We start from the raw sequence: 72089 nt of genomic DNA, 5'->3' as shown, positions 1-72089 counted from the left end.
ATCAGAGAAAGGAAATGAAAAGGGGAAACATCCTGGAAGATTTTTCAGATTTCCAAAGGAACTTATTAACAAAGAAACATTTATGTTGTCAAAATCCCTTTTTTCAGCTATCTTTCTTCAGGACTCATACAAGGTACCTATGAATAGAGCCACAGCTACTTACAAGAAGGTTGAAGATGTGGCAAATATATCATCTGAATAGTTCTCTAAATTCACTGTGAGACTGTATGTATTTTCATAGTTTTCTGGGGTTTCAAACTTTGGATTTGATAAAACAATTTGAAGATTCTTAAAGGTTTTTAGAAGGCTCTACTACTTTTTACGTACAATGTGATATATGAAAAGTGCTTTTCATGTGATTCTGAATGAGGAAACATTCCTGTTATTTGTAGCTTACTTCACCAGCACAGAATCCAAATTCATCAAGGCAATATTGGACGTTTTATTCTAGTGCATTTCTGACTTTGAAAAAATAGCAAATAAATAAATACTTTAAAGCTTTTTTTAATTTATTTATTTATTTATTTATTTTAATGTGACTGAGGATAAACTTGTTTGTAAGAGGCTCAGTCAGTAACTTCAGATGATAAAGAACACCATTCACATACAATTCACACATCATACAAAGTTGAGCAAAGGTCAAGAGTAACTCAGCTGATCTATGATCATTAAGGTACATTTGTAGATTACTAGGAACACATTATTTAGAGTTAACTTTGTTTAACTCTTTGCATAACTGTGGATTTCAACACCTCTTCTTTGAAAATATATAGCATGGATTTGAATTAGACTTGATGATCCTTATTGTGTCCCTTCCATCTCTTGATATCCTATGGTTCTATGACATATATTTCACTGAGCTTTAGATGTCTGAGAAAGAGTTTGAATAAAATATCCATTATTCTAGAGATACGGTTGTCTGGAGATGGCAATCCAGATTCTCCCACTCTTTTTTACTCGCTTTCCTTCTTCTGTTTCACACGCATTTAGATAACGGAGATCAAGCAGAGTAAAAACAAGACTCTCATTCAGTGGTCGATAGTTTTAGAGACACTCTTTTCATAATTAAAAGCATAGTCAAAATATAACACTTATTGCTTTAAGGCTAATGATTTTGAAGATTAACAGACTTTATATCCAGTGTTTTGGCAGATAGAACATAGGTAACAGAGCAATCATTCTTTAGAGAAGTTTGAATCCAAACGTGAAATTATTGTTTATAGATACGAACCCAACTCTTTTTCCTTCCAGGAACAAAATAATTTTAACTGAGGCAAGTTAGACTTTGTCAGGGTCAACCCAGCACAGCCCTTTCGACCTACAGCTACTGTGCACTTTTTAAGGGTTTCAAAAGAGAAAGAGAGAAAGATAGTTTCAGGTTTAGAGCATTAACTTCTGTGAAGTCTGTTTAGTGGATTGTTTGGCTGATACTCACAGGCTTACCTAAGGTCACTGAGATTTATGAACTATAGCCTTTAAAAAGTTTTTTCATAGATTTGGCCTTGTGCCTATCAATAAATAACATTAAAGTACAAAGTAAGCCGTGTATGTAATATAATTTCCTTTTGTAAAACAATGGTAAAATTGTAAGATTTGTAAGTTTAGAACCAGTGAAAGTCTGCTTCTAAAGAAATTTCTAATTTTTTTTCACTGAAATACAGAGCACTGGTGCTTATAACAATACTACAGTAATTCAGCCAATTAGCTGCTAAAGGCATCTGTAGCCACGACACCACACCCTTCCTTTCTCTGTTTATTAGGCACATAGTGGTTTGAAATTCAACAGATGCAGCTGCACAGGAGACTCAATGAAGAACCTTCATGATTGCCAGAATCCGTCTGTTTCTGTGCTCAGCAGCTTCAGCTTAGGTTCTTCTGCTGATTTATAACTCAATGAGCTCAGTAAGTTCAGTCAGCTCGTTTTCTTCACCAGTTCCAATTCAGCCCCATACAAAACACCTTGTAATCTCGTTTTGAGCAACAATATCGGATGGATCTCAGCAGCATGGGTAGCATCTGAGATGGTCAGAATTGCCATTGCCATAAAGACATTTAAAAAAGCTGTGCTGACCATCTCCAAATGTGACTTCATAAGAGCGTCTTGATAACTAGCAGACTTTATCAGTCTGTAAGTAGTAATTGCTACCTATTGAGATAACGGAATGTTAATTACAAGAGTGAATGTTAATGTGATATATAATTAATCTAACAGGATTCTAAAAGCACACAAAAATTTGGAAAGTAAAAGTAAACAATTCAAGCCCATAAATATCTATGTGTACTTGGATTGTTTTAAGCGAGACAAAAGCATAGATTATTAGACCCAGAAGTACCTTTAATTTTCTCTAGTCTCTTGAGCAACAAGCTATATTTTTAGGCTAATGTGGGGAAAAAAATTTACTTGCCTACAGCAGAATATGACTTGAGGAGGTATAACTCTGATATCAAAGTCCTAGTACCTGTCAACAGTAGTTCTGTTTACATTACTTTAGGATGTACAGTATTTACACTTCCATAACTAAAATTTGTTGCTCATTTTGACAAATTCCAGCTGCAGAAAACTTGGCCATCTCACATAAACTGTGCTATGAAAGAAGTACAGCCATGATAAAGCAGCATCTTTCTAATCTTGATGGGCTGTGTACACAGAGACACTACAGCTCATATTGTTTTATGGAACATTCCTGTACCTGTCAACAGGAATTGTTTGGATGTATCTATGGCAGTATATGGCCCTATTTCTATTAGAAAGAGTGAGATTATGAATAGGAGTATTACAGCAAAGGTTGAACCATTTCATTATGGAGAAAGAATGAATTATACTGGCTTCTGCGTAAGGAGCAGTTGACAAGACAAAGAGACTTTCACTTGAAAAACAGCAGTAAGGAGTGTGGAGGAAAAGGAGCTAAGGAAGGGTGCAATATTGGCCTATAAAATCAGATGTGAAGTAGAGAAGCGTATGGGATAAAACTGAAAACAATTCTGCACTAGAGGATTTCTAAGATAGGAATCTTTTTCCAGCAATTAAACAAATTAAGAAGGAAAATATTTATCATAGTCTATTAAATACAAAAACAACTCTTCTGGCTTAGGAAGCCTCTGAATCACCCACCATGACAATAATCACACTTAAGAATGGTAGGGATAGCTATATATACTTATTACTTAAATAAACACACAGTTACCCGCTAATTTGATTTTTTATTTTATTTTATTTTTTTTTTAGTATTGCAAAGGGGTGCAAGGTAGGCAGCTACTGATTATATCAATTTTATTTAGGAAGGAAAGGGGCTTTCCGTAAGCCAGGGGGTTATGCTTCCAAACTTCAGACCCTTAACACTGCCTCTCCTGATTCCTCAATGCACTTGCATTTTCAGAGTATCTGAAAACATCGGTCACTGACACTGAAAGAAATATTCCACTGAGTTAATCTCATTTCTTAATAACCTCTTTGATATAGCTTATATTTCAGTTAAACGGCATTATAAAAAGAATCAACATTTAACCTCTGTATTTCAATAGATAAGAAGCCTTGTGTCTTTGTAAGCTCTGTAACTGCTTTATCATGTTTCCAGTGAGTCTAATGAGAAAAATCATCTTCTAAACTATCGAGATCTTTTACATATCTAACAATATAAAATAAACATAGTTCATATTAAAATCAATGCTCATTGACTTTTCAATGCAAAATAGTTTCAACCTCAAGAGTATGAGTTTATTTTTTGTTATATCATGAAACATCATTTCAACTGGCAATCCATATTTTTTACTAATAACACTTTTCCAGCACATTTTCACTTCAATTTATTTATTGCTGATTATCCAAGCTAAGAAAACACTTTGCAAACACTATTCTAACTGAAGAATGAAGAATTTAAGTAAAAATAACACCTTTTTTCAGATTTTTCCCTCTTGCTTGTTTTCAGAGCCAGGACTGCTCGTTTACTGGTATTTAGGCAGTTATATGTTTTTTACTGTTTTTACTCCTATTTCTTCCTACTGAAGCTACACAAGGGTGTCAAGGCAATGTTGCGGTATATTAACCACTGCAGTGGCTCCACTCTGGATTTACTCTGTGCTTCTAATACAAATCCATGTTTACCAGAAAAACAAACAAACAAACAAGTAAACTACATGCCAGGAACCCAAAGCAGAACTATACTGTGAGGGTATTGCTAGGATAAGAGATAATAGCCTTAAATTGCACCAAGGGAGGTTCAGATTGAATATGAGCAAAAATTTGTTCTCTGAAGGAGTGGGGAGATATTGACACAGGCTGCCCAGAGAGGTGATGGAGTCACCATCCCTGGGGGAGTTCAGGAAACATGCAGACGTATCAGTGAGGAACATAGCTTACTGAGCATGGTGGTGTTGGACTGATGACTGGACTAGGAGATCTTAATGGTCTTTTCCAACAATAATGATTCTATGAGTCCATGATATAATTCATGTCTTAGCTCTATAGATGGAAATAATGAATTAATAAACAGTTATTCCTATTACTACTGAGGATGACAGAATTCTTAGATAGATTCCTTCAGTAGGTAATTCTATAACATTCCTGTGAAAATAACTCAGAGTTTTTGGCACAGAGACAATCATTGTTAAGAATTCGCTATTATTCTTTACAGATATCACGGGTAAATGGTTCTGCAGATCCTTTTTTTTAACCAAGATTTTTCTAAAACAACAGTGTATCAACATCTATGTCTTACTTTCACATGCTTTACTTTCTGATATATCATCATCTGTCCATATTTGCATTATTTTTACCTTTTCTGGAACTAGGATTGTGTTATAAAATGTAGAACAAATTGAAATAGACAATCTATTAAATGTTTTTGTTATTGGGCAAGACTTTTTGTATGGCAAACATTTTTTCCCCAAGTTTATATCAATTTTTATTATCCTTTAAGATAATTCATAATTTTATTTTCAGCTCATATCGATATTTTTAATGTTAGATCAATAAACCATGACAAATTATTTGAACTTTATACGTATGACTTTCAAATACTTTTTCTGGTTTATGTAAGGTAATATTCAGTGCAGTGATGAATAGTACACACAAAGATTACAGCTGCTTCAGTTGGGAAAATCCAGAAAAGGTCAGTACGCAGCCAAACTTCACAGTTTTTTCCATTCCATGTTATTCATACCTTTTTGTGATCCAAGCCAGATGTGTATCCTTGCTCTGTTGCTGACTTATAAATACCTGGCTTTAGTTAGTTAGTTAGTTAATTCTACTTAACCTGAATTTCTCATCACTTAACTCATCTTGAGAAGAACCTAAAACCTTCACTTTCCCTCTTTCATCTGCCTAATTGATAACTTCCGTTTTTGAACATATCTGCAGTCTTCTATAAGTATTTTCTGTGTAAGCTTTTGTTCCCCATTTGTCAAAAACAATTACTCAATTTAATCTTTTTTTTAATATATATTTTAATTTTACATTTCTGTATGTTGAGCTGTCTCCTACTTAAAGTTGGTCTAGGAACCAACACAGCAGAGCACAGCTTTTTTATTTGGAGCTTCTAGTTGAACTCCATCATAACAAAAGCAGAACTAGAACTGTAAGAACTTTTGAGGCTTCTAATAATCTTATGATCTCTTTTACAAAGGGGATACTAAATAGAAATATTTACTTTCTGTGTGTCTTTCCTCCTCCCTCCTGCATATAAAACTTCAAAGATTCTTGAAGATTCTCCAGTGTCCCTAGGGGAACAAAACACAATAAAACAGACCAGTAATTGTGCTAGCAGTTAGTGCTGTCTTTTGTATTGAGCTCTGAACAAGTGTAGATATAAGCCATGCCTGAGAAAAAAAGCCTATCATCAAAACCCGTCTCACTCCAAACTGAACAACGAAGTAAGAAAAATGCTAGTCTTTTTTTCAGAGCTGAACCACAAAGAATAAATATTCTTAAAGAGGGAGATAGAAAGCAAACAGCAAGCTCCCATGGTTAAACAGAAAACTGTGTTTCCCACAATGGAAAATCTCAATAAATGAAAAGGGACTTTCCTGCGTGTGGCTACGTAGGTGAAAACTGACATCAGGGTTTCCTAGGCTGCAGAAGAACACAGGCCATGGAAGAAAAAACATGCATGAGCATTGCTTAGTAAAGGCCAAGCTCGCAATCACTCTGAGTCAAGCTCTGGAAATTATAAAGCTCTTTTAAAACTTTTTCTTTTTTCTCTAATTCAATTCCTCTTCCCTCCTAAAGCACAGAAGTAGGAACACCACTCTACAAGAGTGCTTGGATATTTAGCTCACTACAAGGATTTTTGCAATGATTTCTTTGATTCTGCAGGTTTAAATCAACTTTAAAAGTAACTAACTATAAGTCAGAATATTTTCTCATAACACAAGTTTAATACTTTCCCACACAGTATAGAGAACATCATTTCAAGGGCAAGTCCTAACTAGGCTGCCTGAGAATAATTTAATAAAAAAATTTTAAATCATATTTTTAACGTAATAGAGTTTACAAGACTAAAATATTGTTGCAGCTCATGTTAGAAAATGTTTCTTGAACTGCGGAATTTCTGCATAACAGCAGACAGCCACATTAAATTCAATGTTCTTTCCAACCTAAGCCATTCTATGATTCTGCGACATTGGTGGAAAGGTCTCCCACTCTCTCTTCCAGCTCTACCTGACTTTAAGTTAAAACTTCCTCTTCCAAAAACACAACCAAAAACACATTAACTGAAGTTGTTATTTGATGACAAGTACTGGTGGTTTAGCAGGGTAAATAAATAAATTCTGAGCTACTTGATTCTTCCAATGAAAGGTAAATCCTTTTAAAGGTATTAATGTATACAAAGATAGTCTTACATGGACTGATATAGCTAACTATGTGAAATTCAACTAATAATAAACTGAAAGAAAAAAAAAAGAAAAGAAATTGAATGAATGAAATAGAATTTATTATTATTATTATTATTATTATTATTATTTTGGTGGAATTCTTGAGTTCTAAAGCACCACACATACTCAGCTAAAGAAAAGGGATCTGACATGCCATCCAGTTTGACCAGGCACTCACCAAGCACTACATTTCCTCACAGTTAAGGAGGCCCCAGTAATCTTCCTTCTACTGTTCTTATCTGATTTATTTGCTTTTTGCATGAATGATGTAATTTGTGTGTTCAGCATTCTAGCTGACTTCCAGCATCCACTCCAGAAATACGCAGGTTATAACTCTCCTGTGTCATACCTGCCTGCATTATGGATATTTATCTTGGATACTCTAAAGCATTCTAAGTGGCCGTAGCTGCCTGTGTGTGGAGAACTGAACTGAATCCATCAAGCAGAAATATAGGAGTTCAGAGGTTCATTCAGCTGACATGCCAGTAAATGTTAATGTTAGTATAAGTTTCTTACATGTTCAGAATACTCAACATTCCATTAATTGTAACAGTAAATTAAGTGTGACTAGGGAGGTGGTAGAGTCGCTAACCCTGGAGGTGTTCAAGAATGTTTAGATGTTGTACTGAGGGGCAGGGTTTAGTGGGAAATATCAATGATAGGTAGACGGTTGGACTGGATGATTCTGGAGGTCTCTTTCAACCTTGGTGATTCTATGACAGAAAACTAGTTCAGAGAATACATCTTTGTTGCTCAGCAGTCTAAGATTTTCTCTGTGTGTTCGGTGTCATTTCCACTGTGTGGTAATCTTCATCTTAGGCTGGGGAAGAGTTTGGGTCTCCTAAGTCCTGTGCTGCATTTGCCACCTTAGAACCATAGAGTACCTATTCTAAATGCCTGTTTTTAAGAAGCTTGATTCATCCTGGTCAAGTCTGTCTTAGTCAGATGAATTCCACTTCTCTTTTGCTTAACCCATCTGAAGTAGCTTTTTATCACTCAGACTCATATTATCTGGAACAAAATAGAACTGCAAAGCAGGGAATACAAAACAAAACAAAACAGAAACACAATAATTTCAGATCACTGGCTATTCAAAAACTGTGGGTGAGATTGTCTTGGAACAGAGGAAAATAAAAATAATTTTATTTGGCCCACCAAAATAATTAGTTCAATGTGAGTATATTTTTTCTAAACCTCTGTGATGTCAAAGTGCAGCTTTACATTTAAAAAATGAAATATATGCAAATATGCTTGATGCTATTTTATTATATTTTCAAAAAATAGAGAATATTCTTTATGTATTTGTTTTGATTGCTGCATTAGTTGCCAATTGAAAAACTATAAAAAACGCTATATTGAGAAGAATCTCTGTAATTCCTCCTAATCAGAAGTATAAATATATTGCATTCAAAACCTTGTTATGAGAAAAAAGCCAAGCATGTCCTATTAGAGTAATTAAAATCTTAACATCCTAATCAAAGAATCATTATTAGTCCAAACCAAAGTACTACAGCTATATACATATACATGTATATATATATATTTCATTTTATACTTTTTCAGTGGTGCTTTATACCTTATTCTTTCTTCCTTTGTGTGCAACTCTATAGTAGTTGAAGTATCTTATCTAAGTCCAATATTTTCTCTTTTTTCTTGTTGTTATTCCTAAGATCAGTTTCCTCCCTATCTGGTATGCATTTCTCCAGCTGACCTTTTTTGAGCTGCTTATAGTATCTACATTTTCAGCATCATGGTGTACAGTTTTCTGCACTTTGTATCCTCACCTTTGAGGTCTCAGTTATTATCTTATAGTAACACTCCTCCAAAACATAGCATTATACTGGGGTCAAAAGTAGCTCAGTCTACAAGGAACAAACACTTTTTGCCACTATCTATATGAAAATCATGGCTGTATCATGTAATTATGCAAATATAAGCAAACATAAAATAAATTACACAATAGCCACCTGGTCTTTAGAAATTGCTGTTACAACTGAACAAGCTAAAACAAAGCTCTAGGCAGGCCAAGTCAAGGTGCAGCTAAACCTGACAAATCTGGTTTTGGAGAGTTAATTTGAAGCCTATGGTGTATCTATGAAAAAGGCAAAATTGTATTTGCTGGCCTTCAGGGCTACAAAAAGAAGACATAATGGCATTTGGATGGTTAATATTGTTTAGTGCTTATACTATGAGATGACATTTTAATTCTATTCTTTACAGTTTCCCAGATGCATCTTGTCATTTCCTGTCCTATAGCTCAGCTCGCTGTCCAAAAAAAAATGGGATAATACTGCCTTTGTTGCATAGATATCACAAAGATCAATTAAGTAATGCTTCGGAAAGATTTCAGGATTCTCTGAAGAGTCTTTATCTTATGAAGTGCAGAACACCACAGCTTTATTACAGCATTTGAACACACATTTAGCTTTAAACTGCTGAGACTTTCCATGTAGTTAAAGTGAAACACATGATTCACTGTACTGGAAGAAAATCAAGATCGAAAGCACTCAGTAGGACTGAACCCAGGAAGGTATTAAACAGGGACAATGTTTGTTTGATTGTCTTATTTATTTTGTTTTTACCTCAAAGTCTTGTCAAGTAGGCAGGAAAACTGAAGTACACTGAGAGTTTGATGTACTGACTGCCTTATTCAGTGAGGAGTGGCATTAATACAGATTCTGTACACCAGAAGTCTTGTTCCTCCAGAGCAATGCTAGAACGTGTCCAGTTGAAATCATTAGGTTTGCACCAAGAAGGAAAACACTCAAAAACATTTGCATGATTGTTAGAAGATAACCCTTTTTCTTTTCTATTTCTATTTCCTTTTCCTTTCCTTTTTCTTTTCCTTTCCAGATCCTCATACTAGAGGAAAAAAAAATCTGTGTCAGAACACACTTGTGCTCAGTTGTCATCTGCATGCAGTCTAAAATGCCAAGCAAGAAAGGTTGTTTTGTTTTCTGAGCACAGTCAATTTGGGAAGAATGCATACACCATGCATGTGAGCTGAAAGGTGTGGTGAGCACAGCTGAGACTTATAGCTAATGCTAGTCCAGTGTCAGCAAATAGAAATGCTTAAAAATGCCCTAGTCCTTTTACATACAAGACCACAGAAAGGCCACAGGCACTGGACTTTCAGTTCCACCTTTAGATGTGATAGAGATTCAAATGCTAAACAATGTAATACAGAGCCATTATCTAGTTGCATATGTTGCTAGGTAGATTCAAAGTGTCAGAAGCAATTGGGTGGATCCGGTACATGTGGAGATTTTTCAACACCATCTGAGATGTGACATTTATTAAACTCTTTCAGTTATCTGGATCATCAGCCCACACTGCCAAGTCATTGATTCATTGCACAGGGGCGAAGAGAACAACTTCACCCTTGTGCAAGAGAAAACAAGGATTTCTTTTCACTATTTTTATCCCGTTATCAGTACAACTGAAGAACTGTATTATTTTTAAGTTTCTAAGATGCAAAGACATTTACTTTTCACAAAAATCTGGAGAGAAAAAGCTAGTTATTTAAGAAGATCTTTATTCAGCTCAAACACATAGAACAGTAAAGTTCAGCTATCCGTAGGGCAAGCTGCTCTGCCTCTATTTGCTAGGAAGAAAGGTTTAATTAGAACATAATTTTATATCTGATACATCCTGAATCATTGTGTTAAACCCTGGAATCAGAAAAATGACAAAGATCTCTTATCTGATTGTGTTTTCAGTGATTGGACAGAGCAGCAGAGATGCAAATGGGAAGAAAAACAGAGTAAAATTTTCAGAATGACAAATGTAATGATTTTTAAGTTTTGATGGAAAATACTGATAACGTATTACTAAACCAAATAGTGCAATTGAATGTAACAGTGTAGAAAAGTTTGGGAAAAAACAATGAAACATTTTAAATCTTTTTTCTTCCTCCTTTTTTCTCTCTGCATGCCCTAACATCTCAGATTTAGAGGGAATAGTCAAAACACACTCAAACAGGGCTCCAATACACTACCTTGGAAGACTCATAGCACACACATTAATTGATAAAAGCATAGTCATTAAGCAAATGTGGTGTTTTGCTTCCTGAGAGCTAGGCTGTCACAGATTAAACTTCATAAGAAAAAAAATGATTACTGTCACAGAAGCAGATGTGTTCTTACAACCAGATCAAGGAATATATGAAAATTTTCAATAAAAGAGAATCATATTACATCAAGAATGTAGATGACACCAAGTTGGCAGAAAGAGTCAATCTGCCTGGGGGTAGGAAGGCTGTACAGAGAGATTTGGACAGGCTGAATCACTGGGCTGAGGCCAGTGGGATGAAGACCAATAAGACCAGGTACCAGGTCCTATACTTTGGCCACATCAACCCTAAGCAATGCTACAGGCTTGGGGTACAGTGGATGAAAGACTGTGTAGAAGAAGCCCATCCAGGGGTATTGGTTGATGCTCAGCTGAACATGAGCCAGCAGTGTGGCCAGGTGGTCAAGAAAGCCAATGGTATCCTGGCATGTATCAGAAATAATGACAGGAGCAAGGAAGTGATCATCCTCTTTAATTTGCCCTGATGAAGCCACATCTTGAGTGCTGTGTTCAGTTTTGTGCTCCTCATTACCAGAAAAACATTGAGGCCCTGGAGCATGTTCAAAGAAGGGCAGTGACGCTTGTGAGGGTTCTGGAGCACAAGCCTTATGAGATGCAGATGAGGAATTGGAATTACTTAGTCTGGAGAAGAGGTGGCTTGAGGGAGACCTTGCTGCTCTCTACTGCTACCTGAAAGAAGGTTGTGGCCAGGTGGGCGTCAGCCTTTCCTTCAAGGTAACTAACGATATTAAAAAAGGGAATGACCTCAAGTTGCACCAGGGGAGATTCAGGTTGAACATTAGAAAATACTTCTCTGAGAGAGCGGTTATGGTCTGGAACAGGCTGCCCAAAGACGTAGTGGAGTCACTGACTCTGGATGTGTACAAGAATTTTTTAGATATTATACTGAGGGACATGATTAATGGGAAATATTGGTGATAGGTGAATTGTTGGACTGGATGATTTTGGAGGTCTTTTCCAACCTTGGTGATTCTATGATTCTATAAGAGAGAACACAGTTTTATGTCCTGTAAAGAAAGTCAAAAGGACTCTTGTTCGATGTTGGATCGTGGACACATGATTATTTGTGCCTCATCACATTGCACAGCAGTTGAGTTAAAATGGCCATGTGTCTCTGGCCCTGCCAGCTACATGGTTATGAAGTAACATACAGATATCCTCAAGTTATAGGTATTTTTTGGCTACTGTGTGTAAATCTATGTCTCATTTCTCTATCCCATTGCTTAGTCTCTGCTTTTGTGGTTAGAAGGGCTGAAATCCTCTACTTAGAGTATGGAGGCAGATAAGGTCTCTTGCTTTCTGTACAAGCATCCTAATGTCATGTGGTATGTAGTTATCCCCATCTCTGCATGCATTTCCTAACTGTCCTCTGTGAAACTGCAGTGTGAACTGCACACCTCTGATACAGAAAGCCACAGGTTCTTTTAAATCTTGGGCAGCAACCAATTGCTTTCACACTCACACTACAGCACTTTATAACCAACTTTTATGTCTCAGTATGAATTAAGTTTTGTTCATCGAATTAAGAAAGTGAGTAATGTTCAGAATTCTGGAACAGTGATATAAATCCTACCACAGTCCGGTCTAGCACAAAAAGCGAGCTACACAAACTTAACTTTATGATGTAACAACAGTGGAGAAATGAGATCATATTAAAAGGATAAAATTTCCACTGCCCTGGACTGTTAACTGAACAAGTGAGTACTGAAAATACCAGGAAACAACATCATGCAACTTCACAAGCAAACATGGCACAAATTGAAGAGTTAAAGCATATAATTCACTAGCTACCTGCGAACTAAAAACAATATTCTTGCTGAAAAACTAACAATTGTTCAGATTAAAGAAAAGCAAATTGTTCTTCAGAATTTATTTGTTACAAATTACTTACTCAGTTCTATTTTTAATTCTTACTCTTCTGAACAAAGCTTATGTTTTTTAAGGTTCATACTCATAGCTGTACACTTAGAATAGATTTAGTACATTTTGTATGAATCACTGCAAAATTACTTCAGTATTTAAATTTGTAGCTGCCTATTCTCTTGGCGTCCTACATACAGTAAGACATTTAACAATAATCTGAAATGATCCCCAAATTTCAAATGAGAGACGTAGCAAAAAAGGAGAAAAGGTTAACTGACATACAGAATTGCTTCTTTCTTTATGTTTTCTTGTCTTCTGTCACTGCCAATAGATGAAATTTTATTTCCTTTTGTGGCTCTCAAAACTCCTACCATCATTGCTTTGCAGCCTCTGGTGGCTTTCATCAATACCTGACTGCATATATCTTCATATGCACTTCTAGATCTTAAAGTGCATCCTTCTGCCAATGAGTTTTAGTGCTCCATCATTCTTCATTGCCTTATCCATGACACATTTGGTATGCACTGTCACCAATCCCGCTATATGTTTTTTATTATTTTATTTTTGTGAAAAACTTTGTGCAGTAAAAAGACTTTATCAGATGCAGTTTGTCCATGATTTTATTCTTCGGCTAGATTCTGTCATCTGTTATTCTTGCAATGCTAAAATATCTTTAATCCTGGGCATCTCCTGTGCAAATTACTGGGGCATTTCTTTCAGGAAAATTTTTCTCATAATCCCATACTCATGTCATCATCCTTTTACATAAATGTGAGATGCAACCATGTGTTTGTTTGTGCCTTCTTCCAAAATAAAGGATTTTTTAAAAGAAAATATTCATTACGTTGCTACATTGCTTCTTTAGATGGATTGTTCTTCAAAGACTGTATTACACAGAAATTCAATCATTCTAAGACTTCAAGATCTCCTTCTCTATCACTTCATCTCTATCAGATTGCTTTTACATGACAAAGTGTTATGGTAGAATTCAAAACTATAAGATGGTATAGACTGCTTGCTGTCTTTTTCTTTCTATTCTTTTCCCTACCATTTGACATCTCAATCTGCTTATAAATCTTGGCTGTAACCTGAAAAGAAAATGTCAGGATCTTACTGGAAATACAAGATAGGAAGCAAAACAGGAAAGACTAAGTAGACTGCTTGATGCTTCCAGAGAGAACAAATGGGATGTAGCCTGGAGGCAACCACAGCCCATGGAGAGCCCCCACAGGAACAGCCCCAAGATTGAACTGCAGGCTGTGGAGCAGGAAGGCTGGGTGAGCTGCCACCCATGGGACTGGTCTGGAGCAGAGGAGAGTGTTCCTCTATTTTGCCTGTAACAGTATTTTGTGAGCGATCTCCCTTTCCATATCTCAACCCATAAGCTTTGTTCTGTTTTTTCTCCCCCTGCTCTTCTGAGAAGGAAGAGTGAGAGAGCAGTGTAGTGATGCATAGCTGCCAAACATTGCTGAACCACCACAGTGTTTGATTAAGAAAAAGAATAAAAAGGTGCTCATCAGCATCAGAATATTTTAGGAAGCCTCTGAAGGACTTATAACATGTAAAGAAAAAAGAAAAATAATATCAAAAAATGAAAGATGAAATATTTTGGATATGACAATGTGCATGTGTATTAAATGTGATAAAGCTGCTCATATAACTTCCCATGTGGTTTATTAGAAATTATTGTTCCTGAAGTATTTAAGAAGATATTTCCTGTTTATTACCTCTTAAAGAAAATATTTAAATAAAATGTATAGTCTTTTAACATTTTAAAGTAAGTATGCATTCTATTGGAGTGAAAATATTTATATTCACAATGTCTAAAAAGATAAAATAGTAATGGTAATTCTTAAAATTAATTTAGAAACACATTTTGTTTGGCTAGAAGATGTAGATTTCTGATGCTCCTGCCAGTTAAAAGTTTGTTAAGGTCTTACATTAAAAAAGAAACAAAATATATTCTAGCGAGAGTAAAAGTTTAGAATGTGAAAACAGACAAATCCAAATAAAAACAATTGTAGAATATCTTGCCCAGAATATCTTTCCAACATCATTGTCTGCCTTGCAAATTAGCTGCTTCTCTTGGGTAGGTGTTCCTCATTCCTCCTTGAGGAGCTCATCCAACCAAAGATAGATTTTGTGCCATTGTCTTGTTGCAAAGTTGGGCACGTCTATCTTCCTTTTTGTTTTTCTTCATCCTTGATCAGTTTTACCAGAAGAAAAATGTAGTACAAACTTACTGGGTCATTCTTTGTGTGATAAGTCATGTTACCCAATCCAGACAGCAAACAAACCTTTCATTAGTGCTGTTAGACACTCTGCGCTTCTGCAGATAAGCACAACATGCATAAAACACATGCACACATACTCCACTTGTTTGAAGTTAAGCAAGTGAGTACAATTGTTAAATTATATCTAGTTTGCAAAGGAAACAGAATTTCACATGATTGAAACTGTAACAGTAGAAAGTAGAAGTTAATGGAGTTTACTAGATTTATGCCTGTTAATATTCTAATAGAATTCAGTAGAAACAAAAATTATTGCTTTAGAAAATGTCAGTATTTAATTTATTCAAATAAACTCCTTTACTCACATGTCATGTTCTGAGAACTTTTCCTACTAGCTGTAGTTAAAAGCAACAGATTACACAGCATGCTTAAAGCATCAGTCAAAATGTTCCAAAATTTCTTCTAGCAAACAAACTCACCTGGACTGAAAGCCTTTCATTTTTCCCCCTATACTGAGTTTTAGCAACATGCTTTTATAAAAATTACAAGGTAATAACATCAAAAGAACCATGGTAGTTTCTCTGTTTGAACTAATTTCCCACAAGAATGAGTTGACTTACCGTAAGTATGTGATGGTGGAAAGAAAGCCCTTAGAATTCTAATTTGTCTCATTAATTTTGACCAAAAAAAAAAAAAATTACAACTCTATGATCATAAAGCCTAAATTAGGTGAGTGTCATACCACGTCGATCTTTTAAGGAAAATAAAGTTGGTCATTCTTGGTTTACTTCATTGGGAAATTACTAGCCTGGATGACTTCAGTATTTAATTAAATTTTCATGTAATATATGTAAAATAGGGAATAAAATAGTATTTTGCTGTGCCACTACATTAATTTTCTGTCATCAAAAGTGTTTATCCTGTTAGCTAACTTAAACTTGCTCAGTATCAATTAAGTATTATGTCTGAATACACTTAGAATAAATTCCTTCTTCATTGCTCTCTTGTTAAACTTCTAATTTTATTTTTGTTGTAATTAGCCTTTGGTGAAATCAGTTTCATTGATAGACTCTATAATTTACATTTTATATTGCTCTACTTGTTTGTCATGAGATCAGTCAAACAACTCCTATCTGTCTGATGGAAAAATGCTATAGGAATACTATGCAGTTCATAAACGATTGTATTAGCTGTATTTCCTAGGGAAGCAAAGCTTACAGATTAACAGTTTGGGCTTTGTGTCTGTAGACCTCGCCCTACTAATCTCTGAAAGCAATATTGAGTGTTACAGAAATCTGATGGAAAGACAGCCTGGGACACATTCCCCCTGGTACCAGCCATGGTGTGACTCATGGGAATGTCCCAGTATTGCCTAAATTCACTCTTCTGTGTAAGAACATATCAACTTCGTTACTCTTAGAAAGTGTGAACTTGGTCTGTGCAATTAACATCGAGATTTTTTTTCCCTCTCCTCAAGTAATAAATACTTATTTGGAGAAATGTATGAAGTTGAATGTCTCTAACAAACGTTGAGATTCATTGTTGTAATTGTTTTCACAAGTGACAATTTCTCTAACTTGTAAATGTATATTTCAGGCTGGGCTGAATTGCTCCAAGAGACCAGCCAGCATCATGGCTGTAATGGAAAATAAGACTCCTGTCTCATGGGAATTCTGTCCATACAAGTCTAAACTGCAAATACTGAAGAGAAAAGGAGAAAAGGAGAGCTCTGAAGTCTCAGGAAAATACACACTTCCATCTCTTTCTTATTATAATTCTGTTGAAGGGAAACTTTCAATGTTTTTCTCGTACACTAAGTGGTATTTGTATAGTGCACTCTGTGGAGATCATTTCTCTGAAGACATGTGGAAAGAGAGCGTCCATTCCTTTAAGAACAGTTTCAAGAACCATTTTCAGTGTAGAAAATACAAAAAGGGAGAAAGCCACAGAGACGCAAATCTGACCAACAAATGATAATAGAGGTGGTGATGAGAGTGAAACTTTGTCAATCACACTAAACGATGAGTGCGTGTGAGAATGTGAGAATTTTTAATTCAGCAAGGTTATCTAATTGGAGATCTTGTCTTTTGGGAAACTAAAGGAAAAAAAAAAAAGGGGGGGGAAATCCAAATGAAAAAAAAAAAAAAAGTATATCGAGACACAGACCTGAATGTAATGACAAGGATAAAACCCTGAAGACAACAAGAAGAAAAACCTTCCAGTCACACCTGATGGGCTCTCAGTAAAACACAGGTGCTGCTTCTAAGATCAACCTGAACTTCTGCAATTGCTAAGACTGTGAACTGAGGAGATCCAGACTGGGAGAATGCAGGAAAATGTAATACTCTGCAAAACCAGGGAGTATGCAGGGAGTAAAGAAAGCAGGAAGAACAAAGATGAGGATAAGAAGAAAAGGTTGTAAAAGGACTGATCATGTCTAAAATGGGACTGGTCAGTGCTCTTGTCTGACCGATCTCTGCACTTGGTCACCATATGTACGTTGGATTATAAGCATAGCTTGGGACCCAGAATGGTAAAAACACAGTGTTTTATAGGCAAAATTTGATTTACTAAGCAGTAAAACCACTGGGATGTTTCCATAAGGCCAACCTGCTACCCAGGGAATCCGCTAACATCGTTTTCCACTTAACTGGCATTATCCACGTGAGAAGTTCCTTTGAAATCCATTGAATAACCTCCTTTTCCCATCCTGAAGAGGTTTATTGGTTGCCCTGAGATATTCCTGTCATTGTATCAAACCAGCTGCAAAAGTTTAATATAACTAACGGCAGCAGATGATTTCTCATACTGAAAGGTCACTGAGTCACAGTCAGCCACCTGGCTCTACTGTATCTTTGCTACTCACAATTATTGTTTTATATAATTTTCTCTATTTTTAATAAATGCATGAAAGTATTGAAAAAAGACATCTATCCAGAGAAGTAGGAATCTTTGCCAGAAATAAAACATGAAATTTAAATTAAAGCCAGCAGCTGTGCCTAATCAGCAGGCCAAAAAGAAATAGCCAGTCACAATAAAGTGATATCCAGATCATGTCTGCATTTCATGCAAATTTCAGGCCTTAATATGTCATTTTACAAAATACTAGCTGAAAAGGCAGTGCACAAGCAATTCCTTGAAGTTTTTCATATTTACTCTGACCTTCAACTTTCTTTTCTAGTTAGAACACCTCTTTTACCACCAGAGTGTATTCTGGGTCACCTCTAAGATGTAGTTTAACATGCCATTCCTTGCAGTGCTGTAGTCCCCAGGGAACAAGAGAACAGTGTATAGCAACTAAATCTGCTTTCTTTCCAAAGCTGACTTCTTTAATACCGCTGTTGTGAGATTATTGAACAGTAGCTAGGAATCCAGCAAAAATCCCAGAGGCCAAACCTAAACACCGGTTCTAAATTTTAGTAACTACTTCAGCCTTTGCTACCTATTCAGTCAAGCCGGAGCAGCTGATCTTTGTATGTGTTGTTTGTGCAATTGCTCTGGTTATCTCAGGTACTGAAGATTCATGTATAAATCTAAGCACCAAAAGGAAGACAATGTTACAATCCAATGCTTGCTATCTGCTCTTTATCTTCTCCTATGCACCAGATAGAATAAAATGTTGTACTTTTTTTGAATTGTGTACAGACAAGTACACAGTGGGATAAAGAGCAGTTGCACAGATTTGTGAGCCAAAAAACAGTACAAGCCAAACTCACAGCTTTACCACTTTCTGTTCCAGTCTGTTAGCAGGCTAATAACACTCAGCTCTTGTTCAGTTCTTAATACTAGCAAACAATCTAGTAATATCAATATGGAAATTGACTTTTGCTTCGGAACTGTGTTTACTTTGATCATTCGTACATGAGTACAGTGTTTAGCAAGTGAGTGGTGATAATTTGTGCTAATGATTTTCACAAAATACATGAGTTGTATGAATTATTTAATCACTTTTTCAGGTTGCTTGCTTTTGAGTTTCCTGAGTTTCTTTTTTTTTTTTTTTTTTCCCTTGTATTTAAACTTTGAATTGCCACAGCATTAAACTACTGTTTCAAAGACTTATGGGTGAATATAACAAAACAGTTCTTTTCTAAATAGTTTTTCTGGAAGCATTTGAGGTTCTTCAATCTACTCTTAAATAACTGACAGGGGTTTGTATACTCAGCAGTATATCCGATAGAAATTGCAAAAGAATTATTAAGGTAAAACCAAAAGAAAACAGTAAAGTAGGAGGTCTACATTATCACTGAGATGTATTAAATAATTTGCTGCAGGTTTAGGTTCAAAGAAACTAATATATGAAAACTTTCCCCAAATTTTTTCACTATTTTTTCACTAGTATGTATTTATGTATAGGGCTGACTTTTACAAAATTTTTGTTTCTTTCATAAGACTGTGAAGTCTTGATCTCCCTTCTGACACCTAGGCACTACCTTAATATTAAAAAAAAAATAAAAATAAAAAATCATAGAATTATAGAATGGTTTGGGTTGGAAGGGACCTTTAAGATCATCTAGTTCCAACCCCCTGATGTAGGCAGGGACACCTCCCTCTAGACCAGGTTGCTCAAAGCCCCATCCAGCCTGGTCTTGAATGTTTCCAGGGAAGGGGCATCCACAACCTCAGTGGGCAACCTGTTCCAGTGTCTCACCACCATCACAGTAAAGAATTTTTTTCTAATATCTTAATACGTCTATCCTCTAACACTTTAAAGCCATTTCCCATTGTCCTGTCACTACCTACACTCATAAAAAGTCCCTCCACAGCTTTCCTGTTGGCCCCATTCAGGTACTGGAAGGCCACTATAATGTGACCCTGGAACCTTCTCTTCTCCAGGCTGAAGAGCTCAGAAAACTCTCAGCTTTCCTCAGTAGAGAGGTGCTCTAGCCCTTTGGTCATCTTTGCGACCCTCCTCTGGACCTGTTCCAATTGCTCCATGTCCTTCTTGTGCTGGGGGTCCATCATCCAAATCATCCAAAGAAGAAAAATTACAATTTTGGTAACCGTAAATTATGGGAAGTGTCCAAATACATAATTAAGCTCAACACTCTCATATTTATTTTTTTACTAAACCAATAAAAAACTTAGCATTTCTTTCTTATTATCATCCAGTTTCCACAAGACCAAATCATATAGAATCATTGAGGTGGGAAAAGACCTCTATGGTCGCATAGTCCAGTCATCAGTGCATCGCCACCATGCCCACAAAACATATTGTAGTTTCTTCAGGATTTGTAACTATGTGAAGTCTTCAACTCCAGCTGTTTCTTAACTTACATAAAAACTTTGTTGGTTACATTTAGTTGTTACTCTACCAGCTCATAATTTTAATAATACTCTTCGGCCATCTTTACCTTAGAGAGAATTGTGCTTCCTGATATGTTTTCCTCTGAAACATGTCTTCTGGAAAAGCATAACCGACAGTGAAAACTGTGCTTCATAACCACCTGTGCGGGTCAAAGATGTTCAGCAAGTGGATTGTGGTACCACAGCCTAAAAGTTCAATGTTTCAGCAACTGAAACATTGCTGGCAGGATAACACCTGATCTTGTGGCATTCCAAATGTGCCCTTTTATTTGCTAGAGATCATCTCAATGTCAATCTGAGATATATTTTGCACCAGTGCTTCTCCAAATTTCTGAAGGGAATAAATGGTGGTTGCTATTGTGTGTTTGGTAGGTTTTGTTATTGTTACTTTTAGCTTTTCATTCTTCTTGATAGGGAAATGCTAACTGAATGACAATGTGCAATCACCTAAGCTAGGTGCAAACAACCAAGTTTCTTCATTTCAATTCATGGTTTTTCACAAATTAATTTCAAAAGTACATATTTCTGATGTTATCCCTAACGCTGGAAAACTGCCATTTCTCCATAGTTCTGATTTTAATGTTCAGGATACTGCAGTTGCACTAAAAAAAATAACAAATAAACCCAAATGTCTGAAAATGCCTATGTGGATGCGTGTGACAGAGATTTGAACATCATGCTGATTTTTAACACAAGCAAGGAAATCTTATTTGTTTCTTATTTTCTCTTCCCCACTCTTAGTTGTTAACTTGTGCGTGCACTTTCACTACATCTTATCATCATCACTACAGGTAGCTTATGGCAACTGGAAGCACTCTCTGCTCCGTTCCTGAAAAGCTGCTCCATAAGCAGGATTGATTTGTACTGAGTGAGTACTGATTTATATTCAATCCCAGCATAGATCTTAATTTTAAGAGGTATTTAGCATTCACAACTTAAGTCAATTCAAGAAACCACAAGAAGAAGAGTCATATAAAATCAAATAAGAGTTATCTAACACTTTGCAGGAGTTGAAATTCATTCAGTCACTGGAGTGAATTATGCATTTATAGTTGAAATGGATTAGATGCTATTAATCAAAATGGGTAACAGGACATTCTACAGGTAGAAAAAGGTCACATTCAGCCCTGTGCTTGCATTCTATGTTTACTAAATGTCTTAACAAATCTAGGACAAGCAAGACCATTGAGAAGTTTAGCCACATTTTTAGATAATTATGAAACAGAGGGAAGTTGCTCTTTCATAGGGTAATTCTGTAAAAGTCATTTTACAAGGATACCTCTGACAGCCTAGATGAATCTGCCCAGGGCTAGACTATGAAATGTAATGACCCATGATATAACTTGAGCCATGTCAGAGATCAGTTTAGGGGAACACAGTGCCTTAAGAGAGAATAGCAATTCCCAGAGTAAGGTGAATCGAACTGGTGTCAGCACATTAACATAATAATAAATAAACTTCTTATTCTGACAGGGTGTTTGTATTAGTGGAGAAGTAAGAGTATTGATAAGGCTATCTGAAAAGAATAGGGTCCAGTTGTAAGATCAGAAGTGTTTTGATATTAACAATTAAGGTAGAGTATAGAAGACAACACTTAATTTCAGATTACACATCTTATTTAAGAAATTGAACAGACAACTCCATAAGGACTTTATCTTTTTTCCTTTTCTGGAAATTAAAAAAACAATTTCACAGGAGGTGATTGTGGGAAATTACTGTTATCATTCACTATGCACAATCATGACTTACTGTGCACATCTCTGAAAAAGAGAAGATTTAAGAATAACATGTTACTTATTATATGGGTATAAATAGGTACATTTACTGTCATTACATTAATAGAATCATAGAACCACAGAAATCATAAAACAGTTTGGGTTGGAAGGAACCTCAAAGACCACCTAGTTCCATCACGTCTGCTGTGGGGCAGGGAAATTGACCTATGGGTCACCTATAGCTCAGTTTTATGACATATAGGTAAATGTTAATTGTGAAATTGGATCTGGTTCCTTGGATGGATAAGTGAAGTCTGTGTTGCCTTATTAGAATACTGAAGAATGCAGGAGAATCTAATAAGGCATAACAGGGATGAAATAGAAAGCAAACAGATTTTTGAATTGGTGATGCGATTTCAGCAGGGACAGTGTTGATTTTAACAACAGTAGGAAAGCACTCAGATATTTTGGCAGCCAAAGACACATGCTGCAAGAAGAGACTCCAGCAAATCTGGCAGAATCTTACTACATCTGAAAGAATCAGCTTCTTGCATATTATCTCCTAGAAATCAATCCTGGGGGTTTGTCTGTTCCTAATCTATCTGAACCATTTAATTTAAAAGTTGTAATGGCAAGATTTTAGAAATACTGTTACTCAACTGACATGATGGACAATGTGCAAAGACCTTTTTTTCTTTCACTTTTTCTCTTCCTTCTCCCATCTGACATTTGTAAACAACTAAGTGCATTTACCCATTTAAGAATCGTAACGTCAGACGCCATGAAAACAGTGGCAAGAGGAACTCAAAAGGGATGCAGTGCTGCCTTTTGTATTATTTTTGAAAAGTGCACAATTAGAACAAGCAATTTCATTCTGTTTTGGTCCAATTAAGGTTTTTCAGGTTTTCAGGTCATTTTAAGCTAATGTCATTTTGAAGTCTGACTTCCTCTTTTCATCCTTTGTGACATTAAAAATGTATCAGCAAATGGAAGATTTAGGCAGTTTCTATGTAAGAAAGTTATGTGACAGGCTGAAAAAGACTTAAAGAACAGCACAGTAATTTAACAACTGCTTTTGTTCCCCAATTAAACATGCTAAAAAAAAAAAAAAAAAAAAAGCAAAAATAAAAAATGCAAAGAGAATCACAGAAATAACATCAGGGAAATCTGTGACAGACTTTATTTCCAGTTAAGTGAAAATTCAGGGACATGCTGATTGGATTTATCCACAGTCATGTTATTTTCCTACTTTCTGTACATACCCCAAAGAAGTCATTATGAAGAATTCTTGCTCTTGAATTAGGGGCACAAGGAGAGCACTCTTGCAGTCCCCTAAATACTCCAAAACCTCTGCACATTAACCTGAATTGAATGGGACAGGGCCACACCTACAAATGAAGTGCTTGACGCAGGTAGGCATTGTGTTTCACACAAAAGGACCACTCAGTAGATAAAAAGACCATGGCTTTTGTATAGTATAATAACTACTTCAGTAGGGTTAAGAAATAATGTGCAAGAGTGTAAGAGAAAATATTTCTGCTTTGGAATGTTCAATTTTTTTCTTTATTGAGGGCCTCTAGTTTTTTTTCTTCCATACATAAACAAAAAAAATGTTTTGAGTTCCCTGTTTCCTACTCAGATTTATGAGGAACATAAATATTGAAATGCAGAAGTTTTAAAATGTGCTGAGTATAAAGGAAAGTATCACCCAAAGGTTTAAATTTTCTCCAGCACAAAATCCCCATCCTTTTGGCTAACAGTCTTATTTAACTCAGAAACAAAAGAAATCAGAAATTTCTACCATCACTAAAGAAAGGGAGAGGAAAATGGAAGATTCTAATTTCCCACTTTTGTATTTGCAGCATAGAAATACTGTGTAGTAACTATTTGTATAGCCAACTTCAACAAGCTAACATTAAAGGGAATATATTTATTTCAGAAGTATTATCAATTAATCCTTATGTGATATTACTGGATTTTAGAATTTCCCAGAACACTGGCAATTTTTTTTTTTTTTTTAAGAAACAATATCTCTTGAAAGATTTTTTCTGGTATGAAAAATGCACTCTGGATATTTACCAACACTTAATTGTGTATAATTTAGTTTTGAAATTTGTTATTGGAACATTATCTTAATGCAAGATGCCAGTGCACTTCAGCTTTTGGAAATTCCTAATGGAAAGCTAAATACTGTCTACAGGAAGCACTGTAACATTTGAGATATGAGAGCAAGTGTATAAATAAATGAAAATTCATGTTTAGAATGACTTGACATTTTAGAAATGTCTATTTGTCACTATCAATTTCCCTTTAAGACTTTCTAAGTACTACAAATTGCTAAAAGCAGCTAGGAAGTGGTCCAAAATCTCTTCATTGCATTCACAAAAATAACTGTATTTTCATTTGGAAAAATGTATATATATATCTTGTCAGTTTTATTCCAGGTAAGAAAGATAAAACATGTCTGTGTGCTATTTTCATTAAAATTGCCTTTGTTTCCAGTCTCAGTGCTGTGTCCAGTTAAAAAGCTGATGAAGATGACTCATGGGTTTCTTTGAATCTAGCATGAAATGAGGAATCTTCTGTAACACCTTGATGACTCCTTTAATTCTAATGCTTCCAAGTCTTTCTCAGCATTTGCCTTCACCACTGTAAAGGAATACATTTTATACTGCACAAGTTGCCCCAGTCCTTCTCTAAGCAGTATAAGGCAAATGTAGCTGGAAGTTGGGCATTAGTCAGTACCCAAACCACACTACCTCATTCCACATCTGACATCCTAGAGTATCCATGATGTTTATATACTTAGTAAATATAACACATGACCTACATGAGATCCATATCTTGCAAGATCAGCAGCTGAAGGGCATGCAGGATGCCATGAACCTCCCACACAGTACTGGAATTTCTGTTCAGATACCTTCATCAAACTCTTTGAATCAAGCAACATCCAGGAGGAAGGGAGGAGTCAAATATGAAAATATGCAGCGTTATATGATCGTTTATTTTGAGACATTCCAAAGAATAGTGTCACTGATATCTAAACAGAAAGTCAAGAAGAAATAAAGAACTTGTGATGGAGTTTGCCCCCAGCTGGGGGACAAATCTCACTGCTAAATATGAATCTTACTGAGGGAATGTCAAATCCATGATAAACCATGAGCAATCAAATTGGGAATTGCTGCACTAAACATCCAGAATTATTGCTTGCATTGTCACCTAAAGTGGAGACACATGAAGTGCTTACATTTTCTCCTTGACCTTAGAACCAAATCAGGCTTTCATTGTTCTGCATTCACACAGACACTCACCAAGAGTCAGCACTTAGAACGAAGGTACCTAAAAAGTTCAGTGCACAAGCCTCTGATGCTGCTAATAATGCTGAGCTGATTCCTGCTCATGAATGGTTCCACTGAATCTGAACATGATTGTTTTCAAGAAAGGAGGTCAAAGCTTTTGGAGCACATTTAGAAACTGGAGAGACAAAAGCACTCATGACGCAAAGGAAAGTAGAACCACTTTATACATCTACATATCCAGCAACAAAAAATAATAAAGAAGCAGGTGTTCAGTCAATCATAGTATTCTTGCTGCCTCAGTCCTATTTATTTTTCTCTTTCCCAAGCCAACTTGCTACTTCAGTCTTTCTGCATACAGACAGAATGCTGCACTTGTGCCTGATGACTGACTATCTTCGCATCAACAGTCTGTGCATATGTCTTGAATTGTAGAGGAATTATAGTAAATAAGGTAAATACAGTTCAGAAAATCAGTCTGGTTTTTAAACAAATGATTGAAGCATTTTTTTTCAGTTTGGAGAAAGCTTTTATTCTGAACTCTTCCATTTTCAAATAGGTTGACTCCATGAATCCTAATGTAATGTAACACTACAAAAAGCTTCCTAGTTTCCAAAATACAGACTGCAGAAAAGTACTGCTTTTTTTTTTTTCTCCATTTAATTTTCGAATGTTGCACTGTGTTTCCTCCATTTTATATACTTTTCTCTTTAAAGGTCTTTTTCAGGTCATATGAGTAATATGCTGAACAAGATTGGGTATGATAGAGGAAAGAAACCCAGCCACAAGAAACCTCAGCATTGCTTTCCCACATGCTTTTCACAAAGTTTAAACATTTTCCAGCCTTTTTTTTCCCCATTTTATTCCTTTTTTTTCTTTGGTTTTCTTTTTTACCTGCATAAATAAAAACATTCCATGTTCTTTTGTATCTGCTTCCTTTCCACCCTCCCAGCACCTTATCTCCTTGGTTCTTCTAGGATAGAAATTAAAACTGAAAACCTCATCTGTGGATGTTGTAATTTACTTTAGAATACATATTTTTATCTTAAGGGAGACTTTTAGACATTATTTGAATGCAAACAGTAGATGACAATTAATACAAAATCACAGAAATACTGGCATATCTAGAATTCAGTATTTCTTTTTTTGGAGAAACAATTCACAAAAAGCAAGCTTCTTTGAGAGAAAAGTAACTATGTCAAAGTATGAGTCTTTATTTATGTAATTTCCCTAGTTTCAGGATTTAAATCTTCTGCATCCAAAGATCGTATACATATAATTTCTAAAAGATCTAAATGTTTGAAATCTGAACAGTGTTCTCAGGTGAGCTTTGTTATCGTTGAGACATTTAAAAGGCACGTGAAGATCAAACTGAACATCCTCTGGCTCAGGCCACACATTCAGAAAAAGGTCTTATAAAAGCCGATTCATTTTTTAGCTACTGAATATCTGCCCATTTGGCTGATGGATGTTCTTTCAAGTATCATAGACATTTTAATCCTCAATATTTAGGCCAGAAAGACCTCATTGCAAGTCAAATAATTCCATCTACTAATCCTATATCGAGCTTCCCAGCTGGAATTTTACTATCACATATTTTCCAGAAATTTTAACTTTGAATACATCAACAATTTGAGAATTTTTTGTCTCCTTTATCTGTCTTTTTTCTTTTGATTTGAAAAGAAGTGGATTTAAAATAGTTTACACTTCCATAAGCCAATACGTCTAGTACTTCAGTGAAAGCAGTCAAGGAAAAAGTCAAATTACACCACAGCAACCCGCCCAGCAGTGATGTACAAATGAACAAATCTACACAAATACTTAGTATCTTCTTTATTCAGTGATTTCTGAATTCTCATTATATCTGATTCTAGAGAAACAGGGATGTGGGCAGTTTGTGCTCCTATTAATCTGAAATAAATGGTCTCTCTTCCCAAACTTGAAATTACATGAAGAAATGTTATGTCAAATGTTCACATTGCTGTTTGGTTCATAAGTTGAAACAGTTGAATTAACATTACTTCCTTTGCCATTAAGATGTTGCAGTGCATTCTTCCTGGACCTAATTATCTGCTTTCTAAGCAATGATCTGCTCTCTCTTTTGTCTAATTTTGACAAATTTTAATATTTAAAAGAATAGGTCTTTTTGATGTGGTCCCACACAACATCCTTTTCTCGAAATTGGAGAGTCATGGATCTGATCAATAAACTGTTCAGTGGGTAAGGAAATGGATGGATAGTCACATCCAAAGTGTTGTGATTGACTACTCAATGTCCAGATGGAGATTAGTGAGGACTGGTGACTCCCAGAAATCCATACTGGTACCAGTGCTGTTTAATATATTCACTGGTGTCATGAACAGTGTGTTTGAGTGCAACCTCAGCAAGACTGCATGAAGCAGACTACACAAAGCTGAGTGATGCAGTCAGTATGCTAGAGAGACCATACCATCCACAGAGAACTCTACAGGCTTGAGAGGTAGACCTGTATGAAACTCATGAAGTTCAAAAATGGGAAGTACAAGGTCCCACAAGGTCCATGAAATCCCTAGTATCATTACAAAGTGAGTGATGAATGGATTGAGAGCAGCCTTGTACAGTAGGACTTGAAGGTACTGGTGGATTAAAATGCAACATGAGCCAGCAGTGCGCATTTGCAGTCCAGAAAGCCAATTGTATCATGCATTGCAGAAAAACAAATGCACTCAGCAGGTTGGGGATGGTGATTCTCTCTACGTGCTCCAGTCTCAATGGGCCCCTCTTAGGTAACTGCTTTTAGCTCTGAGTTAAAATCATAGAATCATTAGAGTTGGAGTTTGGAGTTTGCATTTGCCAACAGTGGATAGTTTAATCCTTTTTTTTTTTTTTTTTTTTTTTTTTTTTTTTTTTTGTAATGATGAAGTGAAACAAAAAAACAAACAAAAAAAAAAGAGAAAAGGAAAAAGAAAAGGGAAAGGGAAAGGGAAAGGGAGAGGGAAAGGGAAAGGAAAAGAAAATGGAGTTTGTCTTGACTATCTTTTGTTTATGAGTTGCCTGACTTTTTACAAAGCTCTAATAATAGGTGAAAGTAAAGCTCTTGGCTTTTACTTTCTGTTATGAAACTGTCATTCATGACACTTATAAATGTAGTAGTGGAGATCAAAATCTCATAAAGGCAAAGGATCAACACATGGTGATATGTTTAAACTACTCAGTGAAGGCATAAACTTAGCTTTTTTTTTTTTTTTTTTTTTTCATGACTGCATTTAACTCAAGGATTGTAAGATACTTTGCAAGTTGTACGACAATATTTTTCATTCCAATATGGCCAGCAGCACAAGCCAGGTGCAGAACCTTTAAACTGTTAAAAAAGGATAGCAAGACAATCCTGAAACTGAAGGATGAAAATGATAAAATTATGTCCATATTGAATTGGGAACAGAATTTGAACTAGTACTGAAGAATCCCCACCTTCACTGCTGATGAAATTTGAGGAAGTTTTTAATAATTTCCTAACTAAGCTCTTCAGATTTACCTGTAGTGATCTTTTTTTGCAACTGACCAATTTTACTTGCTGGTCAGTACACTGCAGTCTGTTCCTTAGACCTGTCAACTAAGCAATGTCACAAGAGCGTAACTGCTGGGGACCAAAGATCCATTATTTTGATGGTGACTGGCAGTGGATGTTTAATGGTGAGCATAGGGTAAAGAAACATTCAGTTATGATCCTCATAGTTTCTTTGCTTAGGGACTGCTTGAACTAAAAGCTGAATTTTTTTGCCTTAGATAAATACATTCCCTCGTTTTGTTGCTTGATTTTTGTTAATTCATAATCTTCTGCAATACTCAATACCGGATTATGATGAGTCGCAGCACTAAAGAATTGGTGTAAGAAAAATCACTTCTTTTTCCCTGGTATTTAATGTATTTACTAACAATTTCTTTGGATGTTTCTTGTTCTGTTATTATAAATGCAGTAAATAAATAGACTTTTTTGTCTCTTCTCCTTTCTCAGCCTCACCTCTTTCCCTTCCCAGAATGTCCATGTTTTTATACTGATCAGAAATGGACCATTATCTTAGATGACTTCTGAAATGCTTTCTTTTCTCGGATTCTGTAAAAAAATGAAAATTGGGAAATGTACAGAGAGTTTTCAATAAATCGAGAAGCTGAAACAATAGATATCCTTCTCAGTGGGCATTAGCCATTATTTCTCTCTGGTCATTAGCATGGGAGAGCTGACTGTGCATGAGTTCATAGAGAAGAATTAATGGGCCACAACTGAAAAGATAATAGCTGAGCTATTAAAGCCAAAAGAACCTAAGGGAAGAGCAAAGAATGCTGAAGAAAGATTAGATGAGAAAATACTGCACCAAAGACTTTGTATATAAATATATATTCCTATCAGTGTTGCAGACTATGCGGTTGGAAGTATCTCCTTTCATTCGCTCACTATGTTAAAGAATTTCGGAGCATTTGTGTGTAAAAATCACATCAGCATCAAACCACCACACCTGTTCATGCACTCACAAAAGCACAGGATGCCCCATAGCAGCCTCCAGTAATATTATGTGACCAAAAGAAAAGTTCTGACCGGACTCAATGAAAAGTAAAATGTAAGGAGTCAATATAAAACAAAATAATAATAATATTCATAACAATATAATAAAATATAAAAACTAAGCAGAATCTTAAGACACTTACATAAACATTCCAATGTTCAGGTAAGCATATTTTCACTTTCCACCAAAAATGAATCAGGTGAGCAATAAATATGTTATTTTTTTTTTTAAGTTAAAGAAAGAAATGTAGTGAAACAGTCAAAAAATCTGTTTATATAACTAACTCTTACAGCAAAACTATGCCATTAGAAATCCACTAGATCAACTGACTGCTTTCTATTTCCTGCAGTAGCTTTCATTCATATTGTAAACATCGTCGCAGAAGCCCAACTGAAACTGAACTGACCTTTTGATACCTGCCTGTACAAGCTGTGCCTTGCTGTGCTGTCACACCATAACTGGGATTTTGTACCAGTACTTTCCTCTAGTTGCTCCCCTCTCTAATATGTGCTTTAGCTAACTTAAAAGCTCTGCACAGTGCTTTTGTACAGTATTGGAAACTAAGAAAGATGATATACAGCATCTCCTCTTGTCCCAACTCTCAAGGGACATCTGGAAAAAAGATAAGCTTCTCTCTCTAGTACTACACAAAAGAACCTCACACACAAATAAAACTTGTTTTCCTTCTTTTTTTTCTAGCCTGGAGTCTTTGTCCTTTGTGCTGGAGACAACTGAGTTCATGGTAACTGTTTACCCCGTTCTGGATGTGTTTGACAGTGTTTATTGTCTTGTACTTCTGTACTCTAATCTAATAAATGTTCTCTATTTTATAACTTGAGTATTCTTTTTTCTTAAATGAAATAATTGTCAAAAGTAATAATGCAACATGTAAAAAAAATATTCTTTGGACACTTCATTTTCTGTTTACTAACCAGTTTCCCCATCAGCTGTCCTCAGAGCTTCCCTTCTCCGAGAGGCAGCACTCCCATGGTAGCCCTTTGCCATCAGGTTTACGGATAAGAAAGTCAAACAATGCCATGGAGAGGGAGATCAAATTTTTTACCCATTTTGTGTCCTTAACATTATAAGTAGAGTTGAAATATCTGCTGCAAATATGAAGTTCTCGAAGTATATAGTCAGTACATCCGTATAGAGAGGACAGCAGTGAGGGTGCAATGTGAGAATCTGAACACAGACATTGCTAAGGTGTTAAGTAGGGATGTTCACAGTTAAATCGAGACAGTTCTCCTGCAGAACTGTGTGAAAAGAAGGAAAATATTTCCCCACCGAATAGCAGACAAATATTCTTAGCGTCTTGCATAGCCTTCTGCGGTCAAACGATTCCAGAAGGAAATTCATTGTGTACTAAAATAGAGCCCCAGGGTGAGATAAATCAGCTTCCAGAAAGAGATGGATTTTATCTCTGACTTCAGAAATAACCTGGGTGTTTTTGTTCTTGTTTTTGTTTTAGGTGTACACCTCTGTCATTGACTTTATGCTTGTCAACATCTAGCATCATGCAAAATGAGCACAGGATTTTGGTAGGTAGTCTGCGGGGATTGATGGAAGAACTCTGTCATCTGATGAGGCAGGGAAAGTATACCCTGGAGCATCTCAAATGATTACAGGTACTTGTGCACATGTAAATTATTAGATATGTTAATAATATAGAAGACAAATTCCATTTTAACTTCAGTACTACAGATTATTAATAATACAAGTGTTTAATAAAATAATATTCTATATGACAGCAAACATGAATGCAATGGGCAACTGAGATTTAGTTGTATAATAATAATTTATTTTATATAAATGCAATTTTATATCAGATTTATTTACACTTTTATTTATTCATATGCAAGCAAACGTGGAGATGAGATCAAACAGCCTTTTACTTATGTTCCCAATTATACTTTCTCTACATTTTGAGAAGCAGAAAACTACTGAATACTACATCCCAAGAATCTGACCTAGGAATAAAGCACCTGCTTTTATACTATGTAAATAGCAGTTTAATCCTTTCTGGGTGATGTTTGTCTGGTTCAACATTTAGACAAATAAGAAAAGTTATATGAAGATAAAAAAAAGTTATATATTTAAATTCTTCCCTGAAATGAGATTAGTCTATTGTTATGCATTTTCTTGGTCTAGGGTTATGGAACTGGCTTTTAATTCATAGTCAGTGGTGTTTATTTTTATATGTATTTGGATTTTACAAATAACTCACTTGGAAGAATAATTTTAGCTTTATGGCCATCACGGAAGCTACCTCATGTAAAGAACAGGAAAAAAAATCCTATAAGCCTAGTACAAAAGAGAGAATTAATGAAAGCAAGTATAAGAAAGAAAACATTAAAATACCTCCACAAGGTTACAGGCTGCTTTTTAAATTGAAATGGGGGAATGGGGCTAGGTTTTAAGACTGCAAAGTTTTCTATCCTCTCTCTTTTTATTGCCATAGGAATAGAAAATATTTCAAAGAGTTTTTATAACTTGCTTTCCTGAACTCTCTGAACTTCCCATTAATGTTTCCTTCATGACATAGACTATGACAAGAAGTGAAGATTTAGAAATAAATGTTCCCTGTTTTTTGTCTTGCAAATGCCTCCTGCTGTGCTGCGGAGTTTGCTCTGTCCCAGCTTTGTGAAACATAAACAGTCAACTGCCTCTATTCATTTGTTGTTTCTCTCAAAGAAACAGAATGTGACAGTCTTCATATCTGACCTACAGCAAAACAGTTGGGCTAGACCCTCAAGTGTTCAGCACCCTATATTCCAACTATAACCTTTTAAGTAGCATTTTTTTTTTTAATTAAAAAACCAAACCAAAACAAACAAACAAAAAAATACAGCCAAAGGCTGTGATCTATGTGTACGGTGTGATATGTGTATGACAGAAAGTTGTCTTTTCAAGAAAAACTTTCAGAAAATTGCTTGTAGATAGCTTTGGAGCTTGCTGAAAGATATAAACTGAAAAGAAAATTTTCAAAAAAAAAAAAAAAAAAAAAAAAGTAGCTCTTTGTGGAGTTGTGCATGTTCCCTATGGACTCATTAGTGTCAGTTGGAGACAACACTGGGTAGGTTATATCTCTCACAGCCCCAATTTTTTTCTTGTTTGTCTTTTTGAAGATTGAAAGTTGTGCAGCTAGAGTTTTCTGTCTGTGATACATAATGGGAAAGACACTTTACTTACAGTCATGGCCTATTAAAAACACAGGTGTGTGAGAAATTAACTATCTTTGACAATAGTTTCCACAACTTCCTTTGATGAAAAATCATTCTGCTATTTCAGCGTTTTGTGAAAAAATAAGCAATATCCATGTCATTTCCAAAGGAAAGAAAAATATTTTTTTACTTGTCCTGCTTCATGACTATATTTTCACTTCCATTTCTGTGTTGCTGAGTGCAGATGAAAACTATAGCCATAAACTCTGTATTCATACAGAAAAGTTGGAATGAATTGGGTAATCCTTGCCCATCCCACTATTACCTACTGTTTCTTCCACCTGCCTGTACACTTTTCTTGTCATTTAATTTATGTTGTACCCTCAGCTTTCAGGGACTAGCAAGCTCATAGGACACCTAGCACTGCAGGTGAACTACACTGTAGAACTGTAGTGTGAATTACACTAATAAGACAATTGAAACAATGGCATTCTATAACAGTTAATTCATACATTCTCCTCAAGTTCAGAACTGCTCCAATAAGAGCTACTCCGTAAGACTTAAGCATTATTTATTATGCATCAGCCATGTTACCTAAGTACAGGTGGAGAGAAAAAAAATAGTGAAAACTTGATTCTCTATACTTATTATTGTTCAATTGGTACCTAATCAGCTTTATCTGTAGGCACAATTAAACCATTATTTTGGAAGATTTTGGAAGAAATCGGTGGACCAGTTAGAACAAGTCCCCACCTGTAACATTTGCCAGTGCAGCTGCTTCGGAAGGGAATGAAAAATTATTTCACTTAATCTGATTGTGTGGTACTTTTTTTTCTCATTCTTCATGTGAGGTAACTTCCATGGCAGCCATAGTGGTAACTTACAAGACCATTTTGCCTAACCTCAGAGGGTCACACTGTGCCTTAAAAATGAGATCAGTTAGCTAATATAGCTATACTCTTGCTTTTGGTACTACCATTGTTATTTGTGTTTATTGCATGCTTCATGCTTACATACATAGAAAATGGCTGAGGTTAGAGTTTGTCTGGCTCAACCTCTGCTCAAAGCAGGAGACACCCAGAGCAGGGTGCCCTAGATCATGTCCAGAAAGATTCTGAAGATCTGCAGAGGAAGAGTGCAGCCTACTCCAGACGTCTGTCACCCTCACAGTAAAGACTTTCCTTATATTCAGGAACTTCCCATGTTTCAGTTAGTGCCTGTTGCCTCTTATCCAGTCACTGGGAACCACTGAAAAGAGTTTGGCTTATCCAGTTTTCAATGAAATACATTATTATTTGAGCAATTTTAAAAAGATGAATATGCCTTTAAATTGAATTCTATGCTTCTTCCTGCTGAAATTTGGTTTGCTTTTATTGAGGAAGTACAAGGGAGAATATCTGCATGTCTCTCTGTATTATCCTTTATGTACATTTTTCTACAGGAGCCTCTTGACTCTAAGATCACTAAGCTTCTCACCCCATATCCCTGCTAACACTGGGAAACTCAGCAGCAGGGCATCCCTTTGATCCTGAATGCAACTTTCTAATTGTCCTTAACTACTGTACTGCAGTACAGCTGAATAAAGACAAACTCACCACAGGAACTGGTTTGCAATGCCAAATTCATTTTATCCAAGCCAAATGTGAAATTGGGTCTCCTGGGCTGCAGCTTGAATGCATTAACTTGGCCTTAAGAAAATCCAGTGCTTTTCAGCCACCTGGCATATTCTTCAAAGCCATTGTTTTAATATATTCTGAATTTTCTTTCTTTTTTTCTCTGTGTGTGTGTGTGTGTGTTGACTTCACTAAGGCTATTTCACCACAGATAAGCAGTACCCAATGCTTGCTTTCTGAGGTCTTCAGTAAATTTATTTATTTTGTTCTTTTCAGTAACTACCTATATATTTCCTGGTAAGCATGCTTTATGTTACATGTATCTTGGTACATGCTAAACCTTGCACTCTTTCCTAGCCCCTGGAACTACATCTTATATTTCCCCATACTCCGTTATGTGCAACAGACAGAGAGGCACGGCTGTCACAGTTCTTCTGTCTGAAGATGTACTGCTTGAGTGTCTCATTAAGCAAAATCACGTTAAGAGCTTAACACAGCAAAACATTATAGGAGGATTTATATTTTGATGATGTACTGCTGTGGTACATCAGAGAAATGCAAAATGGCAGAAAGGCTTTATATGTGAGGATGGGAACTAGATGATCTTTAAGATCCTCTCCAACTTACGCTGTTCTATATGGTCGCCTTTATGAATGTATGAGGACGGCTCCAAAAGTAATGCCTCCTATTTTATAAAGTTAGACTTTGACATCAGAGGTGGATGATAGTGGTATAACAGTAGAAATTTAACCTTTCCACCAGTATTCCGTTACCTTTTGTTGCCATGTGACAGGTGGTAGCTGATGGGCAGTCTGACAAAATGTCATCTGACTCAGAAGTGCATATGAAGAAGAGGTGTGGAATTGAATACCTCCATTTCTGCCTGATGGAGACCGATAGTATTTTGAACATACTGAGAAGTCTGAAATGACCAGCTGTAGTAAATTCAAAGTAGGAGTCTGTCTGCTTACTTCTTGAATGTCAGGTCTAGCTTGTTGCTTCTAGGGGAAGCAACAAAGCTAAACTCCATTAAAATCCCAGTTCCCAAATAGCTAAGGTCATTCTATGCAACTCTGTGGAACATCAGAGGACCAAATCAATCACTCCAGATTCCCTTGCCAGTTTTATGTCTGGCTGCAGACAAAGGAGAGAGTGAGGTTTCTGTAGTGACACCTTTGGTCTTTGGACTTTACGCCACTGTCATTCATTCTTGAAGGTAAAAATAAGTAAACAAATAAATAAATAAATACCCCTAAAAATAAAAATTGATAATTCATAATTTTCACAGTTGATTTTCTGTCTATTTGAGTATGGAGTGGGACAGTTTCTCTAGTGATAATGGCAAAATCACTGCTGGAAACAACAATAATTTTCTCTTCTACTATTAAATTGCAAGACTCTCTTTTCTACAGGTAGCATTGCCATCCAGTCTGCCATACGGAGTCCCTCGCTTAGCACAAATTAACAGAAGGCATGAATCACTGAGTTGTAAAAATAGTCTCCTCACCAGAAAATCTACACTAAACCAACTTTCTTGTACTCAGCTTGCAAGACAGAAAGAAAAGGCATTTTGACTCGCAGAGTGGAACCAAAATCAACACAGTTTTTATATTAGTATTTGAAAGTCTTTATCCAATAATTCCCTACTACACTTTATGATTTATCAGAAATCATCTCTCTCACACTGCATTTACAATGTCTTCTTGGAGTTACCTTTAAATGAGGTAAATTTAACACATTCCTACTGATGTGATAGCGGATATACTGAAGGAAAACCAAGGTGATATAAGATCTAGACCTACCACTTAGTCACTCCATTTAAAAAAGGTGCCAATGACATAAAATATTCTCCCTCATTTATGCATAGATACTTATTCAAAGCTTATTACAAGATAACTGTTGAATCTGTTTAACCAGCTTCCATGACATCAGACAGTACGCTTTGATGTACTTCTTTCTTTGATGTTCAAACAGATGACCTTTAGCATCTTATAAGACATCATAATCAGGCTTAAATAAGCTGTATATTCATGCAAAATCCCACAGCTGATACCCTTTTATTTGGTCAATTTTCCTGCACAGTAAAAATTAGTTTGCTTTGCAGGGCTTGCACAAGCAGGTATGAATGATAATAGCATAAATACAAATACAATTAATATAATTGTTCACTGTTTTCAGAGTTCTATCTCTCTTCACATCTATGAAAATCCCAGCACATGTTTTCCTAAAGCTTGTTAAATCAGTTCTTCTAATGTAAATTGGTCTTCCTCTATTGACTTCAATGGGGCTATGCCAACAAACACTGTCAGAGTGTTCTCCGTCACGTCTACATTTATAATTAGTTCTGAACACTGATTTTCCACTCTCATATGTTACTTTTTCAGAGCTTATGGTCAAGAGAATAGCCTCTTTCTAATCTTTTTAATAAAAGAAATAATAAGTAAATAAGAAAAACGGTACTTTCAAAGCACTGATAAGAGATTATATTAAACTAGTGGATTATGAAGATGTTTGAATCCATCATCTGAGATGCTAGCAACACAGCAAGTTCCAAAGATGACTATATTTTATGCAGTTTAAATATTCTGCTATCATGAATCACTAAGTTTAAATATTACAGCTGAAAACGCTTTTTAGCCTGTTCCTAAGACATATTCATCATTTTTAACTGAACTTTTTCATTTCCTATGGAATGGATTAGCCTGGAAAAAGATTTCTCTCTCCCTTCTAATTATAGGTATCCATCTAAAAGCAAATAGCAGCAGAGAAATGTTGGTTATCTGTTAACAAGTTCCTCTTAGAAGGTTACATTTGCTTAAAGATAGATCTGTTTATCCAGTGCATACTTTTCTTTTCAGTGGAAGAGAAAAATCGATTCAGAATAAATTGTAGCTGATAAAGTTTGGAGGAGAATCATCACTAATATTTGCCTGGAAGATGTTATCATGGGAGGGTAACTAGCTGAACTTGGGTGGATGGGAATGTTGCACATTCAGAAGATGAGCATCCAACTGATCCACTCCCCCACTCCTCTGTGCAAACCCCGAATTTCACTGTCAGAGGAGGTTCAGTAATCTTGCCATACTGAAGTTCCCATTAGACTTTGTAAAAAGAAGAGAAAATGTGTAGGAGGGTGTCACCAGCTGGGTTACCCAATGAGCACAAGCTTTCACTCCCTTGAATCATAGAATCACAGAATGGCTTAGCTTAGAGGTGACCCTAAAGATCATTCAATTCCAACCCCCCTGCCACTGTCAGAGTTGCCAAGCACTAGATCACAATGTTCTCTTTTGCTCACTCTTCAAGCTCAACTCCACTACCTCAGACTTCAGAGCACCTTAGAAACACCACCCAGGAGTAACCAGAGACATTAGTCAGACTTCAAATTTGCTATGTTCCTTCCCCAAATATCATTAATGACCATCATAATTCAAGCACATGTATCTGTATTTTTGATTTATTTATGCTTAATGTAATATTGCATTACCTGTCAAAAGGGCAACACAATACTTCATCGTAAATGGATCGGCAAGAAAAATGTTTTTGCGATGTCATGAATTGTTGATGGCTTCCTCTGCCAAAGCTGACATCTGGAAGTTTAATATAACAGTATGTTACCAACAGTGTTTGCACTCCATAATGACCTTTTTTCAATTCTAGAACCAGTAGGCCATACTGAGATCAGCCACATCATTGTGCTCAAGGGAAAAATCCTAATTTGAAGAGAAAGCAATGAATTTAAGGTGGCTGTAGTTGCCTGCGCAAAGAACCCTGATAGTCTATTTTATTTTTTAAACATTTGGATGATGTCATCTTAGTAAGCAGAAATAACAGTATGATGGAGGAAGATGCACTGTTCGAATATACACTAATTAGGTAAACATATCGGTATCTAACAGCACATACTACTCTGGAGGCGTAGGGTGAAAATACACTAGGTTTCATATACTGTGTGAGTGAACATGTACAAATGCTCAGATAAACAAAAGCCTGGTAGTTCTCCCTGTCTATGTCAAGACATAGATTATAAAAGCTTATAAAAGCTTAAAAAAGCTTAAGGAGTGTATTTCAACAGCTGTTACTGGATAAAATCTGTTTCTAAAAGCAATACATTGAACAAGCTGGAAGCATCCAACCATCTGATCAGATCTTAAGTGTGGATAAAATTCAACTGATTAAGAATAAAAAATACTTGCTTTCTATACCTGGCTCACTTCTGGTTTCCTTTACAATCAAAAGAAATTAAGTTATCTTTGTTACTGTGTGCATTACTTCTCATTTTTATTAGCAAAAAAATTCAAGTACTCCACATTATAGAGTGTTGTATAAATGTTATCCTAATTACTATAGATGACAATGGGCTATAGAGAGAATGTATTTAAAGGTAGAGAGCTTTCACATAGTTCAGCACAAATTTGAAATTCCATCTTTTTGAAATCTAATTCAGTGCCTGTTGACATGCTATCTTGCCAGACAGGGAAGATGCATACACTTGCTGAAGGGCTGGATACAGAATGTTGCAGAATAAAATATCCTGACTGAGCATATAGATATTCTGGTGTTTTCAATGGCTTCCAAATACTTTTGTGTATGTACTTGAGTTTAACTTTTAAGAAAATAAGGCAAAATGAATGTTTGGTCTTTGTGCATTTTTTTTTCTTCTAATGTATATTTTAAGAGAAAGAGGATTTCTAATGGCAGCTATACGTTCATCCTAGTTTGTCTTAAAAGATCATTTCTTCCCTGAGCTAGAGGAATTAAATGCATAAAACCTTTCATAACAAGATATGCTGGAGATTAAAGAAATAACTATCTTTCATAATTCACATATAACAGTAGTGAAAAATAATCTGTTATTATCCAGAACAAGGAAAGTAATTTATACTCAGACATGAATACTTAATCATTAGACCAAGTGATGCTGCCTGTATTAATACAGACAAAATAAATCAGTCTTCAAATCTACTACATCCCTTAGCATAAAAGAAAGGTAAATCAGCTGTTTGCCTCTGTAAAAGATATATTCTATAGAAAGATTACACAGTGACTGCCCTCCAGAATAGCACAGGTATAAAATGAAAAAGGAAGAGTCAGTTGGATTACCACAAGTGAAATTAATTATAAGAGTTTTTCTGATACCCACTGGTTGATAACAACAGTGAGACAGAAGGTGACATTTCTTTACTTTGAGAGGAGAGGGGGTTGGTTTTGTTTTGGGTCTCTTTTTCAAAGCAAAATGTCCTGGAGCTAGTGTGACAAAACATTATTTTCTGAGATCTCACAGCCCTGTTCAGCTCTGTTGTTCATGAGGGTACAAGCTCATGAGGGTACCAGCATCAATCACAGTAAAGGGCTTTCCAGGAGCCTTAAAGACAAAACCAGCTAAAAGATGTCTTCTGCTGGCATACACTGGCAAATGTGCAGGCTCCTTCTAAAACCAGCAGAATTCAGAAAGGTACTACAAGTAAGCAAATTATTAGTTAATTATTAGAGATGATAGTCACTTCATAAACCAGCAGACAGCCTCAGTGAAATACAGCACCCACATGGGAGATGAATGTGTATGGTGCACTTTTTTTTTTTCCTCCAAAAGGCCATGTTCATAGCATTCTTCATTACTGAATGGGGAAATCAGGAATCCCCTGTAAGAGAGTTTATAAACTGTCCTGCTTTGTCCCAGCTGTGAGTCATGCATCAGGAATAACAGTGTCTTGGAAACATTATTCTTGGCAGGTTTATGTAATTGTGTCTTGGTACCTGCAGTTCATGCTCCAAAGTAATCAGAATGCCGTGCTGTACTTATTCTTTAATTTGGACCTCCAGCAGCCAGGGACAAATGGCAAGCTTTCCAGACACCACTTCCAAGTACAGACTGTGAGCCTCCACGCGTACCTTTGCTATTTATATATACAGAGTCTAAACAAGCCTGTGGCAAAATACAATATTTTTCTTCTGCATTCTGTGTCAGGCATATTCTGAACAGACTGGCAAGTATAACTTTAATGATAAGTGAATGTCTAATGCTTAATTTCAATCACATCATATGTTCGTAATTTTCAACAACCTTATTTAGCCATAATTAGTAGAAGGTTTGGCTCCTGATTATGATGATATACAAACAGACACACATACACATATCAAAAGATTGTGTTAAATCCATTGCATGTTCCATTTCATTGAAAAAATAAGTATATAATGTTAATCTTAGTGGAGGACAATGACGAAGAGGAATGAAAGTTTATGGGAATGGGAAATACTTGATGCATGTTCCACTTACTATTCTTCTCAGAGCCATAGATAGGATACTGCTTATTTTGTGTTTGTCTTTTTAGAAATTTTTTATCTTTGTTCATAAAGTACCTATAAGCACTGGTTCCTGGTCTGTGTTCCAAATAAACCAGAGCCTGTCATCAGAAGATAATGCTGGAGACAGTCCAGGAAGGAAGTTCCATACTGGACAAGAATTAAAAACATCTTCTTTAACTAGGCTCCATTAAATAATCTGATCATCAGGAAGGAAGGTCTGTAAATTTAAGAAAAATATAATAGCAAAGATAAAGTCTACAAAATATTTTTCCTTAATTAAGGAACCTGTCAATGTACAAGTCAAATATTCTAATAAAATTTTCTTTTGAGAGTAGACTGCCAAAAAGATTAGGAAAATCTTGAGGATTTCCATTAGAACACTTCCATATGGATGAGATCCAAAACAAAAAGAACGCATCTGGATAACATCAAAAACACTGTGCATACACACTTGGACACGTATTTGAAATCACAAGCAATTGTACAATTATCTGTCTTATACTGCATAAAAAAAACATCTACGATATTTTGATACTGCACAATGAAAAACGAATGGATCTGCAGAGCACAGTGGAGCAGAATTTTGTTGAAGACATTTCTCCTTGAAGTATTTTTATGTTGGGAGATTTAGATTGGATATAAAGAAGTTTTTACAATAGGGGTGGAGAGGCACTGGAACAGGTTACCCAGAGATGTCGTGGATGCCCTATCCGAGGAGACACTCAGTCAGGCTGGACAGGGCTCTGAGCACCCTGATCTAGCTGTAGGTGTCCCTGTTGGTTTCAAGGGAGTTGGACCAGATGACCTTCAAGAGCCCCTTCCTACTCAAACAATTCTATGATACTTAAAATAAACAAGCAAAAAGCTATAGTGTACTGGAAACCTACAAAATTTACTGCATGAAGCTTATGCTTTTTTTCAGTATTCAGACTAAGCTTGCAATGCTGACAGAGGCAAGGACAAAAATGATGCCAGAAGGGATGACAAAACAAGCAAAAGCAAAGCAAAGCACCAGGGGAGCAACAGAGAGTGTGGCCTCTATTCATGTACATAGGAATGTTTTATTTTTCCTTAAACTTTCTCCTTCAACACTGAAATATAAATACATATGTATACTTACGATCTTTAATATACTGTAATATGTATAATATAATAATATTCTTGTATCACATAATTTATCTCCCTTCATTCAATCCTTATATTTCCCCTTCAGAAATACTTTCATTTTTTTATCACTGCAATGTTAAGACATTACATCTGGATCTAAACTGCATACTACCTTTTAGCTCTCCACTGAACTATGAGCTACCATATCTTTCCATGCCTCTGAAAATACAGTGCACTTTACTTCTGTTTTACATATTTGTAAGAATACTTAGTACAATCAGTTGTGCACTGACAAGAAAATAGAAAAATTACCAAAAAAGGAATTTGTTTTCATGAGGGAAACTTTATTTACAAAAACATTGATTTTATAAAGAGAGGTGTTTTTTTTAATTCCAACTTCTGAGTTTACAAAGAACATATGTCTTTGTGCCTGTTTTTTTTTTTTTTTGTTTTTGTTGTTGCTGTTCTTCCAGAGGTTGCAATTAAACTTATACATTCTAATCATATAAAATGGAGTATACTTTTCTTTAAGCTGTGTGCTTTAACCCTACTTAAAGCTGAAGAAATTATGACACGTTACAACAGGAAAATGAAACTGTGCCACAAAACCATATTTTGAAGATCTCAGGAGAGCCATATACCATTTGCAACTACAAAAGATTGTCCGTAACAAAACACTCAATACTTCCTCGTAGATACAGAAATTGTCAAAATTTCAAAGAAAAAACAACAGCAAACCAGGAATAACCTTGAAAATGAAAAACAGCCTCTTCACATGAACCTCTCAGACATATTTGTTCAGTAGCAAACATGTTTTCAGTCAATTATTGGAACAAAACAAGGCGTGCTTCCTTTATTGGGTAGGAGATGAAAAGGGGACAGGCAGAGCCTTCTGAGAAAAGCTGCTGTGACAAGAACCTCTCTGACGTGGAACCAGGATGATACAAACCTTGCTCCATTCTATAGAGCTGTTACTAAAGTCTTATGATCCACTGTATTTTCAAGTGCTCTTAACTATAAGGGCATTACAATGTTAGACTAGGACTGTGTTATTTTCATAGAAGCATAGAATTCTTAGAGTTGGAAGGGACCTTCAAAGGTCATCTTGTCCAACTCCCCTGCAATGAATGAGGACACCTACAGTTAGAGCAGGTTGCTCAGAGCCTCATCCATCCTGATTTTATATGTCTTCAGCAACTGGGCATCCACCACCTTTCAGGACATCCTGTTCCAGTGCCTCAGCATTCCTACTGTAAAAAACTTATATCTAATCTAAATCTCCCATTTTATTTTGAAACCATTTCCCCTTGTCCCATCACAACAGACACTGCTAAAGAGTTTGTCCTATAGCTCCCCTTTAGGAGCTGAAAAGCTGATCTCAGGTCACCTCAGAGCTTTTTCTTCTTCAGGTTGAACAGCCCCAGCTCTCTCAGCCTGTCCTTGTAGGAGAGGTGTTCCATCCTTTGGATCATTTTTGTGGTCCTCCTCTGGACATGTCTCTCCTGTACTGAGGTGTCCAACTGAGATCTCCACATCTGCACACAGTACTCCAAGTGAGGTCTCACCAGCTCAGAGTACAGGGATATAATCACCTTCCTTGGCCTACGAGACTCACTTCTTTTTGTTTGGTTGGTTGCTATTTGTTTTTACTTCCTAAATTAGAAAATTTCCAATAGATCCACAAAGTACAGGAGACCTGAATGTGGAATAAAATCATTCTTTCCAGCTTTTCATCCACCCCTGTCTCAAGAAAGAAATTAAGCCACTGAATATCTCTCATTAGTAAAAATTATTCCATTGAATAACTTTGACAAACCTCAGTGTCAGGTTATAACTCTAGCAATATATCCAGAAAAGAAATGGTCATTTTCTGTGTGCATCCTGTGAAACCAACTATCACAGGGAAACCTTGGATCAGTATATAGTTGAGATAATACTTAAAAAACTCTTACTAGCTAAGGAAATCTGGCTGCAAGGTTGCCAGGATCTATGCTACATTTTTTTGCCAGGGATCACACTGACTTCCCTCCCACAGTTTTCTCAGTAAGCAGATGAAATCCTTGTCACAAGCCACAACACCTGCCATTGCTTTCTACCTAAAAATAAAATTTGATCTCAGTATCTCACCTCTTTCTTTTCTCTTTTGATTTATACATCAGAGGATAGCACCAGTGATGCAGATTAATCAGCTGTTTCACTGGAGCTTGCCAAACAACCTGCCTCTTGATACACATTTTCTAAAAAGGAGTAATGCTCAGAGGTGAAATAAACAGGTTGGAGTCTCAGGCAGGCAGCATTGCACATGATACAGTGGCAAGGAGAAACAAGAAGGGAGTACATAAATAGGCAGAAAAGGCTTCAGTGCTGAAGAGCAAGGTAGATATCAGATCCATGCAGTCAAGGAAGGAGAAATCATATTAGTTACAGAGGAAAAAAAAAAAAAATCCTGCTTTTCCAAGATGATTAATTTCTATTTTGTTATTTTTTTTCTGTCCATTTCTCCCCTCTCCAGACTTGGACTGTAATGGAGCAAAAGAGAAATCTTTAACAGAGCAAGAAGATGATTTCACATCATGACAAATGTCTAAAAAAACAACAAAGGTGGGAAAAGTTAAGCTAAACTATAGAAGGTCTTCTTGATCTGTACAGTACAGACATCAGATTCTGATTAACAGTGATACAGAACTAATCTTTTCAATTAATGTAAATGAGCTGCACTTTTATGTAGACTATTACCAGAGGGCATTCAATGATATTTTTATTCACCACATTTGACCTTAAAAATGTTTTGTAGTCATCAAGGATACAATTTTTCACACAGTGGGGATGTAGGAACAGCTAATTAAGTGGTGTTTAATGACATTTGTTCCTTAAAGGAGGGCTGATTAAATGTAGCATGTAATTTTTTACCAAATCAAGCAATTCAGCCAATTTCCAAATGTGCTTAATAAGCTGGGCCTTAATATTTATACATCTTCTGTAGATGCACCATAGTATAGTGTTTTGCGGACTGGTAAATTTAACATTTCTTATTTGTGAATCTTAGTAGGTTGAAATGCAGAAATTTAATTTCTCATTGCAACTACTCATTTTCAAGAATAAAAGTAATTCTGTCAGTAGTAGGGAATTAAATACACTGTAAAACAACAACAATAAAAAAGCTTGTGCCTAGTCACTGTAAAGAAACATTGAAAGCATTTAAATAATGCAGTTTTCAGAGATCTTATTTTGGCTATTTTATATAATGCTTTATGAACAAAGGTAACTACACTTTACCTGGGATTTGAGACATGGTACCATGCTTTTGAAAATAAGATTGTCCAAAGAAGGGCAACAAGGCTCGTGAAGGGCTTGGAGAATATGCTCTACAAGGAGTGACTGAGGGAGCTGGGGCTTTTTAGTCTGGGAAGGAGAAGGCTGAGGGGAGACCTTCTTGCTCTCTTCCAATATCTCAAAGGTGCTTACAGCGAGAGTGAGGTTGGTCTCTTCTCACTGGTGACAGGTGACAGGAAGAGGGGAAATGGCCTCAAGTTGCTTCAGGGGAGGTTTAGATTGAATATGAGGAAAAACTTCCTCACAGAAAGGGTGGTTAAAGACTGGAATAGGCTCCCCAGAGAGGTGTTGACTCACCATGCCTGATGTGTTTAAAAACCATTTGGATGTGGTGCTCAGGGACATGATTTAGCAGAGGGTTGTTTGAGTTAGGGTAGTATGGTCAGGTTGTGGACTTCATGATCCTCGAGGTCTTTTCCAACCTGGGCAATTCTATAATTGTCTCCATACGAGTACAACCTATACAGGCTAAGTGAAGCTCAAGGGATTTCAGGTGACTTGGTCCTTATACTAGGAAATCTAGAAAAATTTGAGACAGCTTTAATTTCTCCAACACATTTTTTCTCTCACATTCTTGTCACCAAGTTTAGGAAAATTGAATAACTTTAGTTTTTTACCAAATTACACATGCATGGTAGGTTTTTTTCTTTTCTCATGGTTGAATATTTCTTAGGAGACCAGCATTGCAGCCACATTTCTTAACTCACATAACCTGATTGTTTTCCTAGAAGAATGCAGATCTCCACCAGGTTCTTCTTCATAGGCCAGATCTATGAAGGTGTCACGCATACCTTCAGGTTCTCAAATGGTACCTATACTCCTGATTGGGTAGCTGAGTTAAACTCTACAAGGTTGTTTAAACATCATCTGAGTCATCCTCACCATTCTATTGTCCGTAGAAACTAAAGTACAATTAGTATGTTAATTTTTTTTAACAAATCTAACATTTTAGTGGGAACTTCAACCAATATCAGAAAGTACTTCACTGATTGCAAATAGTTATGGATACACGCATTTTCTATGGAAGCAACAAGAACACACAGCCCTCCCCAACAAAATGTTCAATTCAGAGAGCTATGAATACTCCTTTGTAAGGTAGATTGTCTTCAATTTGTCAAATGAAAAGTATTTGAAATTCTCCTACAACATGACAGTTGCATATCAGGGATAACGATACATAAATAAAATACTTAACATCTTCAAAATATTATTGCTTTACAAAACTGTAATTTTTTTTGTTATAATTATAAGCAATCGAATTACACACTAACAGCCATCAGGGGTCATCTCCTATTTTCATCTACCGGCCAGCAGTCACATTTTTGCTAACTGCAAGAACATATATGCAAATGCGTTCTGAAAAATAATTTTCACTTGCATACAAAACTCTTTCTGACGTATTATGGGACTCCGGTGGTATGAAGAGCTCTAGTTGATTCAGAAAAATTGTAACAGGAGCCTGGTTATACTGCAAACATACTTTTAGCTCTTTTGTTAGCTCTCTTGTAGAGATGATAAGCAGACATCAAGTAGTGTAACTTTGTCATAATAAACTTTAGTGATGTGCATAACACTCCACAGACTTATTTACTTAATGAGCTTTTTTTTTTTTTTGAAATAATAGAGCATCTCAGTCTTTCCCTTCTCACTGGGACTAGTGGTGTTTATAAATTTTTTGTGTGTTTGGTGAGAGCCAATAACCATGATACAAGATTTCCATCTGTCTGACAGTGAAGTATTACACCCTGATGCCATACAATTTTCTTGGCTATGCACCACAGTCTGTATATGCCCGGTAATACCAAAAAGTATTTTAAGATCTCTGTAATGAGAGATATCAAATAGTAATCATTATTTCTGAGTAATAGTTGCATTTCAGTTCTCTTGAGAAAAACAAAAAGCACCTTGCATCACAGATTCGCAGTAGTTAATTGAAGATTATGCAAACTGAGTCCAGTGATGGTATTTTCTGACAACTGTCTAATGTTTTTCCCAGAAGTGTTTTTGTTGTTGTTTGTTTTGTCTCATTCTTTTTTTTTTTTTTTAATTTGGTATTCCTAATTTAAATCAGTCCAGCGCTTCTTTTATTCTCCGTCTGAGATCTGAGTCTTCAGATTTTTTTAGCTCTTTGATTTTTTTCTGAGCATCCTCTTACCAATCTTTGTCTAAAATGTCAGTGGCAGAGGATCCAATGTCTAGGAAAGTCATTAGTGACAAGAACTCACTCCTGCTTCATCATATAATGAAGACATATATTCAGACAATTGTTTTATTAAGGAGCTTTGGTGGAACTAGACTAATTTTGGCTAATCAACTGGCTGATGCAAAATGCAGCAGAAGTGGACAGTCAATACCATGCCAAGCAGTTCTAGGAACTCATACATCAGTGGCCATTAACTACTCACAGCCAACAACATGGACTGCTCAATAGAAATGCTGAGCCTACATCTTCACAGCTCTGCATTATGAGCGTACGAGTGACAACAGAACAAACCATAGATGTTCAGGATACCAGCAATTGTAAAATCCAACCATTCTAGTTAATTTCTGTTCTTATTCCTGATAGCAAACTCACCAGCTGAGCTTCCACCCATTCTGATAGCTGTCTTTGTATTACAGCAAATAGCCTAAGGAATGGGTAAAAGAAGATTCTGGCCTCTTCAACACTGTTAAACTTGCCATGATTTTTTTTTTTTTTTACCTTTCCATTCTCAATTTTGGAAACATTTCTGAAAAGTTTTCTTTAAACATGGAACATTTCCTTATGCTTTTTTTCCCTCTCAACTTCATAAACTGATGTATTTCTGTCTTTCTGTCTCAACTGGGTGCACAATATGATGGTAAAATACGAGTGTTTTTCCTCTAGCTGGCAGTAGTATTTTTTGCTGTTTCCATTAAGCATCTATATATTTATATCCTTCAAATATATATCAGAGAAAGAGAGAAAGAAGGAGAAAACAGAAAGGAAAACTGTAAATATAATCAGAGAAGACAGAGATGAGAGAAAGACCTTATAGGTCAGCTAGTTTATCTCCCTTTTAAGGAAATACAGTTCTTCACAATATGTTTTCCTCAAGAGCTGTCTGGCCTCAACTCAAAATTTTTTCAAATAATTATTTTTATATCATGTTCCTCCTAAGATGATTCCACAGTGCCATACATCTCATCAGTGGAAGCCAAGCCTTAATATACAAACTAATTATACTTTCTCTGATTTGCAAGATCTTCTTCATGAACACTTCATATGAAATGATAATCTACAAATACTAGTTGATTTCCTAGTGATTTTTTTTGTATTATTACTTTTCTTATTTATTATCTGTTAGTATTTTAGATTTCTTTTTCTTCATTGTTTGCTTTATCAGTGCAAACAGTACAACTAAGTCAAAGCTACAAACCATATCAAAATCACTTAGCATGTTTCCTTGTGCAAGTTTTGTAACTTTCCTAAGACTTGTAGAATTTTGACTTGTAATTAAGGCATGAGTTTAACATTGATTAAATTTGGATATCTATTTGCTTCCTCACTCTGAGAAACACGCGAAAGATTCACTTTTTCATATGTAAACTGGGAGTGTTCAGTGGAATAAAAAGAAGATATGTCTATAAGAGTTGATATAAAAAATGAACTCTCCAGAGAAGAGCTGAGAAATAGTCAAGAAATAATCACGTTTGGAAATAATCAGAAGCTGAAAAATAATCACTAAAGATTAATTCAGAAAATGCTTTCTTTTGACTAGATGTACTCATTACTTCCTAGAAAAATCATTTGCTTATTGAAACAAACAAAAATTCTTAATATTCTATCTTTACTTTGAGTTTCTTGTGGTTACCTGTGACAGATGTCCATGTTTTATTGTCTTACAGCGCAATAAACAGTATAAAAATGTATCTTAAATTTGTCAGAAAAATTCTAAGTGTATTCAGTTTTTCAGCTGATCTTTCTAAGCAACCGATTTATGTCTCTATTCAGTGGACCCTATACAACATTAGCACCTTCCAGTAGATTCCATGCCTAGGATCACAAATAATCTTTTCCCACAAAATTTAAAAAAGAAGAGTCATTTTTTAGTATGAAAATAAACACCAGAGTAAAAACTCAGAGATCAATTTTTTAAGACATAATTTATTCCTCGCCAGAGAAAGCACTGAGTTGATTTTCTCTCCTTGTGTATCATTATTTCAAGATAGAATATGTAGTGAAATTCCGAAGTTAACTGGGTTTAGCATGGTTTCATTAAAAAAAAATAAAGAAGGCAAAAGTGAAAATTGCTAGTAAAGCAGTAATTTAGCTTAAAACTAATGAAAAATATATTTCTTTTCAAATAATTGTAATTTTATTAATTCAAAATCCCCACAACAAATTAACAAATTTATTTCTGTTGTAGTATACATTTCAATTTGGCGCAAAAGACTTCAGCTTTTCAGAAATGTTATATAATGTTATTTCAAATCAATTGAAAATTTTCTTCTCTATTTCCACTGATTTAGTGAATCACAATCACAGTTATTTGCACAGAATAATATCAACACTAGCAGCTAATTGAATTCCCCAAGTTCAACTATCATCAACCTTTCTTCGTCATCTATTTGCAAGGAAAACACATTACAGAAGGAACCACCCTGTTTCACCTTGAAAGCTAGTGTTCAGTGGCAATTTTTCTTTTACATTCTACGTACAAAGTGTTGTCCAAAGTGTCGATCAATATCAACAGTGGGATTCATCTGATTAAGAACAGACACCAGCATTTGTGTCAGATCACTGAAACAGTTAGACTATAATCTACTACATTTCCCAAGAGCCTCTTCAATTCTGGGTGATGGGCTTCTTCCAGGTCCCAGCAGTGCAACAAGCAGCAGCACAGTCGTGGCCTTCCTCTCTCTCCCATTTGAGCTATTAATTGTAACTCTCTTTCTTACTATTATCTTACATCTGTTTATCATATGTAGTAAATTTGTTATCTCTCCTTATCTTAATTGGGTCATTTTTCTTTCCTCCTCCCCGGAAGGGCAGAAAGGGACTCCTTGCTCTGTCACACTTGATACAGCAACAGTTCATTAACATAGACAATAAAATCCAAGGTGCAGAAATCACTATTCAGAAAGCTTTCCATTTTCCTTTCTTATGGTAACTCAATCTGAAAGTTTATGATTTCTACTCTTAGCTGAAAGAGACATTTTAATTGGTAAAAAATTTCCCCATAGACAGGGAGAGGTGTAACATTCCTGGTAAGAGCTGAGATCTGGAACTGTCTCAACAGATTTCTTTTTCAAAAGGAGGCCAAACAGTGTAGCTCAATTTAACGATGCTGTTTCAGCACTAACTTATTTGGCAGTCATCATAAACATTTTCAAGAGAGAAAATAGGTGTTCTAACATGTTTTACTGGACAGATGAAGAACAGTTCCCTCCCTGGTGTCACTGTACATGATGAATTCAACGACTGCTATGTTCCGATCAAGAATACATTCACTGATGTAGTAGAGAGCAATCCATCTGGTTTTGTAGTATGGAATGAGCAGTTGAAAAAGAAAGTCATTGCTTCTTCGATGGGGAAGGGTTTTTGCTTAATTTTAAAATTAGCTGAACATCAAAAATGTGGCTGACAAGAATATTCTTGGAATTGTTTTCTTTCACATAGGGGAAGCAGATGTAGGTGGGAAGGAAAGAAAAGGTGAAAGATGAAAGGAAAACAAATTATAGTTGAAGTGGAAAAAAATAGAACAGACATGAATCAAATTCTTGTCCATTGATTTTTATTGTTCCAGACGCAATTAAGTTCTGATGACTAAAGCCAAGTGACGATATTTTACTGGAGAATATTGGTGGTAGGTGAATGGTTGGAATGAATGATCTTAGAGATCTTTTCCAATCTTAATGATTCCATGATATCACTATGCAGATATAAAGATCATTTGTAGCAAACTAGTTTTAAACTCCATCTGACTAATGCAGGAGTCAAACCAAAAAGTCTGCATTACCCTTACTGGATTAGAAATATCAAGTTTCTTTTCCCCACTCAGTATTTGTGACAACTGTTGGGAAATGCTGCCCTCCTTCAGAGTGACCACAGTTACAATGTAACACCTGCATTACCTAGAAGGGCTGGAAATTGGCTTTTGATGATGAGACGGGAGATTGATGATGTTATGATTAGCATTTAGCACAATGTCATAGTGATGTTCATAAGAAAAAAGCTCAGAACTGAACTATTCTATTTTTGTTTCCTAACAAAACAAACTTAAAGAATATATCTTTCTATATGAATTTTTACATTCTATGGAATAGGCTTAAATTTATTTATTTTGTTTGTTTGTTTCATTTTCTAATGAATGGTTAGACTTGCCCATTTACTTTTTTTGCCTAAGAGCTGTACTAGAAAAATCAGAACCCACCACTTTGAATCCAACTCAAACAGCAATAGATCTTATGTCAATACGATTCTATTGTGCTTTAAAAAATAGTTCAATGTTTCTATGAAATGTACTTTTTATACAGTAAATCTCAGACCTAATATCTCCTTTTGTCTTCTGTTTTTCTGTCTTTTATTTTTCTAGTATAAATGCAAAGCTTTACAAGAGTTACATCATACAGAAGGAGAAAAATATATGAATTAAAGCAACAACTTATAAAAAAACTCAAATAATCTTTTATTCACTGAAGAAAACATTATTAAGGCAATATGAGTGAGTATTCTGAGAATTTAAAAGGACAAAGAGCAGTTTCAAGTATGTACTAGCTTTTCACAGAATAGGTAGTAGATCTGTGAAATTCCTTACAGAAGGAAAGCAGTGAGTGCAAGAACAGTTCATTGGTTTACAGGGACAATGGGCAAATAAAGGAGATAACTACTGAGGGTTTCTGAATATGATAAACAGGAGTATTCAGGAAAGAAGTATCTTGAGTATAGCTGCTTGTTCTGATAATATTTGTTCCTATTCATCCACGTTACTGCAGTTGAAAACAAAATGGAGGATTAAGCAGCTAGTTTTCTGAACCAGTATGTCCTGCTTTTTAGGTCTGGAGATTTTTTTCCACTGACTTCAGAAGCAACAAGTCTTTAAAAATGTAATTAATCAATTTGTCTTATTTTCAGTGCATACAAAGAAAAATAATTAACTTCTTTTTTGCTTGCAAATATTTTCCAGAGATATCAAAAGTTCACTTTTTTTTTTTTTTTTTTTTTTTTTTCAGTCAAGTATAAGAAAGAATCTTTAGAAAAAGAGAAATATTTCATTTGGTTGTTTTAGATTTTAATGCAGAATGAGTCTGGTTATGTAGAATACATGTTGCTACACAGATAGCAGGAAAATTCTTCAGATGAAAAATGTAATCTTAAAAGAGTAACAGAGTATAGAGATACTTGTGATGTCATTTGTGTCTACACAAATCCTTCTCCATCAGCTTGTCAGCTCATATTAATGCTTGGTTTTGTCAGTATGGAACTTCTTCACTATGGCAGGAAATTCAGTAGGGTGGTATGTTCTGCAGTTTATTCTTATCCCACTGCAGTCTGTAGTCAGAGTGATTTTATCCCGACACATTCCTATTTTTCTTTAAAAAAAAAAAAATAGGAAGGAGGTTTGTTTCCCCCACCCCCATTAATTTAATGCAGAAGAAATTTAATAAAACTTGCATTGTTCCTTGCAAAATCATAAAAGCATAAATTGCATGTATCAGACAGACCCTGCTGCATATGCATGTAGACATCTACAGCTATTCCAGTGCATCAGGATTAGAAAAAAAACCTGCATTGTTTACAGTAGATTTTTTCTATTGATACAAATGAGCAATTGAAACTAAATTACTGAGACATGTTCTTTCTTCCCATTGCAGTTTGACTCACCCATATGTTCAAAAAGGAGTTTTTTTCTCCTTAAGCCAAAAATCCTGCAGAGCAATAATTGATGATATATGAATCACTTCACTTCTCTGAAAGAAAATGAATGATTTTTATGCTCTTGCATTTTTGGTCTTTCCTCACCTTTTATGACATTCCCATGGTGCCACCTAGAATTAGTGTCATGCAATACAGAAACAGTTTGAAACAATAAAAGCTTATTTTTTAGAAAAATATAGAAACTTAGAGGGAGATAGACTATAAACATATGGTGTTTAGACAGGTACTCCATAAAATACAGCTTTCCTCAAGTGAAGTTGCTGTCAATGCCTTTAATCAAAAGACTACAAAAACAATATTGTTTTTCTTTCTTTCCTGTACCTCATGTTCTTTAATTATTTTGTGAAAAGTTAAAAGTCACATTCACCTTTAGCGTTTGCATATGTGTATTCTTCACAAAAGAAAGGATAAAAGAGGGCAGGGAAAGAAAAAAATAAATTGCCCCAAAAAAAACAGTCTATGCAGTGTATGAAAATTATGAGGTCAATGAAAGTACAACTCTGTATCTCTTTGGATCAAGGAAGTGAATACAAATGACTTGGTCCTTCACTCACTGACAGAACCCCAGTGATTCATCAGTTTCTCTGTGTCTTACTTTTCGGATAGTTTGCTCCTAATATAGACCCAACTCTAGAGATGCAGTTCAGCTGCTGAAATGCAGATATCTGGTACATATTTGTGTAATCTCACTGGATGCCAGGTGAAGGCCCTTCCATAGCACTGTGTAACAGTGCCTGTGCCCAGGTGCTGGTCTCTCTGTGCATAGGCTGGGCTTCAAGGCTTGCAGCATGGATCCCCTGCAACCCCACGGAACCCACCTGGAGCAGATCCCCACCTGCAGCCTTTGGAGGGCCCATGGCACAGCAGGGGGATATTTCTTGAAGGAGCTGTGGCCATGGGGAGCCCCACAGGAGCATGGTGTTCCTAAAGGGCTGCAGCCCAGGGCAGGGCTCAGTGAAGCAGGGCAGAGCAGCTGAGAGGGCTGGGGTGGACTGAATGCAACCCTAATTCCATCTGACCTCGGGCCATCCTCTGCACTGCCTGGTGAGAGGAGTCTGTGGTGAAGGTGTTCCTTGGGCCAGGGAATAAAAGGGCGGGGGGGAGAGGGGGGTGGAGGGGGAAGGAGATGCTTTAATTTTCTTTCTGTTTCTCGTTATACAAATCTTACTTTCATGTCAGTAAATTAATCTGGTGTTTCGCAAATTGAGTCTTTATAAGTGATCTTCCTGTCTTAATCTCAACCCATGAGCTACCTTGTCTTTGTTTCACTCTCTGTTCTGTGGAGAATGGAGAGTGAGAGAAAGCTCCTGTCAGTTAGCCAGATCCAGAAGCAAGGTCCTTTGTTTTTTCTCCCAACTGCATGTGAATGTCTCAAGTCACAGAATCACAGAATGGTTTGTGTTGGAAGTGATTTTAAAGATTATCAAGCTACAACCCCCTCTGTGGGCAGAGCTGCCACTTATCAGCATAGTCTGGCCAGGGCCCCATCCAACCTGGCCCTGAACTCGTACAAGGATGGGATATCCACAACCTCTCTGGGCAGACAGTGCCAGTGCCTCACCACCTCCTAACATCTAACCTAAATTTCCTACCTTTTTTTCCTACATTTAGATGCTCTAAAGCGTCTAAAGCTCATCTCATCCAAAGCATTTCAAGCTCAGGGAGGGTAGATATGGTGACATATAAGGAAAAAATCTTTTACAGTGAGGGTGATGAGCCACTGGAACAGGTTCCCTACTGTTGTGCTTGATGCCCCATCCCTGGAGATTTTCAAGGCAAGGCTGGATAAGGCCCTGGACAACCCAATCTAGCTGTGGATGTCCCTTTTCAGCGGATTTGGACTAGGTAGCCCTCCAACTACAGAGGTCCCTTCCAACTCTAAGGATTCTATGATTCTAAAAAGGCAAAAAATGCCTATGATTCTAAACTTCTATTTAGCGAATTGCAAAAATATTTCTATCCCTTCCCCTCCACCTTTCTCTCTCCTAACAATAAAAAGAACAACTTCAAGTTGAAAAGATAAAACGTTCACCTGAAGTATCTTAGTCCAAAACAGTCCTTCAGATCTGGATCTGACTGATATCTGAAAGCATCCCCCGCTTAATATGTCCAATTTCAACACTCAAGCTCCTCAGAGTGTTGAAATCTCACTTCAGCCTACAGGTGTCTCAGTCCTTCCATTTTCCTGTTAAATAGTTGATGTGAAAGCATTCCTCAGAAGAAATGTACTCATCTGCAATCTTCTATAATAATATGAATACTAATAACAGACATAAAATGCACCAAGAGCTGTCATTTTATTTGGAGAAAAGAAGGGGAGATACAATGTCCTGAAGCAAGATGACACCCTGATCCTTAAAGTATTCAGTCAATCTGTTCAGACTGCTGCCTCTTTGGGATAAGACTTCCTGTTTTTGTGTTATATAATAGCTAACTTAATGGGGCTTCATATCCAGCTGGATCTTTAGCCTCTTGTGTTATGCAAGAGATAACAGTTTTGTTTTCTCTCCACCTTTATGGGTTTTTTCCTTCCTTTTTCTTCTTTTTATCATTTGTTAATTTATTTTTACAGTAGCTGTTTTTGTATGATCTGCCTGCAGTAACTGATGCATAGAAGTCCCACGTTACTAATAAGCTGTTACTAAATGTGCATCTTTGCCTATTTCTTTTTCTTAATTGAGCATTTACCCTCTAACACAGCTTTCAGCTTTTACTCAGAATTTGATTTGTCTGTCAAAAGCAGCGAGAAGAAAATCTCATCCGATTTTCGGCTGTCTCTCAGTGCTTTGAGGAGGAAGTGGGAGCGTGGAGAAGCTTATGCCAGCATGCACAGCAGTGCTGGGAGGTTACCAAGCAACAAGACAGAGATGTGTCATAGGGGCCAGGGAGATGGGAAAGACAAACAAAGGAGAGGACAAAGGATTCAAGAAGATGAAGTGAGGTGTCACAGCTGCCTAACCTCTTCCTTATTTCTAATCTTCACTTGCAACAGTGACCATAAATGCAGGTTGTGTAAAGCACTTCAATTTGTTTACACAGGCCCTTTGGAGGCAGAGGGGATGGAGAAAACCTGGCATGTGACCTGAACATCAAAGGATTATCCTGTCAGTAGTCTACTGAGTAAGCAAAAGGGGCAAAGTGTGCATGCAAAACTAAAAAGCACATGCTTTTCACAGGGAAAGAGCGGGTCACAGCATACTCAAATCCTCCTGCAAGATATGTAGGTCAAATTCCTTTATCCAAAAGTGATACCTTATGTTTATTTCCATGGAAATTACAACAGATGCAGAGTGCACAATAACGCTACCTGATAGAGAAATTTCTCAGCTACAAAATGCTATTTTTCAACATAGTGATCACCATTAGCTATGGATTTTTGTCAGTGATAAACAAGAGTCTCCATGCCATGCTTGTAAATATCTGCACCAGAGGAAATACCTCACTGTCACTGTCACACACCATCCACCGTCTCACTGTGCTCACATCCACTGTTAGGTCAGATGCCATTTTGCCAGACTGCCCCACTGCTGCCATCTGTCATGGGGCAACAAAATGTGACGGAATATTGCCAGAAAGGCTCAACCTTTACTGACATACCACCAACATTGTCCTCTGAATAACTGACATTACTTTTGGAGCAGCTATCCTATATAGGTCAAGGCATTGCTCAGATCCTGATTTCACTTCAAAAATGTTCACAGCCCATAACAAGGCCTACATTTGGAAGTTGCCTTATAGGTTTCTTAAAATATGCTATTGCAGGAATTTCAAGCCTTTTGTCTTCATTCAAATCATTTAAATGAAATCAGCCTTCTTCAAATTGAGAGACACAAGGAAAAGTTAAGATGCAAAATCCTTATTGTTCTACCTTAAATTTTTGCAAGAAAATTTAGATCTATTGGCCCTCTCCATTATATTTATTAAAATTCTAGTTCATTGTTAGGTTTCCAAGGTGAAATGAACTGAGATGAATGTAAATGCTTAAGGAACCAACTCACAATTTGGATAGTAATACAGCAAGATGAAGTGTCAACATCTGCAATCAGCTCTTCCTGTACTATTTAAGCTGAATACAGAAATTCTACAATAAACATAGGAGCCTAATCTCATGTTTCCTTGAAAGAAAAAGATTCCTCACACGCATCCTAAATACAAAAGAAATGGAGAGAAAGCATATTTCATGATATTATTAGAACATCGTACATTCTTGGCATTTGGTCTTCTCTTCTTTGGATATGAATTGCCAGGATTTACAGCATTGTTTTCAAGAATTACCAAATAAAATCTATGTATTTTCTAGCACTGTCCTAAAATGTCTATTCTGAATACTATGACATATATATAAAGGTAAATGTAAAATATTTTAAGAGATGCTGAATCATATCTTAAATTTTTTCCAGTTACTCTTTTTTCTTCAAATTTTGTCAGTATCTCCCTACAGTACTGTCAGAAATTGAGCATCAATTTTTGAGGATTTGATAACAATGATCCAGCAATACTTGTGAACAAGTCTTTTATTTTTTTTTTTTTTCTAGGTCATTACAAAAGGGTAATGTTTTCAGAGGCTGGGGTTCAGGGAAAAGAGATTGCTTTCTCCTTGTAAAGAAAAAGCTGAAAAAGAACAATGACCATTTGAAGGTGCTGTTTCCCTGGTAGTCTCTTTTAGTGAAATACAAAAATTTGAGTAAAGAAACAGCTCTAAATTTAGCTAAGTCAGAGTCTGAAACACCACTGACATACAAAGAAGTGGATTCATTATTATACAACTACCATTTCAAAGCATTTCCCCAAGGTTAGCTTGAGGGTGAGCTCCACCAGCAGGCGACTCCATCATGTTGTGATCTCAGCACTATCCTGCTATGTTTTAGTGCAAATTCATGTCACACACTGCTCGTTATAAGGCTTGAGGGTGGACATTTGGAGTTGAGGAGTTTGTCTTCCCAAGTAACCGTTATGCGTGATGAGCCCTGCTTTCCTTGAAATGGTTGAACATCTGCCTGTGGGAAGTAGTGAATGGGTTCCTGATTATGCTTTGCTTGCCCATGCAGCTTTTGCTTTACCTAATAAAATACCTTTACCTCAACCCAACACATCAGTTACCGTGCTATTACCTTGCAAATTCTATCCTCTATCCCACTGAGGGGTTGTGAGTGAGTGGCTGTGTGGAACAATGCCCTTGTATACTCAGTGTATGTGCAACCTTACATACACTACAAACAATCTGATCACTCTCTGTTAAGTTTTCACAAAATATCCTACTGGGGAGTGCACGAACATATATTTTTATTTTTTTTAATAACTCCATTCAGAAGATGATAGCAATTTTTCTATAGTTAAAAATGTGACATCAACCAAAGGAAAAGCGTTCTTGATGATCAATAACCATACAGTCACAGAATCATTACGGCTGGAAAAGACCACTAAGATAATCTAGCCCAACTATTCACCTTCACCATCAATATTGGCCACTTAACCATGTTTCTCAGTGCCACACTTACATGTTGCTTGAAAACATCCAAGAACAGTGACTCCACCACCTCCCTGAGCAGCCTGTTTCAGTATATCCCCATTCTTTCTGTGAAGAAATTTTTCCTAATATTCAGTCTGATCCTCCCCTGGCACAACTTAAGGCCACTACCTATTGTTCTATTGTCAGAACAATAGGAGAAGAGGTTTACCCCACCTCAGTACATCCTCCTTTTCGGGGAATATTATAGAGCAATAAAGTCTCCCCAGACTAAACAATCTCAGTCAACGATTTCCCGTAAGGCTTGTGTTCCAGACCCTTCACAGCTTCATTGCCCTTGATTGGACATGCAATACGGATTCAATGTAGTGAGAGACCCAAAACTTAATGCACTACTTCAGGTGCCTTATTTGCCACCTGTATGCAGTTCAGACTGGGAGATGCCCTATTCAGGTTGCAGTGCCCATTCATTTATCCCTATGGATTTATATACTGTGCACACAGTGAAGCCATGCATATGGCCATCAAGATAATCAGTGTAGAAAGAAAACTTACAGATTGACTCTGCCAGAGAAACAACCTCCTACCACCCTAATTAAAAATATAAATAAATAAAATAAATCCACAACACATTTACCTCTGAGTAAGTCTTAGGCTGTTATTTGTTCTCAAACAAGATGATCATTAAGGCAATTTATGGTACTACAAGAAAACATATCTACTTCTGATTTGGAATAACAAATCAATAAAGTAAACCCTGTGGGAGTAGAAGAGAATATTGTAATCTGGAAGACCAGCCTGGACCTAGAAAGGCAATGATCTGGAGAAATTGTGAGTACACCAGGTATTCTCTGATCTACATTTGAAGAGTATTTCTAGGAGAGTGGAGGTCACTGAAGAACTCCTTTTATTTTCAAAAATGTGGATACAAATTCAGATGTTGTAGTTCATTTGAATTTATTAATGCCCTAAATGTAGGACTGCCAGTCAGGGACTTCCTTATACCCCAAACTCTGCAGGGGACAGAGGAAACAAATGATCCCACATCCTCCTGTTTTGATGATATTTTTGTAAAGGTTGCAAGATTACAGCTCTGATTATTGTCAGAAACACTGAGAGCTGTTTAAGTCTTTTTAATGAAATCATTGTCCTTAGAATATACAACTCAGTGATAACTGAACCACTTCATGACAAAATGTGTCAAATGAATTTTAGTCTTGTGTTCAGGGTAAAATTCCCAGTGAGAGAAAACCTACTTTATACTATCCAATATGTTGATGATTAGGCCCTCTGTGATCTCTGCAGCTGAAGGAAATCTTGATTCTCTGTCCCAGTCTGACATTTTCCTGGTTCTCTGTGAATACTTTAACCAGAGGCAAACTGTATCACAAACCCGTTGCTCGATCTCAGGGCTGCATAAGGACTTCCAAAGGTGCTTTTCCAGTCTGAGACTAAAGAGCAAAACGTTGAACTTTTCCCCAGCTGTAAGTCAGCAAGACAGATGCCCTGACATTTCCCAATTCCTATCCTCCCATGTCAGTAGCAGCCAGTATCATGCTGGACAGCTCATTTACTGTCTTTGCTTTATATTCACTTCTATAAAATAATGAGTGCAGGAGGGTAAAACAGGCACACTTTTAAAAGTGATACTGGAGGGTGCTTGGTCCTTGTCATCTGGAGGTGTGTTCCTCCTCAGATGGAACAGATCCTGATTTCACAAACTCTGACCTTGTCAGACTACAATGCATAATCATCAACAGACACAACTCATGCCTGTATTTCGTTAGGATAATTCAATCTCTACACACATGGAGCAGCCATGCAACACCACTGTCATGTATCTGGGTCACCTGAAATATAAATGGGCACTCTTCAAGAGTGGAGGTCTCTAGATATAAATAACCAAGGACCTGAATCAGATTTAGAACATCAGAAAAAAAATAAACAAACAGACAACAACAAAAAACGTTTGCTTACAAATGCTTATTTCCCATTTGCAGTTGTTAAATTTGTAAGGCTTTTTTATTTCTTTTTCAAAAGTTACTTTAACCCCAATTTGAAGTGAAACTTGCTGGTGTCAGCTATTGCTGGGGGGAAGGAAGGGAATCTCATTTCAGGTAAACTGGGTCAGCTCCCTCCTTTGTCTTTATGAATAATTTCATTGCTGCTGTTTGGAAAAAGAAAAAAAAAAAAACAATGGTTATGTAAGTAAGTTGTCTGGATCATGGAGATAGTCAAGTCACATAGAAACAAATGAATACAAATTTGTGGTGTTCCACACTCTACACACTATGTGAAAAAGTCCTTTCCCTGACAATTTAGCTTTATAGTTTTTCTTTTTTTCGTCCTTTAAATATACTGCTTATAACACTGATATATACAATCAATTCTATCAATATGGAATAAATTCACATCTGTACCTAAAATGTCCACATCAATGTATGAAAAATATACCCTTTTTCACTGATACAACACTTTTTTGCTTTACTCACTGCATTTTAATGAATTACTGTAGTGTCATAACTCTTTAGACAATTCAAGGTAAATCAGCATTAAAATATTGTGTAATTTAACACAAACATAAAAATTATATTACTCACCCCATAAGCCCATTGTGTATCTCTTGTGAGTCAGCATGTCACTGATTTTGACTTTCACACACTTTAAGGGTTTCTTTCTTTCCTTACCAAATTTATGGGTTCTTTCTGTTGTTGTATTTTATTCTTAAAATACATTATGCATGATCCTGAGGATGTGGAAAGAAAATGAACAATGAGATTTTCAAAAATGAGTTCCCTTTGGAATAGTTATACCTTAGGGTTTTACAATACCAAAACAATTATGCATTGCTTTGAATTCCAAAGTTATCTTAGTCAAATCTGTTTCATGTTGCATGTTTGCAAGCAGATGCTCTCCCAAAAGCTCTAAGAAATCCTGTTTTGAAATTCATTCACTCATATGAGATTTCAGTCTTATCAAAAATATTTATATGCATCAGATAAAAAAAAAAAAATAATCTGAGAATTTCTTCACATTATATATTTTCTTTTCCCTTCCTTAGGAGAAAAAAAAAAAAAAAAAAAAAATCATGACTTTTGATCACCACAGTGTAACAGTGGGATCCACTTCAAACAACAAAGAGAAAGAGTTCCTGAACTTAAAGAACTACATCCAGATTCAAGTGATTCAGATTTATTCTTTGGCTTTGATTTAGATTTCTAAAGCACCCCTAGCTAATTACTTTCAGCTAAACTGTTGTTCCATTACTCATATGAATAGGACTGTACAACATGAATTCCTCTCACTTATGTGAATAGAGTTATTTGTGAATTATTCATATTGAGTATACTGAAACAATTTATCATTTTTCTGGAAAGAAATACACTCTTTTTTTTAAATTTTTTTTATTTTTATTTATTTTTAAGGGTGGGGAACAATACCTCAGTCTGATCCAGATCCTGTTCTTTCTGTAAGCGGCACTTAGAGTAGAAAAGGTTTTGTTTTTATTGCCTGGAAATTAAGACCTCACTGAACTGTATTTCCTTCTACAATACTAGCACATTCATCTTTTTAATATATTATAGAATGCTGTGTCTTGTGTGGTTTACAAGACATGGTCTCAAGGAACAATGTTTTCAGGAATTCTTCCAGGAGACCCTAGATACAGCCTAATTTATTCACCACAGTTATTCATAGCAACACTTCCTAAATATTTACATGCTGACATCGAGTGTGTATAACATTATACCACACTTAAATTAAGACATAGTTGAACAGCTACCTTAAAATAAGATGTAGTGGAGTGGCTACCATACTAATTCTTGGTAGCATATATATGTGCTAATTAATCATCTTTTTGGTCACTGAAAAGGTAAAAAAAAAAAAAAAGCAGTGTTCTTCTTCTAATTCTCCAGGGTAAAATTTTGAACACCTCGCTCCTCAGAAGAGAAAGTACCTAACCTCAATCAAGAATCACACTAATAGCTTCTAGCTTGGACTAGTTCTGTTACATCATCTACCAAACAGGCTTTTAGTCCAAAATAGACATCAGTTCTCCGACTATTCTATATATCCTCACAGGCTATCATGTCACTTGGAGAGCTGTGGATTCCCAGTAAGCCTTACTTCTTGTCAGTACTATCACTTTACTATGGCTACATTCTGCCTTGCCGGGCATTGTTGCTAAGCCTAACTTTTCATTAAGCTCTGCAGACTCTAGCATTGTTATGTAAAATGAAAGCAGCATAAAAGACAAAATTTTGATGACCAGATGATATGGGAATGCTAGTATCGTAGAGAAAGGCAAGAACACTGTCTCGATCCCTAACTACAATATAGAGAGATTTAATTGGTGAAAAAACATGTAACAAGTAGGATTTGTGAAAGAGGGGTGGGGATCCTGTGCTTTATGCAGTTCTTATATTATTCTGCCCCACACATCCAAATAAGCTAATGTAAAGCTATCTTACTTGTCTCTCCCATACAATACACTGTATAAGAGTAGATATACCTAGAACATTAAAAGTTGAGATAAATACTTGGCAAACAAGTGGAGCTAGCATCTTGAACGAAGGATTCAAGGAGAAACAAGAGTTAGAATAAACAGCATGGATGATCAAAAAGAAGAAAACTTTGGCATGAATATTAGGACCTTCTATTTGTCTTTGACATGACAGAAATCTGCATTATTATAAGAAGAACAAGCAAAAGGAAAAAGTAGAGGCTACCTTGATGCACTTCCACTTCAACACATGAGGAGAAATGAGTCCTTGACCGCTAATGGGATAAGCAGCTTCATACAGTGTTTCTTAAATAATAATCTGTGTTTCTGAATATGCAGCCCCTTTCCACTCAGTGAAGTTCTGTTCATTTTCAAGTCAAAGACTAGCTGTTCTTAAAGGAGAAATCCTGCCCACGTCTTGGGATAATGACTTGAGACTGAAAATGTTTTCTCAATAAGTCTCTCAGAAGAAATTGAAAAGAGCCCATTTGATAACCAAATGATACTAATTTATGTGCTAACATTACTGCTCAGTAAAAAAATTCCAAGGAGGGCATGAAGGATTGGCATCCTACCTCTTGCTTCACCACATTTAAATCAGAGCATTATGAATAATACCACCAGGATCCATTTCCACACCCTAAAATAAATAAAGAATATCTGTTACTGGAAATTCTAAACGGATCTTGCTGTTCATTATCTACAATTTCATTAGCACACTTACTGACATGGAAGCCCTTAAAACAGGCTGCATCTGAAGATCACTCTCTGTATGAACTCTGTAGCACTTAATAGTGCTCTATCAAACTTACAGTAGATTATTCCTTCCTTTAGCTATGATGGACCTAATCCAATTTGGGCATGGCAAGGAGTGAAGCAGACAGTACAATGGTGCACAAATACCTTGAGCTCCTAGACTTATCCACAACTGTGACAGTCTGAGAGTGGCAAACGAAAAACAGGAACACTGAAGTATTATGTCATAGGTAATGTTGCAAGGCCATAACTGAAGTGAAAAGAAGCTAAGGAATGCATTTTCCATTTTCTAAATTGTCATATTCCCAAATGGGCTCTGAAAGACGCTTTGCAATCTGAAGAAAGAAAAAAAAAAAAAGAAAGAAAAAAAAAAGAAAAAAAAAACACAAGAGATTCATATGGCTTCAAAGGTTAATCACATTAAAAACTGCTGAATCCTTTTACATTAATGCCTTAATTGTTTTTATTCTAAGAGTTTTCACTCAGATGTCAAACTTAATCTCTCTTTCTCTTCTCCTGGGTCATATTCCTTACTGAGACATAATGAGCCTTTTTATTTCTTTTTAATAAGTAACGTTTTTAAAATTAGTGTCTTTAGATGATTAGTTCAACCTACTGTTCAGTGGTTGGATGTCAAATTTTTGTTTTTGTTTCTTTATTTGTTTGATTTTTGAAGAGAAGGGAGAGGTTGTACATTTCTTATTAGTTCTCTCCCACTACCAGTTATAGTTAGGAAGAAATTAGATTGGGCAGTAGCACTGAGAGGTCAGGAAGCACCACCAACCCAGAAATGCTGGGAAAATGAATTGTCAAAATCATCAATATGTAGAATTTTTTTTCATCTCTTCTTTTGAGCAAATCCTTTCTTTTCCCTAATACAAAGTAAGATTCAAGGGTGCCTGGAGTTCATATACCTAAAAATATATTTCATCTAACAATTGTGAGCTGTAGACTACAGTATGTGCTGAGATTATATCAGAGTGAAAACTGAAGCACCTAGAGAAACAGTGATATTCCCAAGTGTTTTGAAGAAGGACCACAACTCCTGCACTGGCACAGTTTTCTAGCATTACCAAGAGAAAAGACAACTTTGATGAACACCACACTAAAAGCAGTTTCAGATATAAAAAGTTTTTCTCCTTTTAGATATTTTCTGCTGTTTAGCATTAGCTATTCTCAATCCTCCTCCTTCTTTTGTCAGTTTCACTCATAAAAAGATGAAAGCAGCAGAAGAGAGGACAAAGGAGACAACCACAGAGAGAAATTCTGAAAATAATTCATGAGGCAATGAAATTAGGCTAGATGTATTCACCGATAATGATCACCATGGACGCTTGTCCTCACTGCAATATTTACTGACAATTTTCTCTTAATGTTGCTTTGGTCAGGACATCTGTCAGACTCATCTTTGTTTAAGCTTTCTCCACTTGGCATTTTATCTTTAGATTTGTATTCTTCTCAGAATTCACCTGGGAAGTAAGCATCTCACTGTGCTATGTACATTTATTTTTAATCTGAAAACGTAGCAGGTTCCTATACCAAAAAACAGTTAGATCAGGTAAGTACTATTGATTAAGACAAAATATCTTGAAAAACATCAGGCTAGTGTGTCTTAGAATGCCATCTCAAGAGACTCTAAGAGCATCTGTTACTAGCTGAGGGTTGTTTTGTGAGCTATATGCAACAAGATACTGGATGTGGGATGTGTGGGCTCTGTCTGGCTACTCCCAGCAGAGCCTTTCATGTCAGATTCAGTGACAGCTTGATTGCACTGCAAGGAGTGGGAGTTACCACAGTGCTTTGCCTTTAGTTAGCTCCTCACCCACTGAAGTCAGGAGCAAACCTGTTCAACTGACTGCAGAAATTTGGTCAACAGCTGAAGCACCTTGGAAAATTCTTGCCCAAAGAAATTCTCTTACTGGTTCTTATATTTATTAGTAATCTCAGCACTAAAGCTAAAATTTGAGGTACTCAAAAGCCTCCAAATGTTGCTCTTCTCTTAAACCTGATATGCTTGCTTGAGGAACAAGCTTGTCACTGGAGCAAACTGAAATAATATCTCTGGTAAATAAAGAAGGAATAATAGTTTTCAGAGACAGCATCTTTTGTGAATAGGGAAGGAATTAAAATTGTAGGGAAGAAAAAAAAATGAAGAAAATGCTTCCAAGTCATTAAGTTAACACCTCTAGAAAAGATCTCACATTGTATTCAAGGCTTGCTGGGCTTAGTCAAGCATGTAGGTTGCTGCAAGTGAGTGGATACGTGCTGAGCTATCACAGACAAGAATCAGTTGTGGAACAATTGGCCTAGGAGAAATTCCTCCTACTCACAACCTCATTCTCTGTTTCTATCTCTTGGATTGGATGGGATAAGCACAGCATGCTGAAAGTACAAAGGGGGGTTTCCATGAACTAGATGAAAATGAACAAAACTACTCTTCAGCAGATCATTGCTGTACATTCAACATGTCATATTTTTATAAAGAAATGTCAAGACAGGTGACCATTTGTAGTTTGTTCAGAAAAAAAAAAAAAAAAAAAAAAAGGAAGAAAAAATTGCCTGCTTTTTCAAAAATAAACAATCTATACAGGCTGAAGTGATCTTAAGAGTGTGTCTGTTTTTCTTTCCTCATTTACAGACTGCTCAAGAAAGCTATGTAAAAAATCTTGGAGGGCAAGAAAATTGGAAATCTTAATTTTGGCTGTTTGTAAGATTAACAGAAACATGACATATGATTGAAGAGTGACAGTTACCTGAAGCAAAGTATTGTGTATGCAAGCAGATCATGATGCTCAGATCAGCTAATACACTTGACTGGCCATGCTCCTTCTTTCTCTCACTCATAACTGTCAATGCAGTAAGCCGAGAAAACTGGAGACACTTTGCATACAGGGCAATGTCCCATTATGCATCTAATGTGAATTTTTAACAACTTATTTACATAAGTTCCTTACCATCAGATCTTTCATTTCCTCACTCTTCGTCTTGTTAGATCTACTATCAGATCTATTCAAAGATTAAGAAACATCAGTACTAACTCGGGAGCAGCTTGTTGTAAAAGATCTCTATCTGGATCAGTCTAGGCATGAATGCAGACACAAGTGCAGCTATCTGGGCTACTCCTGCCTGCCCAGTGGCAGGGATACTGTTCAGAATAATGGCAGAAAAAAACAGTCCCTGCTAAAAGATCAGTGTGCTGAGCTAGCTACTTTGCTACTCTACTTTGAGTAGTAAGATTCTGAGGACAATACTGTTTTGATGAGTTTTGAAAATATTTCAGTATTAAATGATAAGCTCTGCAGATCAGATCCAAAGCACTAAATAGTATGTAGACAGAAAACATAAAGGTCTTTTTAATATCCTAGTCCATCACTTTTTCAATAGAGAATTGTTCCTTGGATTTTGTCCAATCTAGTCTTAATTGTCCCAGCTCCTTCCTTCAGAGGCTGTTCTCCTGCCAAAGACATTCAGGCAGATGGTATAAGCAAGTCAGGGAAAAAAGGACATTTCCTGTTTTGTGTTCTTGCAAAGATACATTGGGGCATTCTCTTGATATTTAGCTATGATAATTCATTCTTCTGCTGTTAAAATTTCATACATTTTAGTAACACTATTGTCTATTATTCCTCACCCCACACTCCCATCAACTCCTCTTCATACATCACTTGATGGCAATCAAAAAAGTAGTCTTCCATGTCATTATGCAATGTTTTCTAATGTGCAGTTGCATCCCAGATACTCAGCCATATCCTACTTTGCACCACCTACAGAGGGGTGGCCAGCAGGCTGATGGAGTTGATTCTCCCCTTTTACTTTCCTCTTGTGAGGATACATCTGGTGTGCTGAATTCAGCTCTTGGGGTTCACAGAATATGAAGGAGTGGGTCCAGAGGAGAGCCACGAGGATGATCTGGAGCACCTTTCCTATGAAGACAGGCTGAGAGAGTTGGGTTTGTTCAGTCTGGAGAAGAGAAGGCTGCAAGGAGACCATATAGAGGCCCTCTAGTACTTAAAAGGGGTCCTACAAGAAAACTGGAGGCCAGGGTAGATGGGGATTTGGGCAACCTGATCTAGTGGAATTTGTCCCTGCCCATAGATAGAAGATTGGAACTAGATGATTATATTATTATGAATGTATGTTAAAGTAATGTATGCATTATAATGTGTAATATTTATTGTATTATAAAATATATAATGTCATGACATAGTACTTGGATTTGCATATTAGTTTGAATATAAGCTCTGGAAAAAAACTACATATCTTGTATCTTTATTATTCAAGACCTTAATTCTGACTCATTTAAATCCATGGAAGCTTTGCCATTATCTTCAGCAAGACTAGAATTAGTCCTAGAGCATGGGAAACATTATTTCATTGCTCTAGGAAATCCTACAGCTTCCGCAAGCAGTACTGCTCCACCTTAACCTCACTGAAAGTCCTTTTCAGTGTTCAAATTCATTCTCCCCAAGGGTACTTGTAGCCTGTAAACAAATTCAGGGCAAACCGGTTCAAAATTTTGTGTAAGCATTTAAAGCAATAAATGCAACATGTGGTGTGAAGGCTAACAGTCTGGACCCGTGATGCCAACAGGAAAGCACCTAAGGGCGTTTGCGCTCTGAGCACAGATATTAGCATGGTTGTTTATACCTCATGATGGTCAGACATAAAGCACTTGCATATGTCTCAAAAGTCCTATATCCATCTTATAATATTACTTATTGATCTGTTAAGAAAATAAAGTGGGGAAAAAAAACCAGGGAAAAATAAAAGGGGACATTGACTGGACACAACATTCAGTTACAAGCTTTCCCATAAACCTTTTTCCAGATGAGACAGGGTCAGTCTACATCTAACTATGTATATATATATAACATGCTCTCCACCGGTCTTCAGGTAGTTACATCAATATTCTGACACTCAGGTTACCTGTACTACTTACTGAGATAGCTGGAACTGTGTGTGCTGCAAAATCATCTGCAGATCAAGCCATGCTTACTCAGGGCCTTCTAATTTGCCTAATAAAAGAAGTTCAAACCTGAGTGTTTGTGGTCTCTGAGTTAAATTACAGTCACTTCTCAGTATTTGCATTATTCATTGTAATACTTTACATTTTAGTATGCCAGTTCTTTATGATAAAGATGGTAGTGCTTTTACCAGCATGTTCTTTACAATGCCACAGATAAAATTTTGGAATTATTTCCAGTTACATTTTTTGGTACTTAAGAGTTGCAAATCAAAACAAGTCAAATAAATCTGGCCTAGAGAACTTTCACTTGCATTTTGCATTTTTTTTTCACTATATGCAATAAAACTAGAACACTATAAATATAATAGAATGTGGATTTTTATGTGCATTCTGAAATCCCTAAAATCCTGTATTTGAAATGAAGAGATAACATTATAATTACTCATATTTTTTCTCTAAGTGCATCATATAGGTATTAGCCCACACAGTTTTCCTTATTATAAAAGAGTTATTTCAGTTCCTTTCTAATATTCACTATTTTTTATTGTTTTGATTATTTTCCTTCATTTGAGGATAAACTAATCTCTGAAAAAAGAAGAGAAACATTTATCTTCAAATTCGCTGTATTCAATATTTAACATTTCTAATTTGCTGATTTTTCCGTGCCCAGTTCTAAGATCAAAGCTGTGACACCTAGCATCTTTTCAGGAAAAAAAAAAAAAAGACAGAGAACCTTTTACATGAGCAGCAAGTTCAAATCTTAATTACCTGTGGACATCCAGCCTGTGTTTCAGACATTCATGCAGGTGAAAAGTGTTGTTCATGTCACCTTCCAGTAATAATATGAAGACAGGAGTGGAAACCATTGACACATGGCAAATGAAAACCAATCTTGAAGGGGTCACTGTGATAAAGAAGCAGTGAAGTATGCAACACTAGGCTTTGACCTTCATGCAGCAGGAGGCAATGAAACAAAATTCTTTGATTTAAGAGAGTTTTAAAAAGAGAATTAGATAGTTCATGAATTACAGAGAGCCTGGATTGAAGCTAGCACTGCATGGGCATGCAAGAAGATAAGAAAAGATTGCAGAGAGCCTTCCCTATCCTTGCCTCCCACTTGGTCCTTGGACTTTGTGGATGTGAAATCTTAAGGAGAGACAAAGGACTGGAAACTCCAAGGGGTTTAGAAAAACGTAACAGTCCTTTTATTCTCTGGACTAGCTGACAAAGCAAAGACGGTGGAGGGACAGAACACAGTGGATGATGAGAAAGAGGAGCATATCACCTTTCCTTTAAATGCTCTAACCCTGTATTTTCAGTCTCCATGGACTCCCTAAAATCCCACCCCTTTGTAGCCCTAAATCAGAGTATCTCTATGGCATATGTTTAATACTATTTTTTCAAGCTATGGACTGCAGACTTATGCAGGTCTATGAACTACAAAATATAGCTAAAAAAATTAAACCTGCTTTCAGTCAGCTTAAATTTTCAGGATGGTGGTTGGATAATTTGACGATCAATGAATCAGGAAAGACTGACAGCCAGCATCCTGACCTAATACTTAGTAGTTCAAAAGCTCTGAGTCACCTTTATCTTTTATTCCCTTATGCCCACTCAGTGCTGCCTGTGACTCCTGAGCACAATCTTAGGTGTACTTCAGACTCTATTGCATATCAGCCTACAGACTATCAGTTCTTCCTTCTAATGTTGACCCACTACTTGTAAGCAATAGCAAAGAAAGGATGGACTGGAAGTTTCTGGTTAAAAGTCAGGAACAGAGATTTTCAAGATTGCTGCTAGAGAATTCTCCATAGTTCAAACACATTTTTGAGGGAAGAAACAGACAGCCAAGGGGCACTAGGCGATAATGTGATCAGACAGTGAGGTGCTGATCTATGACAAGGACAATTTCCAGAATTGTGTTGCGCAGACAACAGCCAACAGAATCACTTCAAAGATCATCAGCAGATATGGTCTTTAATCTTCCTTTGATTATCGGTCTGATCTTCAAGCTAGAATATAGACTTGTTTATACAATACTCTTCTTAAATCCTTTACTGAAACTGAATTGTGTATGGGAAAAAGTTTTTGCCAGTCCCAGTGCAAGCAAAGAATGAATAACAATAAGCTTTTATCAACTCACCCCTAGGGGGATGAGTTAACCCACCAAAATGTCATTGCAAAAGTGGAAATGCCACACCAGCGTACACTCTGCTAACTATAATCAGTTAATGATCTCTATACAGTGCAAATTTACTGCTAGAAATTAACATGTCAGAGTGACACTGCAGGAGGATTAATGTATTGCCAGGTCACATTTAGATTAATTAACTAAAGTATGAGCACTGTCCAGTAGTCTGTATTTGATGACTCCAAAAACACTGTGCCAATCTGCAGTTAGATCCTTCTCTTAGCCATTGTAGATAGTTTTTGTTACACCCCCATAAGATGACAAACCTTGTTATTTTAGTTACTGTTACATGTCATTTTAATCATCTTAGGTTTGCCTTGTCTTTTAGACATTAGGAACAGCATTTGACTTTGTCACATCCTCTACAAATGTTCCACCAGTTGACAAATAATGGATTTCTTTATTCATATGGGATGGGTCAGCCTCTTAACGTCATACATATATAAGTTTACTTCCATTACACCTGTTATACTTCCACACTTTACATGGATATCCTACTGAATGCTCCATCATTTCTTTCTCCCTTGCTTCTTAACCACAACAGTAAACAACCAAGGACTTTCAAAACGATAAGAGTCAGAGGAGAACATATAAATATTTCATCATGCATTGGCCCTTGGAAAAATGTGAACAAATTAAGGCTCTCATGTCTTGCTTGCAAAATCAGTATTTTATCTTCTCTCTATTAAAAAAGTAATAATCAGAGAAATGCTGTAAACTAACATGAGGTCTCCTGAGCAACATGCAGCATGTCATTAGTCTGCTATTTATATCACACACAGAGCCCCAGAAGTCATGGTATAAGGAAGGGTATGCAATAATTAGTGCCGGAAGAATACCGAGTTCAACATGCAAATGAAACAAGTAGTAATC

This window comes from Phasianus colchicus, chromosome 3 (genome assembly GCF_987193195.1).
Source record: "Phasianus colchicus chromosome 3, bPhaCol1.hap1.1, whole genome shotgun sequence".
Classification (NCBI taxonomy): domain Eukaryota; kingdom Metazoa; phylum Chordata; class Aves; order Galliformes; family Phasianidae; genus Phasianus; species Phasianus colchicus.
Note: the sequence above shows the minus strand (reverse complement) of the source record.